The 72,089-nt window shown below is 37.7% G+C and overlaps 4 protein-coding genes across 4 annotated transcripts; 2 read left to right on the top strand and 2 right to left on the bottom strand.

Moving 5' to 3' along the window:
• Positions 1-21,693: 21,693 nt before the first annotated feature.
• Positions 21,694-24,648, top strand: LOC103964253 (protein TILLER ANGLE CONTROL 1). Its single transcript, XM_009377168.3, has 5 exons — positions 21,694-21,812; positions 21,941-21,977; positions 22,466-23,184; positions 23,388-23,541; positions 24,356-24,648. The coding sequence occupies exons 1-5, from the start codon at positions 21,807-21,809 to the stop codon at positions 24,376-24,378; spliced, it is 939 nt and encodes a 312-aa protein (XP_009375443.2). The 5' UTR covers positions 21,694-21,806; the 3' UTR covers positions 24,379-24,648.
• Positions 24,649-32,112: 7,464 nt separating this feature from the next.
• Positions 32,113-34,435, top strand: LOC103964255 (cytochrome b5). Its single transcript, XM_048566251.1, has 4 exons — positions 32,113-32,288; positions 32,430-32,530; positions 33,823-33,889; positions 34,013-34,435. Exons 2-4 carry the CDS (start codon positions 32,444-32,446, stop codon positions 34,258-34,260), a joined length of 402 nt encoding a protein of 133 aa, XP_048422208.1. The 5' UTR covers positions 32,113-32,288; positions 32,430-32,443; the 3' UTR covers positions 34,261-34,435.
• A 10,959-nt stretch (positions 34,436-45,394) lies between these two features.
• LOC103964254 (cytochrome P450 78A6) lies at positions 45,395-47,432 on the bottom strand. The gene is made up of 2 exons (XM_009377170.3): positions 46,315-47,432; positions 45,395-46,227 (listed from the first exon to the last, which is right to left on the bottom strand). Exons 1-2 carry the CDS (start codon positions 47,296-47,298, stop codon positions 45,601-45,603), a joined length of 1,611 nt encoding a protein of 536 aa, XP_009375445.2. The 5' UTR covers positions 47,299-47,432; the 3' UTR covers positions 45,395-45,600.
• A 17,832-nt stretch (positions 47,433-65,264) lies between these two features.
• Positions 65,265-66,735, bottom strand: LOC103964257 (homeobox-leucine zipper protein ATHB-12). Its single transcript, XM_009377173.3, has 2 exons — positions 66,175-66,735; positions 65,265-65,899 (listed from the first exon to the last, which is right to left on the bottom strand). The coding sequence occupies exons 1-2, from the start codon at positions 66,544-66,546 to the stop codon at positions 65,540-65,542; spliced, it is 732 nt and encodes a 243-aa protein (XP_009375448.2). The 5' UTR covers positions 66,547-66,735; the 3' UTR covers positions 65,265-65,539.
• Positions 66,736-72,089: the final 5,354 nt, after the last annotated feature.

The following is a 72,089-nucleotide window of genomic DNA, read 5'->3' as shown; positions in this document are numbered from 1 at the left end:
TTTTTATACTCCATACCTTATTATCATAGTCTCCTATGAATTATGTTGACATGATCGATCATAAGAACTGAAAAAGAGTCTTGGAGAGCTTAACCTTTCTATTCTAATTCCGGTCATGCATAGGTTAGTTCATTATCGTATCAATCAACCTGCTATATCTGTTGGTACATTTAACTTGAATTCTTGAATTATACACATTATTCAATTCAACATTGGAGTTTCTTGTCGTCGAGTGCAGACATTGGAAATTTTTCTGACGTTTTGCGGTTTTTTTTTTAATTAATACAATAATGTTACATCTATTCCAGTATTGCTATCATGGGAAAAAAAAAATATTGTTGAAATATATTAAAGAAAAAAGTAAGGATACAATAAGTTAGAGGGGACATGAAGCCAAATCCTAACAAGAAGAAAAAAATTATTAGAAACAAAAAAAATCAATTAAGCGAACTTTTAAGAGAAACGAAAATTTGGAAACCCTGAAAGATTATAAGCAAAAACCGCAACTGCACACGGCGGACAAGGATCCCACCAATGAACCCCAACATGATCAACACCATAGTTTGCCAAACAATATGCCATCTGAGTTCCTTCGCGATAAATGTGAGAAAACCAAACTTGCATGGAAGGAGGATGGAACAACAATTTGCTCAATCAACCGATAAACGCCAAGGCACCTGAGAACATCTATTAGAAAGAACATGCACTGCTAAACAAGAATCACATTCAATCCAAAGAGAATGTCAACCCCTCTCCAAAGCCATATAAACAGCTTGAATAATAATTTTAAGTTTTGCCTCCAAGGAAGTAGCAATGGCAAAAGATCTTGCGAAGCATCCAAGACAATGAGCCAAGTGGTCACGAAAAATACCACCAAAACTAGCCATACTCAGAGAACCACAAGCTGCACCGTCAATGTTAACTTTAACTTGAAAAGAAAAAAGAGAAATCCAAATAACCTTATGAATTCTAGGCGCCCTTGAAGGCCTTCCACTCCAAACGCTCTAAGAATGCAAAGCTTATCAACTGAATTCAACATAAAACTCATACCCAAAAATTCACCTCACCAAATTGCAAGCGAATGCCATTAACCAACTGATCAACTGTAAACATTTTTTCTTCAAAATGGATTAAATTTCAAGCTTGCCAAAGTGCGTGAACATTAATAGGTTGTTACTTGTTAGTTTCGTAGACAGTACATTTTCCCACTTCCTCATCCGATTTTTGTTCCTAGTGTTATTTTATGGTACTTTTGGTTTTGGACAAGCAGAGCTTCTCTCCCTCCCTAACTTTTTTTCAGTTCCCAGTTATATGACAAAAACAAAAAAGAAAAACTAGCCCCTATATCAAAACAGCCGGAGATGTCCACTTCCGCTCCTTCACACCCCACCCATTCCCAAATAGCCTGAACTTTTTCTTAGTTTATATCAATGTTTGAAATTTCTTTGATACGGTCAATATTTTCGTAAAAATATCCAAATAATCAAAGAAAGATATGGACAAGGGCCGGGTGGAGTAAACTTCAACTCATATTGGAGAAACTCTTAAAATCGACATATTTCATCTATATTTCCGACATATCGGTTAAATATTGGAGAAACTCTTATATTTCGTTTGAACCAATGTTTGACATTTCCTAAAGTTTCATTTTAAATTTTCATCATTTCCATCGAAAGCAACTGATATCGATATTATCCATCAATATTTCCATAAATTTACATATCGATATTTCCACCAATATCAATATTTTGAACGCTAGTTTATATATAGAGGTTGTTTAAGAATATGGATCCCCATTTTTATAAAAAGTTAGTGATTGTTTGTGAGGTCAATTTGTAGTCTTTTATAACAATCTGATTCATTTATTTTTTAAGTCTTCGTTCATAAATTATTCATGCAAAAATTTAATTTAATCCAAAATTATTTAGGCAATCTTGTCAGGGACATTCATTGTTTCTTAAAAATACTATGTTTGTCAATTTCTTTGATCATAATTAGGTATCTTCATTAATTTTAATTTCATTAATATTTGTAATAATGATCTATAAAGTGATGTTAAAAATAAAATAAAAGGTTTGGATTGTTGAAACTTGAAATTCAATGTCTGGACTCTATAAATAATCCTAATTTTTGCAAAGTAAAAAATAAAAATTGGGATATCTCGACTCAAGCAATATGGATATAAGTCTATTTCTTACTCCCTCATGACGGACTCCTGGCTCCATATCTAAAGTCTTGAACCTCACATCTCGGGTCGTCGACCACACCACGACAGCATCCTCCTCTGACGCTTTCGCAATAGAGATATGGGGAATGGCAAGCGGAAAAATGATGAGAGACAGAGAGAAAGTTTGAGAGAGCGTCGAGGGACAGCAAAACGGAAACGAAATGAGAAGGAACTGTAAAGTTCACGAAAAGTACAACCTACAACCTAAAAAAAAACCCCTAAAGTTGAAGGAAAGTAGAAATGAAATAATCAACGGTAAGCAATAATATAATTTCACATTTCACACCCAATGTATTTCATTTTTTTCACATCTATCTTTATTTTTCAGCAAGTAATTTTATGATATTGTTGACTCTAAAAATTACAGAACCTACGTGGCGCGCAGGCCGAATAACTAATGAGCTAACTAATGTCCTTCGGTTGAATGCAGGGCGTGCCAACTCGTCGGCCGAGCTCGGCCGAGGAGTAAAATTTGATGCGGTCGCGTTGAGCGCGCTGTTGACTTCTGTATCTTGCGATTGCGACCGAGGAAGGAACGCTCTCGGTCTCTGGATTCTATAGCCTGAAGACAAGGCTACTAATTCTACAGAGTTCACAACTCGTCGAAGCCTGATTCGGCCACTGTGATTATATTCGTAAGAGTATAAGCACGCCGAATTGAGACCAAACTATACGGGCACAGGTACTCGAATGTGATGTATGTCTTGATGGTAAACGTAGTTCGGCCGTCGGAATGCCGAACCCTGAAACTTACTTGTGAGTATCCAATCATAAACTCACTCGGCCTCCAATGCGCCGAGCAAGGCAATTCGTAACACCCAACTATGCCGAAACGGCTTAGTAAGATGACCTCTACCAACAAAGGTTCGAAAACCTTCCTCGACCGAGACTTAGATAGATAATCGGTCGACCTCGACGCAGTGCTGTTTATCCAAACTGAAGGTGTGTCTCGGTCGGCTGATTCTGCGGCAGCAGTGCTGTTTATCCAAACTGAAGGTGCTCACCGGTTGCTTCCACAGTGCTGTTTATCCAAACTGAAGGTGTGTCGGCGGGAAAAGAAAAGGAAAAATCTCAAGGTGTTTGAGAGAATTTGCGCAGGGCAATTGTATGCTGATGTTGAAGGTCCATTCTATTGTGTAATTTCTTGTATTTATAGCACCTCGCTCCTTGATTCCCATTCTGATTTGGATTGGGAGTCCTTGTCCCATTTCACCTTTAACTCAAACAATCCCAGTCCTATTGGGATTCTGAATTCTCCTACTTTTGAGGTTTTATCCCTTGCCGGTCGAGAATCCTGGTTGCATCAGGATTTCCTCAACCTTTCCTCGTTTATCTGGACTACTTAAGATAGGATCTGGTTGACCCTGCCAGCTGGCCCGAGTCTCATTATTTGGCCCATAGCATGTGTTATTACCTTGGGCCGAGCACATCCTACTGCTCGGCCCAATCATAATATTTTGGGCCCAAACATTGCCCCCTCGCTTCTGAGGTCGCCGACTGCCACTCTTGGTCGGCTCTCGGCCTTGAAGAAGCGAAAACATTTATTGCTTTTCTGGACCTTACTTCATTAATGAACATTATTCCTGCATATTTATGAGACATGATTGCACCTTCCTCGTTGCCCCCAACGCGTGGCCACGCGTCAATTCTCCGCCGTTCTTAAAAGCTTCAATCATGGGCCTCGAAACCGTGCACTAACTGAACCGTCTTATCCTCATTAATACATTGAACCTGTCGCCGCATGCCATCGTGCGTCCTGGATCTTCGCCTCCTCGATCCCATTTTCGCAGGTTCCCAAAATATCCGAAATGATTGCAAACTTTCCCGGTTAAATTTCCCCCCACTTTTGAACGAACACTTTTCGAATTCTAATGCCTTTCGAAATTCAGTCGTTTGATCTTCTATCTGAAAAGTCTATAAATACCCACATTTTACTTTATTCATATCTTACGCTTTCAGAAAGAAACCAGACTCAAATTTCAATCATTCTTGCTTGTTCAAACCAACCCTTTAATTTTCCTTCCTGCAATCTTTCCAGTTCTTCCAAATTATTCTAATGCAAAGACTTCATCGATCGGAGCACGGTCAAGACGCTGCGATTCGAAGAGGACATGGCCACCACCCACCAGATTCTGGGTCCCCTCTTTAGAGACGCCGTGCCATCGTCCGTTACTGACCTGCTCAAGGAGCAATGTTTAATACCCCTGCTGCAGGGGTTCGACTGGTCCAAGTGGACTCTGGCGCGGCCTCAGGGAGCCTGGCCCTCGACCACCACGGCTTGGGCTGCCTGGGTCGACCGGATGAGCAGCTTCTTCTCCAAGGAGTGGAAGGCCCTTGGCATCTATGATGCCATTATGCTGTCAACCATGGAGATTGCCATGGATAAGGAGCTGCTCCTGGCGGCCATGAGTCTATGGTGTTCGGCCACCAACACCATGGTCTTGCCTTTCGGCCCTCTCGGCCCTACAGTCCTCGACGTCTCGGCCATCCCTGGGACTTCCCCGACCGGCCTTCCTATTGACGCCGCCCTTTCTGGATACCCTTCTCCTCTCGACCTGAAGGCGCTATTCGACGAAAGGGCCGTCGAAACACTGAGCCGGGGCGATCGGGAGCCCTCAAGGGAAGAAGTTCACAAACTCCACAAGAACTTCTTCAACTATAATACCCTCATTCTGCATTTCGCCGGTCGGGGCGAGGAGGGCCTGAGGAAGGGAGAGCACGAGGCCTTCCTCTTCTACTGGTACAACAAATTCGTCTGTTGTACCAGGTCGAACAAGTGCCTGGTGGAGAACATGCCAGTGGCCCAGGCACTGGCCAATGGTCGCTTGCTGGCGCTCAGTCCAGCCATACTCGCCAACCTCTTCCGTTGCCTGGCTGAGGCGACCATTGGCAAGATTGACCCGCACCAGAACGGACCCCTCTGGGTGTTCTAACTCTGGCTGCAGGTCTACTTTTCCACCCTTCGACCGGAGGCTCCTGCCTTCGATCGAACGGCCGCCCTCGGCCCCCAACTGGCCTCGCGACCGGCGCCTCCCCACCGAGCCGACGAGGTCTTCAAACACTTCTTCAGCCTCGACGTCCTCTCGGATGACGAGTTCCTGGTGTGCCGGCGCCAGGAGTACCCTTCCTCGCTCGGGCTTCCTACGGCAACGTGGGCCGCGTCCGAGGATGCGGACATTCGTCAACGATGGGGGTCGTTCGTTGTGGCTCGTGACCTCCCACTGGGTTGCGATGCCCGCCGAGCGGGCTGGGAGGTCTACCACCCCAATTTTGTCGCCCGGTAGCTCGGCTACCTCCAGGGCAGTCCAGTCCCCCTGCTTGCTTCTCGGTCACTCCTGAGTCGGGGACGTCTTACCGGCTCCTCTGAGAGGGAGTGCAAGGCGTCCGACCAGGAGTTCCAGGAGAAGTGCAGGAAGTTTCGGATCCGGCCGGCGGTTCCTGAGTCTCTGGGAACCGACACCTTCGGGGACTGGTGGGAGGAGTACACTGGCGACTTCTTCGGGTCCCCGGCCGAAGATCTGGTGAAGAAGATCTTCGGCGACCGTCCTCGGTCGACGTCCTCGGCTCAACCTAAGGAGCCGGCCCAAGGTAGTCTTTCCGCCTTTACTTTTTTTTTTTTATGTACATCTTGAGCCTTGTTACTAATCACCTTGTCCTTCAGGGAGTCGTGTGCCGAGGAGGGTAGAGGTGGTCGCCGCGGTGGCGAATGCGAAGAAGGTGCCGAAGCCCATCGCCACCGAGAGGGCAGTCCCGGCCAAACGCCCCCACCGAGAGGCCGACCCGGAGGTTGATGCCCCTCGCCCTTCCAAACGCGTCAAGAAATTGGCGAAGAAGGGCGATCGGGAAATTCATGTCGTCCCTAGTGATACCACAGGGACGGCCGCTCCCGCCGGCTCTCCTCCTTTGCCGAACGTCTCGACTCCACCGGCCGTCTCTTCTCCTGAGGCCACGGCCGCCCCCATCGGCGCACCAGCCCCAGCCTCGGAGCCGGTCGTGACGCCTGTCGCGGGGAGGTCGGCAGCACCGGTCGAGGGACCCTCTTCTCCAACGGTCGTTCTGGAGGTATAACCCTACTTCTCTCCCTTGTTCCTTTCGGTTTTCGGTTATGATGCAAAAGTTTCTTTTTGTTCAGGATGTCGAGAGCGAGAGCGGAGAGGTCCCCCTGGAACGCCGACGCCGACCAGTCAACTCTCCTCCCGTTCATCCTCCGGTGGTTGAGGCGACCGCTCGCCCGATCCTTTCTGCGGCGGATCGCGGCAAGAGACCCTTGGCCGATCCTGAGGCCACGGCCGAGTCGCCGATCCACCCGCAGGACGAAGACCTCCCCATTCCCCCGCAGGAAGTCTCCTCGGCCTACGTAAGTCTTCACTTTTTCTTATTACTTTTCCATGACATGTTCTTAAAAAATTATTAAATGTCAGGTGCCCGAACGGTCATTTCACCGGCAATTTTATGCGCCGAGGGGTGTTGTTTATATTTCCTGGCCGCCGTCGTGGCCATCAAATGTAGATAACCTCCATCGGCCGCGTGAATTGCGTAGCGGTCTAAGGCACTGGGCTCGGCCATTAAGTTCCCTGGGTTCGAGCAATGACCCAGAGGGCATGGCCGAAGTCTTCTCTCGGCAGGTCTAAAACAATCCCCTTTTTCCTTTATGCACTATATCACGATGTTTTTACTATTCTTCACAAAAATTTCCTCTTATGTGCAGCCATCGTGGGAGTTGGAGCTTGACGCTCTACTCCAAAGCACGACCGGTGAGGCCGGCTCCTCCGCTGCTCCTGCCGAACCAGCAGGAGCCATGCCCGAGGCCGAAGTCTTCGTGAAGCTGCGCGAAGTCCTTTCTCTCACTACCTCCCAAGCTCTCCGATGCCAGGGTCTTGACTCTGTTGGAGAGTGTCTCAACGACCTCGCCAGTGGTGGTCACTTGAGCCCGGAGGGCATCTCTTTCCTCACCGATCTCCTGGAGCGGACTCGGCACCACTTTCTTATCTTCGAGCGAGCACTGCAAGCCAAGGATGACCTGAAGGTGGCCAAGGTCGCGCAGGAGGCAGGCCGAGTGGAGTTGGAGGCAATCAAAGCAAGGAAAGCGAAGCTGACCTAGTTTGATCGCCAGATCGCTGACCTTGAGCGTCAGATTTCTGTCCTTCGATAGCAAAGGGCGGCCGCTGCTTCCGAGCTCGAGAAAGACTTCGAGGCTAACAAGGCTCGGCTGACGGCCTTCGCTGCCGGTGCACGGCGTATCCAGCAGCTGCAATGCAACAAGAAGACACGGCAGGCTGAGATAATTTTGAGCGAAGCGAAGTGGCTGGAGCTGAAAGCTGCCCTCGAGACTTTCCTCCCCTCGACCCCTTAGGAGCCCATCACTGTACTTGTATTGTTTTTGTAATAATCTTTTTGCTATCAATACAATGATCGTTTTGCTATCAATACAATGATCGTTTTGCTATCAATACAATAGTCTTACTCTTGCATTTCCCATGTAATTGGATAGTACTTCTTTAAAAACTTTCCATTAATCGGTAATTTATGAACTGAGCCCGTCCGATCTCTCAGATGATATGCCCCCTTGCCAAGGACTTTGTGAACGACGAATGGCCCTTCCCAATTCGGCGACCACTTCCCAAATCTTGGGTCCTTAATCCCAACAGGCAACACAGTTTGCCAAACCAATTCTCCTTCGCCGAACGTTTTTTGTCTTACACGCTGGTTATACGCTCGTTCGGCAATTTTCTTTTGTGCTACCAATAAGTTACTCGCGTCGATTCGACTTTCTTCTAAATCTTCTAATTCTTGCCGCATCGCTTGACAATATTCAATACTGAACAAGTCACTCTGCTCGATTACTCGTAACGAACTTATACTCAACTCGACCGGTAACATGGCGTCGTGTCCGTAAGTTAACGCGTAAGGGGTGGTTCCAGTGGCCGAGCGGGGTGAAGTTCGGTATGCCCATAACGCTTCATTTAACTTTAAGTGCCACAACCCAGGTTTCTCTTTTACCATTTTTTCAAGGATGCCGATCAACACTTTATTGCTTGCCTCGGCCTGCCCGTTTGCCTGTGGGTAATACGGCGTAGATTGCTCGAGTCGGATGTTCAAACTTGTTGCGTATTCCTTAAACCTATCAGCCGTGAAGATAGTGCCATTATCAGTTATGATCGTTTCTGGCACGCCGAATCTGGTCACAATATTTTCCTCTACGAAATTGCATACCTCCTTGGCCGTTAATTCGGCGTATGACCTTGCCTCGACCCACTTAGTGAAATAGTCAGTTGCTACCATAATCCACGCGTGTTTCGCTGCCCCCGATGATGGCGTGATTTTGCCAATCACGTCCATTGCCCAACCTCTGAACGGCCATGGTTTGGTGACCGAATGTAGCAATTCGGCCGGGGCTCTCTGTACGTGTCCATGAATTTGGCATGGTACGCATCACCGTGCGTATTCGATGCAATCCTTTAATATACTGGGCCAAAAGTAACCGTGTCGTCGGAGCAACCAACGCATCTTTCGTCCAGACTGGTGTGCTCCGCAAATTCCTTCATGTACCTCGGCCATTGCTTGGGCAGCCTCGTCTGGGCCGAGGCACAATAGCAGTAACCCATCCTCGCCCTTGCGATATAATTCATTTTGATACGACACGTAATTCGTGGCGAGGACCTTCGTTCTCCGGTCGTGTTTCCCGTTGGGATTATCGAGGTACCGTAACATCGTTTTTCTCCAATCATCTGGTTCTACCTCGACGGCACATATTTCTACGGGGTCTCCTCGTTCTAGTAGGGGTGGGAGCGACATTACCCTTGTTCGTATTACGTGTGTGCGCTGGAGGGTTTGCCGATCGATCAAGGCCGGGTACGATTGCAGGCCTGTGGCCGCGATGCGGCCGAGTTTGCCCCCCATGTGTTGTGTTCCGGAGGCGATCTGGGCGAGTTCATCGGCATCGGTGTTGTGGATTCGTGAAATATGTTCAAACGTGATCCGTTCGAAGGACTCGGCCAGGTATGTGGCGACCATGTGATATGGCGCCAAAGTACAACTCATGCAACGAAAAATGCCGTTCAATTGGTTAATCACAAGTTCGGAATCACCGAGGACAAGAACACAGGAAGCCCGTAGATCGTGTAAAACGTGGAGACCGATAATGAGGGCTTCATATTCGGCCTGATTGTTTGTGCAGCTGAAATCCAACTTGAGAGAGAAGTACCATCGGCAGTGGTCGGGCGACTGAATTGCGATGCCGACACCTGCCGAGGTCGAAGTACTGGATCCATCGAAATGCATAGTCCAATGGTTATCACGTGTGGTGACTAGACCGATGTCGACATCGCCCCCTTCAAAACCATATGGGGAAGGGTGCTGGGCCAAGAAATCGGCGAGAGCCTGCCCCTTGATCGCTTTTTGAGGAACGTACTGCAGGCTAAATTCGGATAAGGCGAGTGTCCATTTCCCGATTCGGCCTTTAACGATAGGCCGAGTGAGCATGTAACGAATTACGTCTGTCTGGGCGATGACCTGCGTAACTGATGGGAGCATGTAATGCCGAAGCTTGGACGCGGCAAAAAACAAAGCTAAGCAAAGTTTTTCGACCGGTGAGTAATTGAGCTCTGGTGCATTCAGATTTCGGCTAAGATAAAAGATAGCTTGCTCACGACCGACGTTGTTGTCTTGCGCGAGGAGACAACCAATGGATTCGCCGGCTGCCGAAATGTATAATTTGAGGGGTTTGGTGCGACAAGGTAGAACCAGCACGGGTGGGGTCGAAAGGGCCACCTTGATCTGCGTGAATGCACTCTGATGTTCTTCGCGCCAAACAAATTTATCGGTATCCTTAAGTTTGAGGAGAGTAGAGAATGCCTTCATTTTACCGGCCGAATTGGCGATGAAACGGCGGAGGAAGTTGATCTGCCCGAGTAACGACTGCAACTGTTTCTTTGTTGTGGGAGGTGGGGCGCTAATGATGGCGCGGGCTTTATTGGCGTCGACTTCGATGCCGCGATGGTGCACCAAAAACCCTAGGAAATTGCCGGCCGAAACACCGAAAGCACACTTGGCTGGGTTCATCTTGAGACTATTCTTGCGCATGCGAAGGAACGCTTGTCGTAGGTCATCCAGGTGTGTTTGGCGGTGTTTCGACTTTACCACCACATCGTCGATATAAACTTCGACGATGGTCCCAATTAAGTCGTGGAAGATCATATTCATGGCTCGTTGGTATGTGGCGCCGGCATTCTTGAGGCCGAATGGCATGACTACCCATTCGTACGTGCCTAGTGCCCCTGGGCAACAGAAAGCCGTTTTGTGGACGTCGGCTTCGGCGATGAAAATCTGGTTGTATCCCGCATGATCGTCCATAAAAGATAGTAGTTCATGATTAGCTGCGGCATCAATGAGCAAATCTGAAATTGGCATTGTATATTCGTCCTTGGGAGTCGCCAGATTCAGGTTACGGAAATCGGTGCAAATGCGGAGGGCACCGTTTTTCTTCAACACTGGGACGATATTGGCCAACCATTCGACGTACCGAGCAGTCCTAATAAATCCGGCCTTGAGAAGCCGAACCAATTCTTCCTTGATGCCGAGTTGTAACTCGGTCGAGAATCGGCGAGGGGGTTGTCGAAAAGGCTTACAACCGTCTCTGATGCGTAGCTCATGTTCAACCAAGTTTCGATCGAGGCCTGGCATTTCATGGTAACTCCACGCAAAGCAATCTTTAAATTCCTGGAGTAACTTACGGAGTTCGGCCTTCGTGGCCGGTGGGAGTAACGCGCTTATAAACAATATGCGAGGATCATCGGCCGTGCCTACGTTAACTTCCTCTAATGGGTCCTTGACTTGAGGCCGATGGTCCTCGAGTTCGGCCGGTGCAGCCCGAACTTTCTCGAGAGACAAAACAGGGCCGTCATCTGCTTCGGCCAAAAATTCAATTAAATTAATGCCAGAATGCGGTTGCTTGGTAATGGCGTACCAATGGGCCAGCAGACGTTCCATCGTTGATGAAACCGCGACCTGACGCTGTTCTTGTTTGGTGTACTCAATCATCGGCATTGGGGACTAAATCTGCCAAGCCAAGTCGCGCCGAATCCTGTTGGACAGTCTCGGCGCCGACCTCAATCACTTTCTGCACTGAAATTCGCGTCTGCCGCCCATCCTCGTTAAGGCCTTGGAGGGTGATGTAGCCGACATGATCGTCATAATAGCGAGCCTGAATCATGTTGGTCTCAAATGGTTGATTATCGGCTGGATGGACGGTGACCGATTTGCCGTCCCAAAAGACGAGAACTTGATATAGTGATGAAGGAATGCAACTGGTTTGGTGGATCCAGTCTCGGCCGAGTAATGCGTTATAGTCGGTCTTGGAATCAATTATGAAGAATGCCGTCATGTGTTGACGACCGGCAATGCTAACTTCCAATGGTAGCACTCCTTTGGTCTGAGACTTGTCACCAACGAAGCTGCTCATAGTGATCCCTGACGGAATGAGCTCATTATCAGAACGGCGCAAAGCCTTCATGACAGATATTGGCATAATGTTGACAGTGGCTCCACAGTCGACAAACACTTTGGAAATAGGGAATCCTTCGATGTGAGCCGTGATGTACAACGGCTTCAGGTGTTGGAGATTAACCGAAGGGGAGCGAGGAAATAGCTCGGCCAAAGCTGCCTTAAGGTTGTCCGTGCTTCGGGTTTCTCGGTCGTCGTCGTTTGCAACGAAATCGACTTGTGTTGCCTCCTCGGCGACCACATCCCCAGCCAAGAAATTCGACTGGGGGGTACTTGGTTGGAATTCGGCTGGTAAGACGTGGACCATACTGATCTCCATTTCTTCGAGGATCGAGGGACCCATTGGATCGTGGTCGTCGTCTTCTGCGGAACTAACCATAGCATCGGTCGGCGGAACATCCTCGATCAGACTTTTGAGTTCCTCGGTAAGAGCCGGTATCCGAGACGTATTAACCAAGTCGAGTGTGGGTGGGCTATTTTCCTCGACCATGTGGACTGTTGGAGACTTAGGTTGGTCCTTCGTCATACGGGCTCGTTCCTCATAGGCAATACGGGCGTTCCTCGTGTCCAGATATGCATCCAAACGTGCTATCCGTTTTTCCTCGTCGGCCGTGAGGCCGAAGAGTGATACAGCCGAAAAAACTTCGAAATGATAGCGCAGATGCTGAAGGTCATCGAGCGAAAAAGGTAATTCGGAGGTGTCGATATCTGTATAGGGATCGACTTCGAAACCAAGTACCCGGGCCTCCCGTATATGTTGGAATCTTGCTTTAATTGCTGGGTCAGAAGTTTTCTGAATGATCTGCTCGGCATCAGGGCAAGTGAGAGCGAGGTCGAGGGCTTCCTGACATGCTTTGGGTAGTCCGTACAAGTCATTGGCGGAGTATTTCTTATGAAATTCTCGCATGTATTCCAAGGATTCACCGAGGAATGGGGGATGTAGGTTGCGCCGTACTTTGATAAACGGTTCGCGTGGTGGTAATGGGGAAAGTTTCCTTTCGGCCTCTTGTGTGAAGTGTTCTATACGAGCTCTCGTTTCCCCAGGCCGCAGAAGGATTTTGATACATTTCTCAGCATCCTCAACGGTGGTTTCAAAACCGGCAGCGGCTACTTGCTTCCCTGCGGCCAATTCGGTCATGATAGTTGGGGTTGGCCGTTCACTTATGCTTTCCGCGGCCTTCTTTGGTTGCCACTGGTTGGCAGTGCTGGCCTGCGCTTCTCGTCGCCGAGCCATGCAATCAATCCGTTGACGGCGACGTTTTTGGGACTTAGACAGCGCTGTATATAAACCAGTCGGGGAATTGTAACTGTACCAGCGTTGATCCGACGTTCTAGGTGGTTTGAAAGTTTTGCGATCGACTGACGAGCTGGAACTGTTGGTATTGTGCGAGTAGTAATCCTCATTATAGAAAGGCGCGTCGAAGTTAAGACGCCGCCTGACTGAGGCCTGGTCTGTCGGCCGTACTTGTGGGCCGAGTCGATCGAACACTTGACGTCGCGGACCATCTTCCTTTGGTGATGTCACTGGCGCGGTAAGGGCCTTGGGTGGTGTGGAAGATGTTTTCTTCTCCGGCTCAACGGGTGTTTTACAATGGTCACATAAAATCTTTGATCCATGAGAATCGTCGGTATTTGACCGCGGCGTAGGCTCGCAGGCAGGTGGTCCCGATTGTTCCATGGGTGGTGCATTCGAAAAGAGACCGATTTTTAGCCTTGTTCGACCATTCCCTTTACGGATATGCTGCATTGGGACGTATTCGGCCTTTCCTTTGTTTTTTGGAATATGAGCATCCACCATACCAATTGTTGTTGACGGGAAGGGATTGACGTCGACCGCCATCTGCTTTTCTGGAAATTTCAATTTTCCTTTCTCGATCCAACCTTGGATTGTATCCCGGAATACGACACAATTATTGGTTGCATGCTTATTAGAGTTATGATACTTGCAGTATACCTTTCCCTTCAATTCATCGGCCTTAGGGATAATATGTCCTGGCCGAAGCTTGATGATCTTTGCTGCTAATAACTGATCAAAAATTGCATCGGCCTTGGTAATGTCGAAAGTATAGACTTTCGAAGACTTATTCATTTCCTCGACGGCCGAATGGGCTTTGGTGTCTTTGCCATTTACTTGAGCCAGAGCCTTGCAGACGTACGGCTTGTCTATGACTATCTCGGCCGCATCCACACTAACACACTGATGGTCCCCGCTTTCGGCAGAGGCATAGCTAACCGTGGGGTTCTTGTACAACGTACCCCGTGAAGGCGATTTTGATATCTTTTCTTCTCGGAGCAGATAATCGTACTGTTCGACGTGTTGAGCAAGTTCGTACATATCGCGAATGTTTGCCCCCAAGAACTTCTTTTTGTACTCCACGTCTAATCCGTTGAGGGCAATCCTGACGAACTCCACTTCGGGGAGTGGTACTCGGCACCAATTCCTGGCCGACTTGAACCTTGTTAGATACTCCATTGGAGATTCGTCGGATGCTTGAGCCATCCTGGCCAAGGATGATACGGACATCTCCATCCCTGGCCGATAGAATTGTTCATGGAATTTTTCGACCAACTCTTCCCAACTCTGCACAGAATTGGGTGGAAGATTGATATACCAAGCGAAGGCGGAGCCTGTCAATGAAAAATTGAACAAACGCAGTTTGTAGAAGTCGCTATTGACGTCCCCACACTGCGCTGTGAAACGAGCTACATGCTCTAATGAGGACAAAGACGATTCCCCGGCGAAGAGGCTGAAATCAGGGATCTTAAACCCTCATGGGTATTCAAACCTTTCTCCGTAAGCTGGGTATGGATGAATGAACTTTGGAAACTTCGGCCCTTTCTTCAAGGCCGAATCGATCATTCTCTGGACCTCGGTCATGTTCACGGAAGCGGCTTCTTCTCCCTGGCTCGGTCCCTCGGATCTGTTTCCTGGTCCCCTTCTTTCTAAGGTAACCGGTTGCGGCCGAGCGGACTCTCTCTCGGCTGGTACGGGAACATTCGTCGAGAGCTGCCGAGGTTGGCCAACCGGGCTATCTTCGAAGGCTTTACTAACCAATAACTCGAGCATTCTGGTCTGTGTATCATTGTTACTCCGTATTGCTTCTAGCAAATCATTCATCCTTTGACCAATCGAGTGCTCGACCTGACGATACTGTTCATCAAGTCGTCTCCGAAGAAACGACCTAGTTGGTGGATCAGAGCCTTCTCCACCATCGTCGTCGCAATCTTCCACTATCCCTTCCACGAACATACCTGTCGTTTGATTCGGGATCGCCGCGTTTTGTGGTTGCCCGCCGAGACAAATTTCGTTTTCTCGGCGCGTCACACTTGTAGACTCGGGCGGCGCGGCAATTATCGGATTTTTTGCTGGGTGCGAATCCTGCCCAAGGCCTTGCACTGGTAAGTCAGCTGTTGACTTTCCCATGGTTGTTTTCTTCTTGGTAGACCGTGTCTCAACGGTCATGAACTCCGAAGGTTTAGCACAAATGTCCCACCGGGCGTGCCAAAATGTTGACTCTAAAAATTACAGAACCTACGTGGCGCGCAGGCCGAATAACTAATGAGCTAACTAATGTCCTTCGGTTGAATGCAGGGCGTGCCAACTCGTCGGCCGAGCTCGACCGAGGAGTAAAATTTGATGCGGTCGCGTTGAGCGAGCTGTTGACTTCTGTATCTTGCGATTGCGACCGAGGAAGGAACGCTCTCGGTCTCTGGATTCTATAGCCTGAAGACAAGGCTACTAATTCTACGGAGTTCACAACTCGTCGAAGCCTGATTCGGCCACTGTGATTATATTCGTAAGAGTATAAGCACGCCGAATTGAGACCAAACTATACGGGCACAGGTACTCGAATGTGATGTATGTCTTGATGGTAAACGTAGTTCGACCGTCGGAATGCCGAACCCTGAAACTTACTTGTGAGTATCCAATCATAAACTCACTCGGCCTCCAATGCGCCGAGCAAGGCAATTCGTAACACCCAACTATGCCGAAACGGCTTAGTAAGATGACCTCTACCAACAAAGGTTCGAAAACCTTCCTCGGCCGAGACTTAGATAGATAATCGGTCGACCTCGACGCAGTGCTGTTTATCCAAACTGAAGGTGTGCCTCGGTCGGCTGATTCTGCGGCAGCAGTGCTGTTTATCCAAACTGAAGGTGCTCACCGGTTGCTTCCACAGTGCTGTTTATCCAAACTGAAGGTGTGTCGGCGGGAAAAGAAAAGGAAAAATCTCAAGGTGTTTGAGAGAATTTGCGCAGGGCAATTGTATGCTGATGTTGAAGGTTCATTCTATTGCGTAATTTCTTGTATTTATAGCACCTCGCTCCTTGATTCCCATTCTGATTTGGATTGGGAGTCCTTGTCCCATTTCACCTTTAACTCAAACAATCCCAGTCCTATTGGGATTCTGAATTCTCCTACTTTTGAGGTTTTATCCCTTGCCGGTCGAGAATCCTGGTTGCATCAGGATTTCCTCGACCTTTCCTCGTTTATCTGGACTACTTAAGATAGGATCTGGCCGACCCTGCCAGCTGGCCCGAGTCTCATTATTTGGCCCATAGCATGTGTTATTACCTTGGGCCGAGCACATCCTACTGCTCGGCCCAATCATAATATTTTGGGCCCAAACAGATATGCATGTTAAGATCTCACAGAAATAAGTCTAACACAATATTAATCGCATTGATATCATCTCCAAACTTGTATATTACAAATTTTTCACCACAATATCTGTGAAATTTTGATCACAAAAGGTATTGATGTAATTACTTAGACGTGAAATCCTTCGTTATGTGTAATACTTATCTTTGTTAATTTTGTGCTGTGAGATTCTGGCATTCCTCAACTCATCCCCTTATGTCGGACCACAACATGGGGACCACTTGTACACCAACTTCAGACCTAGTTCGGCCGTAGTCAAACAAACTGCTATACCGTCTCAAGATATATAATGATAAAAAAAGGTTAGCAATCCCCTGTTAATCATATTGATACCCTCCCCCAATTTTCATCTTATTATTTATACAACACAGCACATGTGAGATTTTATCAAAAATTGAATTGATCTAATTAGAAGTTGCACCACTCAATATAAGTCATGTCCTATTTTATCAATTTTTTTTTATGGATTCTTGTATTCTTTAACAATGCATTGCAGTTGTAATGCTTTTAGTCTATATGTGTGTGTGTGTGTGTGTGTGTGTGTGTAGGGCCTTTATGGAAAGGGATCTTCATGTTTTTTCAAAAATAGAGATTAGTTGTGCAACCCACGCCTTACCACATTGAACTAAATATTTGCAAGCATGATTTAGAATAAAGACTAAAAATAGACTGTTCAGCTTGTTAAAGTTCGATGTGATGTGGGCTCTTCCCTTGAATGCCCCTAAATCCTCAATGGTATACAAACAATCGCCAGAAGCCCATGAACATCGGTGAATGGAGGGATTGTTTGGCCGATGTGATTAAATCCAACGAGAATTGCCTACATATCTCCTTGTATGGAGAATCAAACAATGTGTAGCTCTTGTGAGTGTTGTGGGATAAATGATCGTATATACCCAGGCTAGGGTATTTATAGAGATGTTGAGAATCCTTGTAGGGAAAGTAATCTCTATTAATACAAGATAGATTCTAGGAGGTATCTACATCAGATATTAGATCCTCGTAGGATTATGATTGCATTGCCTAATCTCCAAGATATCCTAATTTGACATGAATAAGGGTTTCCTTTCTTGGGAGACAAGTAACCTTCCTAATCCGCTTAAGCCTACTGGACTTGTGCCTGACTACCTTAATCAGGGCATGTCATACTCGAAATACCTATGCGGCTCCAATCTAATGCTAAGGACTTTATGGTCATTCCGACCATCCGGAGTGCCATGTGTCATAGGCTTGAAAATTATAGTCCTATACATATGTATATATCTATATTGAAATTTATATTGTGCTCTGATGTATAACATGCACCAAATGAATGTATCGTTGAATGTGCAGCTAAGGATCCAACGCCTACGGGCGTATAGTACACAAAAATATAGTACAATAAAATTGATCCATGAAGTTTTGCCTTAATTTACAATTGGTCCTTAATTAAACTAAAAATATATTAATTGGAGTCCTTGAATTTTAACAAAACGTACACCACCGGTCCTGACACACCCCGACCCTGAATATCCACTAGGACCCTAAATAGAGGCGTGCTGGCCGACACCTGGAAGGTGACAAAGCCATAAAGTGTGATAATGTATAAAATGTGAATAAATTAAAATCGAAAAGTGCCTAAGTATACGAATGCGCGGTGAGCGGGTCTAGACCCATTTCACGCTTGATACAGAGCATATGTATAGTACAGTAAGGTAAGATAATGATTATACCATCATAAGAAGACATCTGTACTGGAAAGTGCCACGAATCCTCGTCGATGTGGAACTCTGCTGGTAGAACCTGGAAGGGTGCAAAAATAGAAAATGTGAGTGAGTGAACAAAACTTTTCAAACCAATTTCAATTACCAAAGGCAGTAGCCCCTCGCCGTAACACCTGTATAATTTCCCAGAAAATTGAATACATATCTATCTCAATCCCATACATGGCATAACAAAGTCCACATGAATATCATGCCATAGATCTCAATAAACATATATATCTTATCGATATGTTAGTTAGAGTCACCTCACGTAACCTGTACGGGTAAATCAATATCTCATCAATCAATGCTAGCACATATAAGTTGGAGTCACCTATAGTGACCTATACGACTTATTCATATCTTATCACATATCTCATCAATCATTGTTAGCACATATAAGTCGGAGTCACCTATAGTGACCTGTACAACTTATCCATATTTCATTACATATCTTATCAATCATTGCTAGCACATATAAGTCGGAGTCACCTATAGTGACCTGTATGACTTATCCATATCTCATTAATCAGCTCATCTACCAAATCCTGCACACGAGTCGGAACCACCTAAAGTGGTATGTACGACAGGCTGGGTGTAAAAAAATACGCTCAAGTGCTACGATCACGTGAAGGCTGTGCGAAGTATTGCAAGTCACCTATGAGTCGGAACCACTTAATGTGGTCTGTATGACAGGCTGGCACCTACCTTGGATCCAAGGTGAGCATGTGGTGCGGGAGGTGAACGATCACGCGAATGCTAGACCCTAGCCATGGGGGAAGCACTAACACTGAGGTGCAGGATAATGAGCGTTAAATACATCTCAACACAATCATACTCACTACCATCAATATCATCAACATGTACTCACCTGAAGCTTACCTGGGCGTCCGCAGCGTCATTTGACACTTCAAAGCATTCACAATAATTAGGTTCAGGTAATATATATAAGAATATGCCATGATGCAAATCTAAGAATCAGGCATTTCATAGTATTCCCAAAATATATAATACGGCGTAAAATATACAACCAATAATGCCCTACTCCCAACTATTTACTTTCAGGAATAGTTATCGGTGATAAACCCAACTAAATACTAGTTTAACTAACTATCAAAATTGATGACTTCTTACTTCAATTCTCTATTCCTCACACATTGATTTATGACCACATTTAACCACCAATTCATAAAGCTAAAACTCACATTTCCACCAATTTTCTTCACATTGCTCAATTTCCCAAACAAGGTTTTTGTCTCAATTATTGTATCTCACTTATTGTATGGCTACATCTAACGTCTCGTTAGACTGCCTACATATCCTAAACAGGGATCAAGCCATTCGTAGTTCACATCAATTACTTCAAAGCATTCACAGTAATCATAAGCCATAATCGATTTATAAATGGTTGTGGAATTATCAATTATACACACACACACACACACACACGATAGAAAAGAAAAGACCCACTCACCCTGGTGTCCACACTATGATTCTCTAGCATGCACATCAAGACGTCCGAACAATTTGTTCCTAGAACAATTATCGAATCACATCTCAGAAATTTTATCAACAAAATACGTAATTCACATAAAGCACATCCTCAAGGACATTCTAAAATAGTTTGAGGCCCATTGAGGGTCTACAACCCTATATAACTCGGTCCAGAAAATTCGTACATTAGATTTCCAATCCACAACTTCCAAAGATACACATTATGCTTCTAGAATAACATACTAAAATTTTATTACGATCCAACGGTTGGATCTCCCCCAATTGCCCAAAACCAAGTGACGGTTAACATTTATTTCACGAACTTATAAATTCAATTTGGGAAGATCCGCACATCAGATTCCCAATCCGTAACCTCCTACATTCTTCAAATATTACGTACTACAATGTAATAAAGTTTGATGACGATCCAACGGTCGGATCGTCAATTCACATAAATACCTATTAACATATCATAGAGAATTTAGGTTCTAACAATCAACCTACGTCATTCAAATATCAAAACTAAATTCAAAACATGTAACAGAGCCTAAAAATAGCATTGGCGGCCTACTGGCCACGCGCTGCCGTGGGTGATGGTCGGCCACCCGGACTTGCCGGAAAATCCAACTATTTTCAAAAATTACCAAACTTCACAGAAATGAAGATCTCAGTGAGTAGAACAAACTTTTTACCTATGGCTAAGGCCAATTTGGCTTGGAAAGACTCCAATTTCATGAAAACCCATCGGAGCCCTAGTTTTGGGGTATATTCAATTCGACTCCATGGATGCTCCAACGCCCCTACCATCACTTGGGCTTTGTTCCTGAGGTTGAGGGGAGCCTATTGGTAGTGACAATTGGCTGAGTTAGCTTCACAATTTGTGGATTGCCGCCGAACACCCACACGCACCACTGGTGCATTTCTCCCGAATCTAAGGCCAAATTGTATGAATTTAGGGGTAGGAATGGTAGAGAGAAAGCTAGGGAGGTGTTTCCAGGTGATGGTTTGGCTTAATTCACTGGAATTTGGCCGGGAAATCTTCGGTTTCTATGGTTCCCGCTGGCCGGGTCACATGGGTCAAGGAAAACCCGTTTTGGATTCCCTCATTTTCTTCTTCTCTACTTTCCCTCCTGGTTCTTAACTCTCATTCGTCACTCTCCCTCTCTCCTCATTTCTAATTGGGTAGTGCCCATTTCTTTCCTCTCCCTCTCTTTCGCTGCCATCAAGCAACCATCCCCCTTTTTTCTTTCTTCTTTTTCTTTTTATCAATCATTAACAACCCTTTTCATAACAAAAATAATAATAATAAGAAATTAATAAGATAATAAATAACAATTCTTACCAACGCACTTTTGGAATACGGTAAGGTAATAGTTCATACGAGTCATGAACTAACGATCAACGAAAATCAATACCCTCGCCTCTAGGGTATTCTCATAAATTTCACATTTTAAGATTTATAAAATAATAAAATTTGGGACGGGTTGTCACAATAAATCTCCCACCACAACCCGGGCCGGGATGTGACAGGTCCCAACTGTTAACACCAATAAAAAATTGTTAGTCTGATAATGTGACACTCATGTGGGTCAGTACCTATGCAATTCTAGTTCAACAACCAAATCTGAATTAGAGTGAAAATTCCCGAATCAATTGTGAATCCTATGCCAGCCATATAACTAACTTGATGAAAAATCTAAGGGACCAAATGTGTACATTTTGCTAAATCAAAAACCTTAATCAAAGGATAATAAAAATTCAGTCTAAAGGCCCATCTAAATAAAGATGAAAGTTCATGATGCAGCAATTTTAAATTTTATACTTTGTATTCTAGTCTTTACCAAAAAAGAAAGCAAACTCGGAACTTGACTGATGAGGCGGTGGAGGTGGCAGAGAGAGGGTACAGCGGGTAAACAAACACATCTTATCAAGAATTTCGGCACATCGATCATGCCACAAAGACCCAACATCGTGGCTCGCCAAACAAGCCATGCACCCACAAACACAGCTGGAGTTCAGGGCCCCGCTCTGGACACGCGTCGTTTTCTGACTCTGCAAGACTGCAACCCACTTGCCCCCCTGCCCTTTTAATTCTGGTACTCAATCATTCCTCTTCAGTTTCAGTGTTTCAGTCACTGGCGCTTTGTTCTGATAATTTGGCAACTTTCCTCAGAAAAATATGAAGGTAATTAGTACGTACTAGTCGCAGAACCATGCACATTATTATATCATATTTTAACTTCTTAAAATGCACAATTAATTGTGCATGTCACTAATTGATCGTCTTTCTTGATCTTCTTTCTCTGCATATAGATCTTCAACTGGGTTCAAAAGCGGCTTCATCAGAAGGGTTTTATTTCTTAACTTTTCTCTTTATTTGTACTTTGTTTTATTTTATACCTAGTTGATATATTATTGTACCTAAGGCTTTTTAGTTAAAGTGATTCTTAATATTGACATAATTTCTTATTTTGGTCCTTGACAATGAAAAGTAATAGAAGTAGTTTTTGAGTTTGTTCACTGTAAGTCATTTTGGTTATTTCGTGAAATCTCTATTAATATCTTTGTTAAGTGAAAGAATTGGTTTGACAAAGATACCTTTAAAAAGGTGGTCGTTACGAGGATATTGACAGATTTTTCATATAATGACCAAAATAATTTACAACGGATAAACTCATGGACCATTTCTATCGATTTTCATTATCAGATACCAAATTGAGAAGTTATGATAATATAAGAGACAATTTTGGCTAAAAAGCCATGTACTAATTACATTTGTCGATTCTCTATATGTATTTATTTCTTGCGCTAAGTGAAGATTAATTTGTTTTCCTTCAGTTGAGTTTGCTGGAAATGTGAAAAAAACTGAACTGGAAGTGGAAACCAATCACAAGGGCACACAAGCATTTCTCAAGCAAGTCGGACTTGTTAATGTTGATGGGCTTGACGGTTGGAGGGAGGGCATTTTAACGATAGGTACCTTGGGTTTCGATCCCGTAAAACCCTTCAACTCCCAGAACGAATATTTCGTTTTGGAGAGCGAAGAGCAAGAGCACGATCAGGAAAACAATGGATTTTCACACTGTGGTGATGACGACGACGAAGATGATGAACATTATGATGATAATTTTGGAGATGAAGAACTGAATCCTTTAATATTTAAAACATTTGAACACAGTTTTGAGGACGTTGGGTCAAACTCTGATGCCACTGAGAAACTAGTTGATGATGATCATGCGATCTTGACCGTTGATGGTGTTCCTCTTACACCATATGAAGGGTCCAACAATGAAATCAGTATTGCACCACCTGATCTGTACCGTTCCGAGATCACTGATGATGATCAAAGGAAGAAGAGAGGCCAAAGAATAACCCTAGCTGACCTATTCCAGGCTGATCATGTTCATGATGTTGGTCAACTGAAGCTTGACTCCTGCAAAGTCCAGCCAAAAATGCAGAAAAAGGTGAACGTGAGAACAAAGACCGGCCTATCATTTGCCAAGAAGCTCATTCTTCGCGTCAAAGAGGATTCAAGTCCAATAAAAAATCTGCAACGAGTGAGTCATTTCCTTTGGGTCATTTGTTTCCTATGTTGTGAAATTGTGATGCACATTTATTGTCCTAGATACACAAAAAGGGTGATCAAGATATTAACTACTTTTTAACTGTTAGTGGTCTTATTTTTCGCGGTTCAATGATTTAGTAACAAATCTGTAATTCCAGAAACCCAAAAAGTAACTAATTATTTGTAATGCTAAAGCTGATGAGGAGGATGTTGAAGAGGAAGATCCATCCAGCTGAGCATGATGTCAAGGTTGACAAATCAGATGGCCAGAAGCAGCCCGGTGCAGTAGAACTCGTCACCAAGGTTGAAAGTGATGCCTCTGAATCAGTTTCTTTGCTTCCAATTCAAGGTATATATATGCATACTCTCTTCAATTCAAAGACATAAAATGTTTCCGCATATTTTTGTTAACATTAACAAAGTGGATAATACAAAAAAGGCCTAATTATCTTTTCTGTATCATTTAGTTATAATGTCATAGTACTAAAGGGCACCTATAAGGGGCTAATTTGTCAAATCTCCATCCAATAATTGGGAAATCATCTAATCCATCAGCAAGTAAAATATGGTGTCAGAGTGTAACTTTATGGCCCCAAAAGGAACTTGATCTTACAGCACTACATAGATGTCATAACGAACATTTTAGATTGCATCAAGTTTAATGGTTAGATGTGTAGCTGAAAGATTCAAAAAAAATTAACAAGTGGATCTGAATTACTTAAATATGTATCCATATACTGACTGTGCTGAAGTGACCCTTGAAAAATACAAAAATAAATTTTTATGCCTATCAAATTATAATTTGTATATGAGAAGAAAAAACTTCTTAAAGAGCCAAGTTCTTATAATTCGAAAACTCGATGGCTCAACTGTCATGGTCACATCATGAAGTCATTTCAATTAGTTGTTAAGACAAACTATAATAAATAGAAACTATTGATTAAGTTGATTATCATTTGAACGATGTGAATTAGATTCATAATCCGATAATATAAGGATCTGTCTAATAACGTAAATCTAAAGAGAAAACATTACTTACATATCACTTTATATTATTGTCTGTTGATGATCCGTTGTGGTTTAATCAAGTCGAAATCATGCCTTGTATGTTTCATATATGCCAATCTGAACACCACCGTCTATGTTTGCTCATCTTTTTGCAGGTTCTACTGCTTGTGTCCATTGAAATATGGCCTGAAACTTCATTGCCTGGAAATGATTTGTACTTTGGTGATTGCTATAATCACTATATGAAGGACAATGTTAATTAATTAGCTTTTTAAGTATGTGCAACTGCTGAACTATTCTATTCCTGTTTAATTTGTAATTTTTCTTAATTGTTTTGGCTTTAGTAATGATGGGAGTTATATTTTTGTCACATAGCCTCTTATAGGCTATGATTTGTGTATCGACTTTTTGATGCATTATCTATTAACTTTAGCAAAATGATCCAACATTGGCACTCAACAAAGAATATGATATTGTGGCGCAGTTTCTAGACAAAGTTTGGCATCTAACTTTTGCTTAAATTGCTTCAAAAACACTTTATTTGTGCACATAATTATTAATAGTCTACCATATTTGTTCCTCTTTAGGTTTATGGGGTTACTTTCTTTTCTATTCTTTTTTTTTTTCTTATTGTTTTTTTCAAAGAGTTATTTCTTCTTACATGACGACGTGTCATCATTTCATCATACAAACATTATAATCCAAATAATTCATTATTTTTATCATTGTCTTGAGAAAATTTCATTCCATTTGAAGATATGTTTAGTCATCCATATGATCCAAAGAAGTTGACTGTTAAGCATGAAGATATTAATTGTTAGTATAACTATTGATTTGTTGCCACTTAGTATTACGGTCTGGTGGTATTCCTCTTCACTTGGAAGTGAGAGGTCTTAGGTTTGAATCTTGTGAATGGTGAATTCGATACCAAATTAGGTTGTTCATTGTGTGGCTTAGCTGAACTCCTACTCCCCCTAGTGTAAAAATATAGATGTACTAAAAAAAAACCTATTGATTTGTTCGACACTTATGGATGGCTAAACAATCTTCAAATTAATTAATTTTTCTATAATTTTTCTATAGATGATCTTTTTATGATGATAAAGAGAATGAATCATTCAAATTACAACATTTGTAATGTAAAACAATGTCACATCTTCAAGTAAAGAAAATAGCTTCTTACATGTAAGTGGCCAAGTATGATCATAACCCTTTGGTCAAATAAAGGGAAAAAAATGAAAAAAAAAAAATGCTAACATAATTAGGGACGGACACAGTTCAGTTCGATTAACACATTTAGAAGTGGATACGGTTTAGTTCGATCCGATTTCACCCCAAAACCATAAACCGAACTAAATACGTGTACTCATTTCGGTTTGGTTTTAAAACCAAAAAATTCGGTTGTGGGCGTAGGGAAATAAGAAAAGAAAAATGATTTGGGTTTTGAGTTGGGCCAGCAACACGGTTAGGTAAGACAGAGTCGCTTGATTTGTTTTTTTTTTTTTTTTTTTTTTTTTTAACAAACAATATTATCTACATTAAAGAGGAGTAGAAATAGCAACGGTTTGGTTTGGGGATAGAAATGTTATATCCATCCTGATAACCACGAAAATTAACTATATACATAACCGTAAATTAACCATAAGTTATTATCCATAACCATACCCATCGGCTAACGGATTCCTTATCGGTTAATGGTTGTATCCATCTTCGTCAACACAAAAAATATATTTGTTTAGTTGACGCATTATAATTTAGTAAATATTAATTTCGTCATTAAATATTTGATGTATAAAATTATTCAATGAAGGGATCCTTTGGAGTATAAAAATTAAAGCTAAACATTGATGTTGTTGGTTGATCTTTGATATCTCTCATAAGTACCATTGAATTCTAATTGATTTTAATTCAAAACTTTTGAACTTTCCCACAAAATAGAACTCACACAATGCAACTTTTGTATTCTCAAGGTAATGGATTCGGTGAATAATGAATATATATATATATATATATATATTATTTGATTTGGATTCAGGGATGGATACGGATTGAGACCCCTTTAACCATATCCAAAATCATAACCGAATAATATTCACGGTTTTTCCTCATATCCAAAATGTATCCGAATTTTTATACCCAATTTCAATCTATTCGGACGGTTATTCACAGTTATCGGGTTTACCGAGTAGAATTGTCATCCCTAAAAGGGATGGGGTGGGCTTAGCCTCATAATGGGCTAGCAATAATGAGGTTCAAATTCGTCTTTAGCGAGACTCGCTTACAAGTGAAGAAAAATATCACTAGACCGTAGTACTAAGTGGTAGAGTTGCTTGATTCTTAAAAACTAAAAGTTAATTTGTACATTGTCATTTAGCACTACGGTCTACTGATATTCCTCTTCACTTGTAAGTGAGAAATCTTAGGTTTGATTCTTGCCGAAAACGAATTTGAATCACATTATTGCTATCTCATTGTGAGGCTAAGCCCAGCATCTTCCTGTAGTACAGATAATATCATTTTGAAAAAGAAAAAAAAAGTTAATTTGTACATTAAATTTGGTTCATTATGAACTTGATCAACCCATTATCGGTTCGAGTTTTATCGCTTTTGAATTTGATCAGCCCAATTTTTTTCTCCAATTTTTTTTGCACTCATTACCAGTTTTTTTTCCCACCCCTAAACATAACATCCAATGATCGTGCCCTTATACATTCGTGATTGTTGAGGACTAGACCTGGCATTCGTGTCGTGTTTTTCATATTCGTATCATTTTCATGTCATACCTGATATCTTAACGGGTCGTGTCGTGTAACATCTATTAAAATAAACAGGTAAAATGACCTGATCCAAAATCGACCCGATAATATTAACGGGTAATATGACTCGACCAGTTACTCGTTAAGGAAAATATATTTTAAACCAATAAATAATCAAATAAAAAACATAATACTAAATAAGTATTATGTTTTCAAAATATGAACATCCGTCAGATGATCATGTTTTCAAAAAAGAAAAGTTTAAAAATGAAATTTAATAAGAAGAATAAAGTCTAAATGACAATCGACAGTTAAATATAAATTTAAGGTTTATGGATTATAGTGTTGGATTTCAAAGCTGACCCCTTTGTGAAAGTTGTAAAGTTTGTCACTATGAGTGATTGTATATTTTTTTGACATTTTTTACACTTATACAATAATTATTGTTAATTTTGCCCTCAAATAAAAAACATTATTCATGAGCGTTTTGAGGATTTTAAAAATCTAAACGATTATGTAAGTGTAACCATTATCTACTCGTGGAGGAATAATGATGAATCACGAGTGTTTATATATTCTTTCACATTTTTCATACTTGTATATATGTCTTCTTAGTTCTTGCCTGTACAAATAAATAATGACTAAAATTTTTTTTTTTTTAACTTATATAGAATAATAACACAAAACTATATATTTAATATAGAATATATTGTATATATTAATTGGCTATTATATTTTATAATAAATCTTTTAGTAATTAAACTTTAAAATTATTAAAATAATTTTTTTCTAAACGGGTCGAAATGGGTTACCCACATGTATACCTGTTATTTACGGGTTCTTAACGGATCACCCAATAATGATCCGATTAGTTATCATGTTAATCCGAAATCCATTATTTTTGTGTCGTGTCAAAAATTGCCGGATCTAACGGGAACTCACCTACCAAATCAAGCCAATTAAAGCAGAGGTGGTCAGTGTAACCCCAAACAACTGAAAGAATAAAGTCTGTGACATGAGCTTTTGCTCACATTTATGAACCATTACATAATTGGTACTATGGTCTATGGAGGGGCATGGTCCTATGGTTATGGGACAAGAAGTGGTACGAAGGTGGTGGACTTTTGGTTCAAATCAATCAAATTTTATGTGGAATTATTTAAGGAAATTTCCACTTTGATATAATGGATATTTCTCTTCGATTATAAGTAAAATGTTTTAGATTTGATTTTTGCCAAAAACAAAGTTTAACCATTTTATTATAACAAACTCATTGTAAGGCTTAACCAGCTCTCACACCTCTTCATTATTAATATTATCGTTTGTTAAAAAATAAAAAATAAAAAATTAGACTACTCCTATTGATATATTTTGAATTATTAAACTGTTTACATTTTCTTTTCTTTTATGAAAAAAACTGTTTTACCAAGACCAACTTCAATCCATAAACTAAAATCTATAATTCCCCATTTATTGTTCATTCGTGATTGTTGGGGACTCACCGACCAAATCAAGCCAATTAAAGCACAGGTGGTCAGTGTAACCCCAAATAACTGAAAGAATAGAGTCTGTGACATGAGCTTTTGCTCACATTTATGAACCATTACGTAATTGGTACTATGGTCTATGGAGGGGCATGGCCCTGTGGTTATGGGACAAGAAGTGGTACGAACGAAGGTGGTGGACTTTTGGTTCAAATCAATCAAATTTTATGTGGAATTATTTAAGGAAATTTGCACTTTGATACAATGAATATTTCTCTTTAATTGTAAGTGAGAAATTTTAGATTCGATTTTTACCAAAAATAAAGTTTAACCACATTATTATAACAAGCTCATTGTAAGGCTTAACATGCTCTCACACTTCTTTATTATAAATACTATCGTTTATTAAAAATAAATAAATAAATTAAGTTGCTCCTGTTGATATATTTTGAATTATAAAACCGTTTACATTTTCTTTTCTTTTATGAAAAAACTGTTTTACTAAGGTCAACTCCAAACCATGGCTTAAAACCTATAATTTCCCTTTTATTTCCCCCATCCCCTACCCTCCCCACCCCAAAAAATCCATTCCAACTCAAGTTCTAAATTGGACCTAAAACCTACCCAAAAAAAAAAAAAAAAAAAAAAGCCAGATTTGGGCTAGGATATAGGCCAAGATTAGGGGTGAAGCCCCCACCAACATGGGTGTGTCTTCCACTTGTCTGCTAATAAAATTGAGCCCAACGGCTCACATTCAAATGGGATGTTGGTTATCTAACGGTCCATATTTAACTTAGTTAATATTTTTGTTTTATATTTATAAATTTATTGAATCCAACGATTAAGATCGAATATGATCAAATCAACGGTAAAAAAAAGATCTAACGGTCCAAATTTAAATTCAACGATTAAAATAATTATAAAAATTATTTAACTCAAAATTCACTCAAAAACTCTATAAATACCTATTTATTTGTTGAAACATCCACACAAAACTAACTTTTCTCCTACAATTCTTCCAAATTTTCTTTCTACCATCTTCCAAAACCATGTGTTTGCTCATGTGTCTTGTGTTTATACATCTTTATCATGTGTTTCATATTCTTGTATAGTGTTTCATGAGTTTCATGTGTCGGTTTAGTGATTTTTCAATGTTTATCAGAATTTAAATATTTTTAGGTTAAAATGTTCATAAAATTAATTTAGGATAGTCTACATAATTTTTTTAAAGTTAATTTTAAAAAAAAATTAGCCTAAATTCATTCTTTAATAATCTGAGGCTAAAATTTTAGGCTAGAATGGTTGAAGCATAAAAGCTATTTCTGGATAAAAACCTAAATTTTTTGGGCTAAAAAATTTTAGGTTTTAGGCTAATAGTTGGAGATGGTCTAAATGGTGGGAATGGAGGTAATTGGGCTACTCTACTAAATGGTTGCTACATCAATGTCAATTTTGTTTTATTTTCTATTGGCTTTTTAACCAAAATGATCTTTGAAATTTGCATAATTCCTCACTTTAGTCCTTGAGATTTGAAATTGATAGAATTGGTCCCTGAGTTTTTCCACAATCAATCATTTTAGTCATTCCACGAAAAATCTCTATAAAATAAGAATAAAATGATAAAAATACCCTCAATTTTTGTTGAATCATTTGGGCTATTGTTCATTATATTGAGGGTAATTTTGTCATTTTGATTCTTATTTAACATAATTTTTCACTAAATGACCAAAATGATTGATGGTGGACTATCTCATGACCACTTCTATTGATTTCAAATCTCAGTGACCAAAGTAAGGAGTTAGACAAATCTCAATGACCATTTTGGCCAAAAAGCCTTTTCTATTTAACCCCACTGAAGTTATAAAATATTGTCCTTCCCATCAAATTGCAAAGCCACCAGATGCACCCTACTAAACTAAATTTATAATTAGATTCTTATAGAAAAACACAAGTTTCACATAAAAAATATAATAATGGAGGGTGATTATATTTTTGTATTATATTTGGGTCTAACGGAGTAAGTAAGAGACATAAACATAGTAAGTGGCCTAGTAGTAAAGATGCAACCTACGGCTCTCCAATAAACATCAAAATATGGGAGGTTCCGGTTTAATGCTCTGCTGTAATGAGTCTGCTTAACTGTAGTCATGGACAGGGTGAAATTCTCTATAGTCTCTCCAGGCTCAAAATAGGTAGATAACCATAGCTTGCCACCAATTGACCCTCTTTTAATAAAAAAAGAAAAACAAAACAAAAGTAAGTAAGAGACATTATATTGCAAAATTTTAGTATGCCTGTGCTAAGTGCAATGACCATTATAGTTTACTGAACTAAAATGAAATTTCACTAAAAAAAAAAAAACAGCTTAATGATCTGTAAGAAATATTTTAGCAGTGCCCCGGAAATTTGGACCTTATCTACTTCATAAACCTTCGATTTCACAATTGTCTACTTCTAACAGAAAATTGGCAAAATTAACAGTACAGAGAAAATTGCGACAATTTAAAGGTTTAAAGTGCTTGAAACCAACTTAAGTGTAGGGCAAAATGGAACAAAATCTATAATTTAAAAAGCAATGCTAAATTTGATGAACATAAATTGCCCAAAAAATACTGACAATGGTGTTGGCCTATTTTGCTCAGGAAAAAAAAAGGGGAGATGGCCGGTGGCAAGGACAAGGAGAAGAGAGAACTTGGTGATTGTGTGATGATGATTTTTCACTTCATTGCGCTTTTATTTATAGTAATAAAGAGAGAGAATCTTATTTCCCAAAAAGGAATACAATTACAACTAAAAAACTATTTAAAAGATACAAATGAGATGAAAATTGTTGGGAAAGTGAAAAATCATCAAAAACATTATTGAAAGATAGCCAGCCAAGTTGGACCAAATTGGAGAAGGGCGTAAAATTTTGACGAGCAATAATAGGGCAAATAGAGAAGATTATGTTGGAAATTTTGAGTAGAAATTTCATTGTTTCATATTGGCCATTTCTAAAAAGTTTCCTTACTTTATAAAGTTTTGTCTCTTATAGATAGTGATTGGAGTAATGAACCTTTGAAAATGAAATTGGGCTTAACCTTGTGATTGAGCATTGGGGTATACTAATTAATATATAATTAATTATCAAAAGATGGGCTTGGGCTTTGATCAGATTCATCTTTTCAGATGAAGTCTGAAGCAAATGGAAAAATGCAGGGAGCACAGCATCCCTCTCAAGAGATGTCTCCAACAGTCACATCCCATTCTCATACCTGTTTCAAACAGGCATAATCCCACTATTTATACATCCATCTGCATGGTATTTAGAACACAGAAAATATCAAATTCTTCTTCTACATTCCTAAATCTTCTTACTGAGAGAATCACACAGGAATTCACCAGAAATTAAGTTTTTCGGTGCTGGAATTCTAACATGATCGTTGAATCCTGGTGAAGCAGACGTCTGTAGAACTACAACCACTGAATAGGGACGAAATTTCTGTTTCAATGACATTGCGTTACGTAAGCCTCGATCTTCTAGTGGTCTGTTTTGTATTTTTGTTTTGTTCATATTCTGTATTTTTTTTATTTGCATTTATTATTAGCATGTATAATTATATTACATATTGTTGACGGCTAAAGATATTTGGTTGGTGCGTTCAAAAAAAAAAAAAAAAAGATCTTTGGTTGGTGGATCAATCAAAATACTAAGTACGGATCTCGGTTATCACTTCACCCAAAGCATTTAGTGTGCCAGCCACAACTCTTGAGTCTGAAGTTCAGCATTTTAAAGACAGCTAAAACTTCTTACTACTTCAGAGGAGGAGCTGTGCTTCAAACCCCATCATCTTCTTCTTCTGTTCTCTGTAAGTGGATTTCTTCAACCCTTTTAGTTTGTCTATGGATCCAATCTATGTGTTTTTTGTGTGTTATTTTGTTTGTTTTTTGTTGGTTTATTATTATTATTAGTATTATTTTTGGTTTGGGGTTGACTTTGTGATGAACAGAGGCTGCTGCAGGAATGGGTTCAAACTCTGAAGTTTATCTCTTCGAAGAGGTGGCAAAGCACAACCACAAGAAAGATTGTTGGATCATAATCTCTGGAAAGGTCAGATTTGTGGTCTTTAAAAAAAATAAAATTCCTTTTTGATTGTCCTTTTATTTTTTATTATCCTTGCATCTGGAATTGTTTCAGTTTCTGGGTTGATTTGTGATTTATCTTTTGGTTAAAGGAAAAGCCTTGTGCTGCCGCCCTTTTTTTTGTATTAAAGGAGTTACTTTTGCATTATCTGCATTGAATGCATGAAAGTTTACAGATCTAATTGAAAGTCTAAAGGAGAATTCAAGCAATATGAAGGTATAATTATTGCAAAAATATGATGGTTACTAATTAAATGGTATTGTTGTGTGGAGGACTGAATTGCACATTGTGTTTTCTGTGTAGTTGGTGTGTCTGTTTTTGGTGTTAATAGGATTTAATCACTGGAAAATTAAATAGGATGGGATGGAGGAGGAGGCCTGCGGTACTAATTTGTATCGAGGAGGAATTGCGTATGTGGTAAACACATTTAAAGGAGGACAATTAATTAATTTCTTCCACTAGATCAAGATAGTTCATTGGTGTTGCTCTACACTTGCTGGTCCTAAGGTAGTGAAGATTAAGTATGTGTACAACTCTGAACGGTTAAAGGAAAATGTGTCAGATTGGAAGTGGAATTGTAAAAGATGAGCGATTTGATTGTTATTATGTATAGTTAGATTGGTAGCATGGCGAGTAGTGGACTTGCGGGGTTGACTTATGAAAGTTGTTTTTGTTTGAAATAACTCTTGCTAATCGGAGAAAACAATTGTAATCTCTGGTGGTATGGGAAACAATTGTTGCACTCTAGGCAACTTTCAGAACTGCAGAACAATGAAAAAAACCGTATGTGAATCTATCACGTGCTGAGCTGGGCAGGAGAATCAGCTGATCTTGTTCAAATGGGTATGCAAACAGGAAACTTTTAAGATCAGCTGCTGCCCCTTCCCAGCAGCTGCAGAACTAAACAGTTTTACAAAGACATTTTCGGTCATTGGTCAGGAAAGAATTAGCTGGGCCTCCTCACTGGTCAGTTTCTGTACTCTTATATTTGTTTCACAGTAGGAAGGGGTTATAAAGATAAGGACACTTGCTTCCAGCAGTGAATATGCTGACCTACATACGATTTTTAAATTGGTTCCTAGCTATAAGGTCCTTCTCTTTGTTGTTATGTTGATCATACAGAAAATCAACAGAGATTTTAGTTAATTCTTCCATCTGGTAACTTAGATGGTTCACTTTTTACTTTTATCTTCATCTACCTGCATAAATTTTTACCTGCTTCACTAACTATCTAGTATATTTTGAACCACTTACCACAGGTTTATGATGTGACCCCTTTCTTGGAGGAACACCCTGGAGGCGATGAAGTCTTGCTATTAGCAGTCGGTAAGATTGTAGACTTCAGCTAGAGAATTTATCTATTAGCTTTCCTACTGTTGTTTCTTTACTGGTTAGAGTATGCGAATGTTTATGTGTGGTAATTAGAATTTTTGGTTGAAAATCTTGCAGAAAAAGATGCAACAGATGATTTTAATGATGTGGGGCACAGCGATTCCGCGAGGGAGCAGATGGAAAAATACTATGTAGGCAAGGTTGACACGTCCACCATACCGGCACAGCCAAATTACAAGCTTCCTCCTCAAGCAGCTGCTCCTGCTGAACAATCTTCTGGACTCATGGTAAAACTTTTACAGTTTCTGCTACCCTTGTTGATCTTGGGAGCTGCATTTGCTCTGCAATACTACAATAAAAAGTAGTCCAATTATCCTTCATCCGTATGAACTTTCTTCAGACCGATAGTCTATCACTCAAGTGGTAATAACGGAATTTCAGTTACTAGTTTTCATTTTTTATTATGTTATACGACCTTTTCACGTATCGTATTTGTGTGGCTTGGAATTTATTGAGTTGGCAAAGCTTTGTTTCATCTCATTGCAATAATTTCTTTTAAAACATTTGCTGCTTCACCTTCAATTTAGCTGGTTCAGTCAGTGTGATTGATGGGATAATATTCACCATTATTGCTTGTGTTCATGATTTAGACGTCTTCGGATAGCAGAAATTTTAAGACTTGGCAAAATAGCTTCCTCACTGGTAACCCATACGAGGAAAAGTTATTGTGTGGAACTGGAGCACGGCCATGTGGATGTGGTACCATAGCACGCGGATTGGTTATACTGGCTGGCGGTTTCTAGTACTAGTATCACGCGACAGTATCTCACAGACGAGCTTTACATGCAGAAAGCTTAACAATTTATAAAAACGAAGGTCTTAGTTACAATAAAAGTGTTGGATGGCTCCAATATTTATTCCAATCTTAAAAGTCTTTCGCGTTTCTTACTTGATCTTGGCCACCGCATGTAAACACCAAAAACTAGAAACTGAAGATTTGAGTTGTGTGGAATGAAGAACCCCATTTACTCATTCACGTTGGCAACTGTGTGTCAACTATTTCAAATTTCAAAAATTTTCAATGCGGATTGTACTTGGATCTTGATTAAGAACCTCATATCCTTAATGACTGGTGAGTTTCCATCAATTTTTAAGTGTCGTGTCAAAATTTCGTCTATTTTTAAGAATAGAGGCGGATTCGAACTTAGGTGAATAAGTGAGTGTACACAGGCCAATTTGATAATATTTTTAAAACAAGAGCTTGGAATTCTGTGGTTCTTAATTAGTGTTTTTGGGCTTCAGTTTTCGACCAAATAACAACAACAAAAAAAAGAAAAAGGCTTGAGAATGTTAGAGTTAGATTGCTGATCCGAGTTCGCAGATACGCACATTAACTATACGGGTTTGAATGAGGATCCTCTTCTGATTCTCTTTGTGAGGATTCTCCAATCACATTCGTTTATCGTACATTGTACAGTCAGTTTTCGTCAAGTACTGTTTATATTCAATTTTAAATAAAAAAATTTACAATGATTTCTGATCACACGATATATGATGAACGGGCGTGATTGGAGAATTGCTAGAATCCTCACAAAGAGAATCCGGAGAGGATCCTCATTCTACGGGTTTAACTAGATCTTAAGCTTCTTCTAGTACTAACTATCTGTCATATTTACAGTGGGATTTCTTTCCTTTTATGGAAAGTTTTGTTCAAGTAGGTTTCCAGAACCTGCCATCAACTTTGACAATGCAGGGCTCGTTATGCGGATGGTACTAATTATTCTTAAAAATAGTCTTTGGTCTGGTAGCAATTGTATTATCTTGGTTGGAGAAAGTTATAGTTCAACCCAGATGGATGCAATGAGAATATATTTGTAATGAGTCTGACATACATATTCGTGGCTCACTTCATTGTGGTGGTGTAATGAATTTTGTCGTGGGTTCAATAACCAGTTGGAAAATTATCTTTGAAAGTATCACATCGCTTTGTTAAATAGAAAATATTGTAGGAAAGGGACTAAAAACTTAATCTTAGCCTCAAACCTAAAGCATAATTTGAATGATTATATTTCATAAAACACCGATCAGACAGCCCGTCTGTAGTATCAAATCAATGGAAAAAGAGTAGAATCTTTCTGTTCAATATTGTACTTAAGGTTATGTCATTTGGCACTCCCTAATCCCTATTTTAGGTATGTAGCTGTGAATTTGTGGTGCCAATTTCACTTGCTTAATGACAATGCAAACTCTGGACCATTTACGAATCACTTTTCCGCAAGTTTTGTGCTTCAGATCTAGCATGATTTGTGGGATATGTCGTGTTCTTGATTAGGGTGGGATTTGATATCACGAATAAGCAACTTCACCAACTACTTCGAAGTTAGTATGTCATAATATATGGAGTACTGATTAGCATAGTAATACTGATGTCATAATATTAACTTATGTACCGACTATGGGATAGTAGAATTTTGTAATGATAAATTGTTCTCTCTTCGTTTTTGGCCTTTTCAATGAAGTTACATTTTAGATCAAAATAGGGGCATAGTAAAACTTTATAATGATAAATTGGCATGTCATTCGTTTCCCGTCGACCAGGTTGAAAATTTTGACAAAATTTTAATGAAATCACATAAACGCATACTACCATCATATGCATACTATATTTTTACCTATTTTAAGGAAACAACACAAAACCCTCGAAAACTAAACTTTAAACCCAAAACACCACAACTCGAAATCCCAAAAAAAGATGCCATACAATAATTACTCAAGAAAATATCACGGTCAAATTATAATCGTACAGAAACCCTATGTGCTTAGGTACTTATCATAATCATACAACCACCTTATCGTAATTAAGGTGATTGATTAAGTTCATGACATGCATGCTAGTATATCCCTTGCGTTGATCTCACGCATTATTTTTCCAAAAAAACAAACATGAGGTTCAGCATTCGTTATCGATCGATGTTTATTGAACCTCATGCAACTGATCATGTGCAGATTATATTATAATTTGATTCAACAGAAAGCCGAGTTGAGTTTTAATTATTTGGAAATGTACATAAATTTGGTATGTGAACAATCAATTTGGCATTCGTTTGATATAAAATGATATAAACTTTCCATTCGAGCGGAAGGTGACACGCCTAAAGAACTTGGGATGTCTATCACAAACACCTCGATTGGGTTGTTAAGACACATATTCACATCCAATGATGATTAAATAAAGAGTTTTTTTTTTATTTATTGGCGCTCCACATCATTGAATACACCCCGTGTGAAAATTTGTTATTAAATGACTTATATATTTTTAATATGAAATGACCATTTAAGCCGATTAAGATTTTAAACAAGATAAATATTTCATATATACACCCCGAAATCATGTCCAACATGTATCTTTTTTTTTTTTTTTTTTTTTTTCATGCTCTCAAAGCCACTCTAGCCCTCGATTGTAGAACAAAACAGTAACCACTAAAAGAAAAAACACATTGATGAACAAAACTAGTTTTAACAAACAGAACATGAAATTAACATTTTGAAAGTTTCACATGAGGTAAGACTATATATTTTCTCATTGTTTCCGTGATTTCAACAATGTTGGTACTGCCTTTTTCGAAACAATCTGATTGGGTATTAGTCTGATATGCAAACAGTACATACTGTTTCATAAACTTACGTCGCTTACCTTTACAATTTGAAAGAACAAACTTGTTCGTGAAGAACAAATTGCCAGCAATTGAAGATAACCACGTTATATTGGAAGGATTTGTTCATTCCAATTTGTCGTTTACAAACAGCATTATGAAAGGTTAGAACCTTTCCCATATTCCAGTTACATACAACCACTATATTCATGTTCCATTTGAGGGGTTATGCCAATCAGCTGCCACAAAGAATTGATTTAATTAATTACATATTTTGAAATTATACAACATCTTCCTTTTGTTCTTTTGTAACAGATGAATACGGAATACATGGTGTTGATCTGGGTGTATGTGGACAGCGTGGGGTGTATATGGTGAATGTGGAGTTTATGTAGTAAGAGTTTTTTTTTTTTGTTGGGGAAAAAGTAAATATGAAGTGTATTCAGTACGTGAGATGCATTCACCAATATATAGGGTATGAATAGAACAACTCTTAAATAAATCCCAGTCCAATTAACTTACGAACATAACCAAGCTTACCAATACGAGCATCATCTCACGTTTTAAGAGTTTTTAGATTTTTTTTTTTAAACTAAAACTTCCGTTTGGTAACTATGTTTAGTTCTTAAAAAAATAAAAATTGAAAAAGCTAATTTTTAAAATTATCACTTTTTCTTAAAATTGAAAGTTGTTATCAAACAAATTTTTAATTTTTAGTTTTCAGAGAAATGAAAATTGAAAACAAAATGCTTATTCTTAACATTTTTATTTATTTATATATAAGCGATTTTACGTGTCCCCAACTACATATAAAAACTAGTGAAGTAAAGAACTTTTGAATGTACGAATTCTATAGAAAAGCTAGTACCTCAATAACATTGCAACAACACTTTGAGAGAACGACATATTGAAATACTTGGGGAAGGAGCGCTATGTCAAAGTGTATTATGCGTTTGCCTTGTATCTTCCGTATATCATTAGACACAAAGGAAAAGAGACATGCAATTGGGGACAACAGACCCTTAGCCTCAAATTTGACCCAAAAAAAAGAAAAGAAATGTTGTTGTCAAATTCTGGATAAAGTAAATTTTGAAATAATAATATGCAAATACCTGTACTTAATTTTTTTCTCTTAATTATTGGCAAGTGGGGATTTAATTATTGATTTAAGGAACGGTAATTAATGGGTACCACAAGTGACAAGTCAAACAAGCATCCCACCTCATCCAAAATAGTGATTGGATTAAAACATGAACAAACCAAGAACACCCATCACATGTATTTTATTTAATTCTTCATCTTCTTCTGCCTCATCCACACTAAAACGGTATCCAAATTGTTTTGTTTTTGTTCTGCACAATCCAAGCAATTTTGTTACTTGCGTTTATCTTTCTTTTACCTGTCAAAATCCGTGTCTGGAAATTCAGAGCAAGCATTAGTCGGAGATTCTTGCGGCTATGATTAAATCAATTAATGAAGCCTTGTTAACTATTGATTATAATTACAGTAGGGTCCTCATACTTCTATATGAAGAGAAAGGCTCGAAATACTGTTTGATAGATCATTGTCGTTGGCTCCATTTGTTTTCATCAACTGTCTTAATTGCATGAGCCAAATGAACGACAACAACTCATCAGCATCTTACACGTAAGGCGTCACTGTTGATTTTTGCTTTTGCTCTCGACATTTTCCTGGGTTTAAGGCCCATACGGTTTTAAAAATTTAGGTTAAATAGGTAAGGCTGATTGTTACTCATACTGTACGTGGTGCTGATCATATCTTTCGCTTCAACATATATAAACAGGTAGGCCTGAAGTATCTACATATATCTGGGGGAGAGGTTGCTCCATTTGTCTGGCATCTTCTTACTCCCACTTTTTAGAAAAATTATTGCGTAATAGTTGGAAACTAACTTATTTTATAACGTGTAACCCCATTTCATATCATATTGACACTTGGAACTACATATAAAATTTACTTTGAAACGAAATTTTAAAATAAAATGCTCAAAAACAACGTAAAGCAATTGCAATCCGCCAACTTTATATGCCTCGTTTCGTATATAACATTTGATTGGATTGAAATAGATAATTTTTTATAATTCATGTATATATATTGAAGGAAGAAATGAAAAAATCTTGTCCAACTTAGAGGTAGACGATGAATTACTCATGAATAAAACTTATTCATTCTAATATCTCTAAATACGGTGGGATTAGAAAGAAGAAGTTTCTTGCATATTTAATTTTCTTTTAATCCCTCAACATGGTAGATCGTTCTCCTCTTTCATTACATACAATTTAGAGTGTTATTCATGTGAGAATATGAGAACAGAGTTCCACATCATTGAGGAATCAAACTATGCAAAAGCTTATAACTTAAAAGAAATGATTACTGCCTACATTGCTAATTGATTTTATAATAAAACCTCAACTTTCTTTAATGCATTGCAATCCAGTCCAAGACATCAAAATCTTTATGAGAATATGCATGAGGATCTCAAAGTCATATAATGAGTCTAGAATAAAAAAAATCATAAATAAGTGCTTAAAAAAGTTTCCAGTCGCACATACGTAGCTATTTAGGACCTTTTATTGGGAATATTTGGATATCAAACAACTGTATGTGACAACTGTCGAGTTGATTTGACGTAGGAAAACCAATAAATCCGCTATAATAAAATAACTGTTTTAAAAGACCGAATTCTATTTGCAACAAAGAAATTTAAGCATAACAGTATGTATATATAGACACACACACATGAATAATTTAACACGAGGGATTTTCATTTTTCAAAAAATATAAGGATCACCCTTTTGACCGTTGGATTGATTTTAATGAAATTGTGTAGTTGAAATTAAATTACAGGCCACATAATTTCATTAAAATCAATCTAACGGTTAAGAAGATATCCCAATTTTTTTTAGAAAAATAAAGATCCTTCTTGTTAAAGAATGTGTATATATACGTGTAAAAGCGACCAGTTCCTATTGCGTATCATGTTATATTTACTGGTGACGCATTCTTAACATATGGCTTCCCACCAGTTGATGCTCTTTGTGAATAAATAATCCATTAACTTAGCCACATTTACATGAATAATCATAACTAATATTGTTTAATTAAATTAATTAATTTGACACATAGTTGACGTCAATGGAACAATATACTTGTCTGTTTCACACTTGCCAACGAAATTTGATTAGTTTCCCGGTCCATGATTGAATTCAAGTATAACATTAGGTAGTAATCTCGAGGTCAATACCCTATTACAAAATATGTTATTAGATGAAGCCTGCACATTATACGTGTGTAAATATAAAACATTTAATAAGAAAAAAATGTACAGAAGAGGGAAGTTGAAAAGCCATTGAACAATACCTAATGACATTACGATTCAATCAAAATTTGACATGTGGTTAAATTTAACTACAATTTCCTATTTACTTAAAAACTGAAAAATATTATTTCCAACATTAAAACAAATAAAACAAAAACACCCACCCAGACTTCCTACACCGGAAAAGCCTGGAAAATAAACTTTAATATGGGTTGATTAGTTTCCTAAGTAAGGGATACTTGTTGCATTCATCACATTCCTCCAGTTTATGTGTTAAATCTCTTTTGTCTCCAAAGAACTGAAACCCCATCACTTCATATTTTCTCTCAATGGATTAATTGGAATTGTATGGACTTTGGTCATGAAAACGATTACATATGATTTAACCTGGATTTGTTTTTTTTTTTTTTTTTTTTTTTTTCCAGTGATGAACCATTATCTGCAAGCACAACATATTTCTCTTTTATTTTTCAAAGAATTAGGCTAACCATGACAAGAAAATCTTTGAAAACGAAAAATATATAGCTTATTCCCTAAAAGTTTAGTCTAACGATATCATCTTCGGCGCCAACGAGGGAGGGGTGAATTCTCATGTGGAGGAGTGCTCTGATTGGGTGATTGAAGTCTATTCTTAATTTTACTAATCCTTATAATATATTTTCAGTTTTTATGTAATTATGAAATCTTTAAAAGGTAAACTATAACTATGAAATCCTAATTAAATCTTGTCATGTGTCAAATTTTGATTGAGTTATAGTGCCATTAGGCATTGTCTAGTGGCACTTAAGCACCACATAAGTTTTTTTTCTCGTTGGAAAGGGGGAGAGAGAGCCTACTTGGGGAAGATTTTTATTTTTGTTTTTATTTCTTAAAATTAAAGATATGCAATGATGACATGTGGATAGTGTTAGAAAATGAGAATTGTCAACCTAGTTGCCTCTCGGCCGTCCATTTTTTAAGGTTAAGGAATTAATATTGTAATCTGATTGTATTTATGATTTGTAAGATCCCTACTTGTATGTTAAGCTTACACGCTTGTATATATTAGGCTTTGTGCTATGAATAGAATTATCAAGTTTATATTTTCTATAGATGAGGAAAGAGAAAAACAACAAAACTTAGTTTGTGCGAAATTAAATTATTGTTAGTAATTTTATTTTGTATAAAAGATCAAATTATATTTTCACTCTCTTTTAATGAACAAACAAAATTTTGTTAATAGGTAATTTAGATAATAAACTTGACTATGTTGCTAAAATTATGCCAAATTGAAAGGTCTAGGTCATGTAAATGAAAGTGCATACGTTACATGAAAAACAATGTTTGAACAAGTTACAAAAGTTGAAATTTATTTAACAACAGTTACTAGCGGTAGAAGGGAAGTAATCAAACTTCTAATAAAACATGCGAGAAATCTCGATTATCTAACACGGCACTTTAACTTCACATCCTTCCATCACAATCCGTTCGACTTTAGTTATGAATAGTTTGGTTAGATTAGTTCATCCTAAAGAAAATATGTGTCACCAGTGTGAAAGGTCTGTCCACACGCTCAAAGAAATTAGTTATCAAAAGTTGGGAATGATGATATGTGAATATTTACTGTATCTTTCGGTGTATAACATGCACCTGATAAATGAAGAGGTGGATATTTGATTTCAAAACTAAAAATTAAACCTAAAAAATCTCGATAAAACAGTATCTGTCTTTAAATAAATTAATGAGGGGTAAAGGGAGCTAGATAAAGAGTGAAGGGGAACACTCGGATTCACAGGGACAAATCAACATGGTGCTTAAGTTAAATGTTGATTATTGCTTACCAAATAAGTTGAAACATTTAGATTTTAAGAAAAACTAATGAAAAAGGTTTGAAAACTTTGAGTTTTTACGATAAGGACAAAATAAAGGGTAAAATGAATAGTAACATGATTGATTTTTTGTTAAAATAAATAATACCGAAAACTTTTCTTTAAAGTTTCCTAGATTTTAAAGGGTTTCGAGTGTTGTGTGTTCAGCCACGGGCCCAGTCCACATCATGGTTCAGGAACATGCTTGTTTGACGAAGGTGAACCCTGATGTCTATCAGGTTGTCTACTCCAGGCTGTGTCTAATAATTTGTGATCTGAAGAAAATCTTATTCATCACGAAATGCATTTTTCAGGTAGCTAGAAAAAGACGTTGTTTGCTCATAACAGGTAAAGGTTTGCTTCTTGCGGTAGAAATCGAAGAAGGTCTGGTACTCTATAATCATGCTCTCATTGTTGACTATATTGTAGATACTCTAGGAGATTTGTAATTTATTGTAGTCTTACGATTCAGTTTCTTTATCTTTTATAAATACTTTTCTTATAGAATAAGGCATATGTGTCTATATATTGTAAACCCTAGAAGATGGATAAACTAACGAAGTATTCAATGTATTTCATGGTATCAGAGTCAGGGAACGAATTTGTAATGCCACGTGATGGGTGGATCCCCTTGACCCCTTACGATGATGGTGGGTCTCTTGGCTCTACGGGTTGGGTGAGTCTCTTGGCTCTACATGGTTGTTGATGTGTGGATCTCTCACGTTTGACCCACTAATTGGGTCCTAATGAGAGGGTGTGTTGAAATATACCATATTGGCAAGATGAGGGAGAAAAGAAGAGTTTAAATATCTTAATCCCACTCTAACTAATACCAATGCATTTTGTGGTAAAACTTGACACTTGTCGAATTGTGCAGGTGGTAATTAACAAGTTGGGAACAATATCAGTATTGTTGGAAGCTCATCTCTCTGATAACTTAACTTGTCAATTCTTTGGATAGGCTGCTCTTGGTTATATATACCGTTGAGAGTGTGAATCTAATGTTGGAAAAATAAGAGACTTTGCATATTCTTATAAAAAGTTGGACGACGTACTTTCTGTATTGTCGAGTGATTTATAAAATCTCAATTTCTGTAATAGTATATTGTTATATTCTTATATTGTCCGTCAACTGAACATATGTCTCCAATTGTAAGGGTCCAAAATCGCTTAAGGGGTTGTGGTCCTGTGGACAACAAAAGCCACATTATTTTAAGGTCAAAAATTTTTATAGCCCAGCACAGGCAGCCCCAGTGCACGCCTACCTCTCACAAATTTGTACATTTTAAAAAAAAAATATTAAGGGTCATTATCATTCTTTGATTAATATTAATGTGATTTAATTTAATTAATTAATTAACTGTTGTTTGAGTGTTGACTCATTCACCGGAAAAAGTCACCAGTCCTAATGTATATGAACTTTTCTCAGAAGATACATAGAATAGTTGATCCATTTCAAAGATTCATTTCTATGTACTACGTACAATAATCGATTAATTTCGAACTATATGGTGGTTTAGGCTTTAGTGGAAAGGGTAAAAGCTAGGGGTTAAGGGCATTAGTTGGTCTCTCAAAGTACCATTATTCATAAAATTTAGCCTTCTCAAAATTATGTTGTTCTAGTGGTGTGAGAGGTAAGGGGTTAAAACGTATTAGGTTGCTAGTTTTCATTGGCAACTAATTTCTTCTTAAATTGAGTCTTGAAGAGCCTTTGACAATAGCCGGAACTAAACTGACCCCTTGGAGAGCCATGCCATGAGCTATTTTATCCTAGGCTAGATATGCCCCATTCGAAATTAAATTTTGTTTTTTTTGAAGTTAAAAACACTTTTGACTAGGTTAGTTTGCATACATTAGATATTCTTTTAAGAAATACCGATTAGGTTTCAACTCTACAAGAGTCTCTTTGAACCAAGTGTTTCCATTAACCATTGTTTGAATATTATTTATTTGCTACTAGTAGAGAGAATTGTTGTAGTTTCATATTTTTCTAACTCTTTCGCATAGAATGTGAATAAGATGTGACGTTCTTATAATATTGTAAGATATGTTACTATGTAAAACAAATTAATTGATTTCAAACTATATAGTATTTGAAGCTTAATGAAATACCAATTAAGTTTTGAACGTGTTTGTTTGAAAGTGATTTTAAAATGATTGAAAGTACTTTTAGTGAAATTGTTTTTGAAACCGATCCTTACTAAAAATCAAAGTGAATCCGGAAAAATAAAAAAGCACTTGAAATGCTTCCTACAAGACGCAATAGATGTGTTCTTGTAGGAAGCACTTCAGGTGCTTTTGGAATCCAGAATCAATTTCACCAAAAGCGCTTTCAGTCTTTTTAAAAGCACTTCCAAAAGAGCCCGTAGTCTCTTTGAACCAAGTTTTGCCATGAGCCCTTGTTTGAATATCATTATATATTTGCTACTAATAAAAAAGAATTGTTAGTTTCACATTTTTAGAACTCTCTTGTATAAAATGAGAATATAGAATGAGAATGAGACGTGACACTCTTATAATATTGTAAAATATATCACGTCAACGATGAATGGTTAACATGTTCGGTTTAAATATCTAGTGCTCGACTACAAAATGATTTTATTTAGCACTACTCTATTGATACTATAGAAGTACAAATGCATGCATGTAAATGCTAGTCTTTAGGAAACTCAAACTTGTATTGATTTTCACCATTACTTGCATAAATTAAGATTTAACCTACCGTGGCATACAAGATAATGACAGACCTAGACAACATGTCCAAACAAGTAAAGGGCACAGCCCTTTGAATCATTAACCCCTGCACAAACCTCTTTCACTTTCACTTTCTCCTTTTTTTTTTTTTCACTACTGCTACTAAAAGCTTCAGTGAGCTAGGTTTAACCTAGGGCGTACTTTAGCAACCAGAGGGTTCGCCATCTCACACGACAGCTTTAGCACCTCCGATAAGTCCACGGTATTCCCATCCAACGGTTGCCATTCGTACTCGTGTAACAGCGAAGCTACCCAAAACGTCACCGTCGTCAATCCCAGAGCCTTTCCCGGGCAAGTCCGCCTACCCGACCCAAACGGTGCAAGCCTAAGATCCGAGCCGAAAACGGAAAACTCCTGCTCTCCTTCCCGGGCTACAAACCTCTCGGGCTTAAACTCCAGTGGGTCCGCCCAGACTTCAGGATCCCGCGAAATGGCCCACATATTCACCATGGCTGTGGTCCCCGCGGGCACATGATATCCATCTATCGTTGTTTCTGTGATCGCCAGGCGGGCCCAAGATAAAAGTGGGCCCGGTGGGTGCATCCTCAAGACCTCTTTCACCACAGCCGTCAGATACACGAGCTGGGAGATATCTGTCTCATCGACGGCTCGTGACCTCCCAACAACTTTGTCTAGCTCGTCGTGGACCGTCGATTGGACTTGGGGATGCAGAACCATCCTCGCCAGAATCCACTCGATCAGAACCGCCACCGTGTCCGTCCCTCTAAATATCATTTCCTATACAGCAAACGACACCGTTTAGATAATAGAAGATTTTATTTAAAATCCGAGTAAATATCGGGAGAGAGTGATTTAAATTTGTACCCAAAGGACGGCGATCATATCGGAGTCGGACAACTTATCAGGTCCTTGGAGGGAAAGCAGGACGTCGACAAAGTCAGGGGCCTTTTCGTCTTTTTCGGATTTGAGACCGTTTCGGTGCTCGGAAATGATTTTGGAGACGAACCGGTTCACCTTGGGGACGAGATTGGAGCATCTAAACCGGATTTTCTGGGCATCAAAACCGGCCAACCAGGGAAGATGATCGGACCAATTTAACATACCCAACAAATCGTAGCCTTCGTCGACCAACCCTTTGAGTTCCTCGACCTCACTGTCAACCGAGCCGCATTCGAGCTCGTACTTCCTGCCAAAAACAGAGCACATCATGTTGTTCAGCGACGCCCGCTTGATCACGTCACGAACCGCCAGTTTCTCCTTGTGGGTTCCGAACATTGCCGCCATTTGAGAAGCTATATCCCTCCTCTGGGCCTCGGAGGCCTTGATTTGCTTGGGGGAGAAGAGGTGGGTGGCGGAGATACGCCTGAGGGTCCGCCAGTAGACGCCGTAGGGGGCGAACCCGATGGCCCGGTTGAACATGAGGGAGTAGGCGGATTCCTTGACGGGGCGGTCGGCGAAGACGGAGCTGTTGAGGATTTCTCTGGCGACGTCGGGGTGGCACGTGACCACGACTCTGGTTTGGCCGAGGCTGAAGGCCATGAGGCGCGCGGCGTTGAGGGATAGGGCGGCGGAGGCGATTTTGCGGTGGGCCAGGGAGGTCATGAGGGACATGCTGCCTATGAGAGGCAGACCTCTGGGCCCCGGAATGGTGTTCTTTTTCGACAAGGGGCCGATTGTTTTGATGTTGCGTCCCCATGCTGGGCCGCCCGGGTGAGACCAGTAAATTAGAGAGGTGAGAAGCCATGTGAGGGAGACGATGAGAAGCGTGCATGCAATGCTTTCGGGAGAGAAAGCTCTGCATTTGGAGGCCAGGGCAAATACCCATAGGCCTTCTATCTCGGTTTTCATGGCGGAATTGTAGATTGTAGAGAGAGAGAGAGAGAGAGAGAGAGAGAGAGAGAGAGAAGGGAGAGAGTAGGGGGTAGGCTTCCTTTTGCAGTGAGAAAAAGGACGGGAAGGAGGAGTGGCTTTTGAGTTTGAACCAAAAACTAGCTGATGGATGGGGCTATATATAGCAAAGATATGGTGCATATTTTTTCTGGCTTGGATTATGAATATATTCTATGGTAAGGAAATGAAAGATCGTTGTAAGAGAACAAAAGGTTGCATTTTTCTTTTTCTTTTTTCTTTTTTTTTTTTGTGATTACATCGATATTTTTAAACTAAGGGAATAGAGAGTTTGGTTAAATCACATAATGGACAATCTAATTTGGTATTGAATTCATCATCTACTAGATTCAAAGCTAAGACCTCTTATTTTTAAGTGAAGAGTAATACTGTCAGACCGTAATACCGAGTGACAATAAAAGGTGGCGTTCAGCTGTATATAAATAATAAAATCTTTTTCTTCAAAAAATAATGAAATCTCTCCCTAAAAAATGAAGAAGTATATCATCCTATTCTAAAAATAAAATTTTAGAGTAAAAACTTAAACAAGTGAAAAAAAGAAAAAATTGAAAGAAACATGAAAAGTAAATAGAAAACTGTTATACTGAAGAGTCGGAACGTAGAGGTTCTAAGTTTATAACTGAAAGAAGTTATTTTTTATTAAATTTTGTTCTAATAAAGTTAGTTCGAAATATTTGGGAGATACGCCGCAAGATGTGCACGACACTATTTTGGGGTGGGCGTGTGAATAGCACGCTACATGATCTGGGCAGATTTGTCTTGTCGATTGGAATTACAAAAAAGAGTAAGTTGAGGAGAAATTTTTCGATGTTCAAATTATAACGTGGTACATTATGTTTCATAATATAAATAACGAAATATTTATGTTAATAAATTAACAACAAATAACTCGTAGTCGTATCTTTTTAAGAGATTACTTTATTTGTTTAGTAATTTTATGAACAACTTAATCACTCGGTCAACTTCTCGTGCGAGGATTTCATCCCTCCTTTCCCTTGACTTTGATTTCAGTTCGGGTTGTTGGTTAAAGCTTAGAAGTTAGAACAAATATTTGACCTAATATATAATTATAATTAAAAAAATCATGAAAAATTAACTCCAACACTTACTTAAAAAAAATAGTTGGGAGAACAAATTTATCTGTTGCAATATATTGTATCACATCTCTATAGACGAGTAACCTACTTAGTGAGTCTTACCGGCTTCTATTAAAAAGAGGCACAAACAAATGGAACATGATCAATTGACCTAAAATACATTATAAAATTATTTTTTTAGAAGAAGCGGAATTGGGTTTATTATGAACGTTTAAAACGCATAAAACCATCAAGGAGGACATTCAATATGATATCTGGAGGTTCCTCAAATCAACAATAATCAAAATTAGAAATTAAGCTCAATTTGACCAATCTACGCGCCACACAATTGGAACAAGGACGAGAATAACAAACTTTGAAATCAGTAAGTTGTTGTCAACCTGCGTTGATGATATCCTCTCTGCAATCACAACCAACGGAGGAACATCTTGCTGGAAACTGCCCAGTGACTGAACAAGTTGTAAGGAATCACTTTCAAGGATGAATTGATTCCACTGGTGATCCAACGCACATTGCACACCTTCCCTAGCAGCCAAAAACTCCACCATCGTAGGGGTTGTGGCATGAGATATTTTACGACAGCAACCTCCAGCATAGCCACCGGCAATACTATATTAATTGTATTTGCTTTATTCTTTTTAATTGAAAATATTTACCAGTATTTACTGTGTTTCTTTAGGAATGGCTATATATTAATTATGCACATCTGCATTTGCTTTATTCTTTTCAATTTTAAATTTGAGAAATTACACAACAATTAACAAACAATATTATCTCATAACTTTTGTTTTGAAGCTGGAAATTACCTCATAAACATTAAACAATTACGCTCATTAAAAAGCAACTAAATCTAATCTAATCGACTGGATATTTCTCACACCATTTTTAATTAAAACTACACTTTCGCGTCAATTTAAACAGCAACAGCAAATAAAAAAGCCTTCTGTAGGCGCAGCCGTGTAGGAGGGACTCGACAACCAAGTATGGCAGCTGTCAGTTCAGGTTCCCCCGCAGGACACGTGGCGGCGCTTTTGGCGCTGTGGTTGGGTGAGGGAGTTGAGGCGCACATGAATGCCCATGCACTCGAGAAGAACTCTAGGCTACGACGGGTGCATGCATTCGGTGGCTCATGCATGGCTTCTGGTCTGGTCTGATGCAGTGTCTTTAGGCCTCTGTGCGGAATTGTGAAAAGATCGATCGACTGAGATAATAATATCTGGATTATGGTTATCAGCTCTGTTTTATTGACACGTGGCGGGCGCATGCGAGAGCCATGAGTCACCTTGACCATGACTGCTCCTACCCACGTTCCAAAGCTCCTGCGTATATCGGAACTTGGAAACCCTAAAACACGTTGGAGTTGGAAACGTGTTTCTTGTACCCTAGTAAATATCATTATTTCAGGTGAAAAATACGTCATAATTTAACAAATGACAAGCTTTATAATTCTTTTGATGATTAAATACATTAACTTGAATTCAATTCACCTGAAATTGAATTAAATGTTAAGAATACTATTTTTTTTTGGTAAAATTTGTTAAGAATACTTTTAAAGAACATAACTATATATCAATAACACAACAAATACATAACTACAGAGTAATGTTATATTTACCATATTTGTATCATTTTGCTAATAGATATACGTTTCATCTCTATTAATTATAGATGTGGTATAAATATGATATGAAAAATTTGGTAGAAGTAGTATTTTTTATAACTACATATCCGAACATGATAGGACTTGTTCTTTCCTTAAGTGGTTGAGGGTGGTTGTTGCTACACTCGAGGTCTTGTGTCGCATTATTCGTTCAATATCATCTCTATATTCAAAAATAAATTTTTTAAATTCAAAATTAGAAAGAAAATAATAGGGATATTAGTTTATATAGTTGATTGTGATGAGTTGGAGTATCATGCTTGCTCGTAAGTCTTAAAATCTTGTTTTATATATGGTATTATGTACAATACAAAATACAACATACGTATGTGTATTTCATACCACTAAAATCTAATGACAAGAAAAAATTTCAATGCGTAGAGTACTATTTTATATGTTATTTCTATTGAGATTTGAAAAGTACAGGAGAGGCCTACAAATGTATATCAAATTAATTATAATGGATCAGGATCCTCTCCTAATCTAAGGATGAGGATCCTCATGACCAAGGGATGTGGGCCGTTGGATGAAAATCCAATGGTTATAATTATTATAACTTTAAAGGAATCCCATGTTTGTAGTCGTTGGATTTTTATCCAATAGCTCACATCCCTTGATCATGAATCCTTATCCTTAGATTAGGAGAGGATCCTGGTCCAATTATAATCTATTTGACATGTGTATTAATAATATTTTACATACAAAAAATTATCTACGTTTAATCTGTTGACAGTTGAAAAGTACATAGGAAAGAAGAAACGTAGCTTTTTGTACTGAGGTTATGTACAAGTATTATATTCGTATTATAGCAATTTCATTTATTTATGAATAATGCTATTCATATCATATTTTTATATTACATTTCTATACCATGTTAGGTGACATCTGATGTGGATAGCTACATCATTTGAAAAATTTACAAAATCTAAGAAAATGAAAGAGAAAAACTGCTCGTATACCACAATCATCATTTAATTAATTAGTTTTTCTTAATTATTAGTTTATTAAATAATGAACTAAATTTAAAAATATGATTAATTCAAATAATGTGATTGTCTATATCAAATGTCATCTAAGATTATATAAAAATATAGTACAAAAACATGATATGAATAACATTATTTTTTATTTATTTATTTTGATAACTTGCGCAATTAATCAGAACGTGTGGCACGCAAAGTAATTTTGTGCCGTTCGGAAGGGACAAACATTTAGAACCCAATGGACGGCTTGGATTCCGGAGTGTCGCGCACAACATTACCCTGTACGTAGATTTGTAAGCAAATTCTAACCAAACAATGCGGTCAAACGAATGACTTACGACCCAATGAAGACTGACTAGATTCAAGTCAATAGACAATTTATTCTAATAATTTATTTGGAGGAATCATTTAGTTTAATGCAAAATCACCACACAGACACGGCTCATTCTAATTTAATTTCTAACGTATATGAATCATACAATAGTAATTAGAAAAAGATTGAAATATTTTTGTAAATCTTCTTATTCTTTTAAAAGATTTTGTACCTTAGCCACCACACACAATAGTGACAAAAAAAAAATTGAAACGTCTCTGGACATTTTCTCATTCTTTCAAAAGATTCTGTGACTTGGCCACCAACTAGTTTTTTTTTTTTTTCTTTTTTTTTTTTGTTTAATAAAAAAATTAGTTTATTGCACATTTTATCCTAATTGCAGCAAATCAAGAAACGGCTGTAACCTTGGATTTTGTGTTAAGATTTAAGGAGATGGACTCACCATGAATCCATGGTCATCGTTATGATTAAAATATTTGCACGTGTAGGACTCTAGGTAATTGCAATGAAACATGGACCCACCCACTTCCCATTGTTCTGGTTTTTTTATGTATTACATTTTTACATAATGATATAATATTCTTTCTATACAATTTTTTTTTTGTTTTTAACCATACAAAATTAATTTAAACTATATGAATGCAAACCAGGACTTGGACATAATGGGTTCAACATTTATAACGTTATGGCATCTGACCAATTTGGTTTATTGGTATTCAATAATAACTTGTTCATTATTCAATATTCACTTGGTACATAAAATACGAGTGGTTATCTATTTAATAGTTTTGGAATGACGTATGACATTTGACTGCGATCAATGGTGGACTTAAATGCCTTTAACTTTTTCATACTCATTTAAATTAATCCTACACTTCGAGATGTCAAATACCTCAGGCTGCGGTCGAAAAAAAAAATTACTTTGTCGCAGGAGGTTTGGAATTTAAATATATACACAACAATTTTGGATAAAAATTGAAGTAAAAGAATTACAGGCTTCATATTGATTTAATAACATTTATACATTGAATGGTGAAGTATATGTAAAAGAATTACAGGTTTCATATTGATTTAATAACATTTATTCATTGAATGGTGAAGTATATGTGGGCTAACTTTTTATCTTTTAATCTCTATATATAATGTGCTTAGATTTTTATTTTCGTGTTAGAGAGATTAAATTTGTAGACAAAATTTTATAAACTAAGTGACATATAAGTTGATAATTGAATTATTACTTAAGCGTTAACAAGCATGCATTGCCTATTAGTGACATATTATTTAGTTTACAAACTTTGTCTACAAATTTAGTGTCCTAACATTACTTCTTATTTTGAAGTAAAAGAATTATAGGTTTCATATTTATTTAATAACATTTATACATTGGTTGGTGAAGTATATGTGGGCTAACTTTTTATCTTTTAATCTCTATATATAATGTGCTTATGATTTTTTTTTCGTGCTGAGATTAAATTTGTAGACAAAATTTTATAAACTAAATGATATGTAAGTTGATAATTGGATTATAACTTAAGTGTTGACAAATATACACATTACCTATTAGTGACATATTCTTAGGTTTACAAATTTAGTCTCCTAGCATTACCCTCTTCTTATTTTGATGAGCAATGTGCTTTGGTCAGTTCTTGGGAGTTGGCTGATCATTGTCAAAGGCTAAAATTGCCAAATATTTTTGTTGGATTCAAAAGAGATTATTAAGCACGACTAAAAGAGTTAATTGCTTAATGCGTTCTCTAATGTGAACGTTGAATTTAATAATCTCCAACCCCCACGAGGGTTTTGAAAATATTATACATAAAGCAGTGAAGACTATAAGAGCAAATCAAATATCCAAATTTTGTGGTATTAATTACCTCGTAGGAGACCAGCAAACTTGAAGGAAACTTCCCATGTTGGATTGTCCGTCATTTGTGGATGATTAGTTTATTAATCATGCACAAATTTTCCAAAACCCCACAAGAAAATGTCACCATGACCATCACAGCTTACTATATAAGTTTGATAATATCAGGCATGCCTTGTACGGATCTTTTAGTCAATATATTGCTGATGTGTTGTAGACTCGAGAGGTTGAAAGACCATATAGACGAAATTGCAGTGAAAGAAAGTTAAAAATGACCCTTACTATATATTTGTGGGATAATAAATTTTTATGCACGATACAAATATTTCTTAATGTTGATCCAGACTTAATTATATACTGGTCGATACAAACAAACATGTTGCCTAGTTAAAAGAAGTTGGTCTGATGCCGATGATAATTATGTTATTAATTAGGATAGCCATGCAACTATTGCAACCTCTACATTTGATCCTATAATTGATCACATATTTTTTAAATTGAAACTAAGTAGATTCATATGATTATTTCCGTAATCTACCTTAAAGGATTTGGAAGTAGCTTGTAGCTTAGTTGGTTATGAACGTTCATCTTTGTACTCAAAGTCCCGTATTCGAATTTAATATAGATTATAATGAATTTAATATAGATTATAATATTATTTGTACAAATGAAAGAAAAATAACTTACAAGGACTCCATGCATGCAGGAACAAAATGTAGCTAATTAACCAGAGAAAGTGGTCGAATCAAACAGCGGGGATTACAAAGTAATTCCCACTAGCCTACCACTATGATATTTGCATGGTTTTATATTTTGATGCAAATCCATGGCATTTCGATGAAACTTATGCATATCTTAGGTGTTCTCGAGAATATATGGTTTGGGATTGAGCATGTTGTGCGCATATATTTTAGATTAACTTGTGTATCAAGAAATCCAAAACCAATTAGTTGACTTGAACAACTTTATCGGAAGTCTTCTATTCAATCATATATGCACAATGTAGTCCTCATCAATTTCAAAAAATAAAATAAAATATTAGAACTTCTTGCGCATGAAACCCCACATTAAACGGTAGTTAGAGCGCACAATGTTTATATTTTTGTTTAATGAGATATGCTTAATTCAAGAAGAGTTTGCCACTAATTTTAGCAAAATTTTCGGTCTAATTGCTCATTTGCATCAATGTATCAATGGTACGGTCAAAACCACGTAAATTGTCACACGACTCACACCAACTTTATCACTATTTTTTCCTTTTGAGTTGTGCATGGTCAACTTGCTTTTCAGTTGGTGAGAACATACCACTAATCACTAATGAAAGATAAAATTAGTTGCTAATGAAAGAGTGAAGAAGAAACCTAATTAGTTTTGAACTAATCTTAACGATCTTCTTTTCTATGTGAAGGTGTATCACACGGGGACCATTGCTAAAGAGTTGATGCTCTTAATTTTATAAAATAACAAGATAAGAAGAACCATTAAGCATGGAAGATTGCACTAATCATACAAATCAAGGTCAATGCAAAGTTAACAATCAACTGATCAAGTAGTGGGATAGCCGCTGGTCCGAACCTAACCCACTTGGGTTAAACAACTCCTACGATGATTGGATTCGATATGCTATGTAATGAGACAGAGTGAAGTTCCATTTTGACTGGTGGGGGAGCTTTGAAGATTTTAGACTTTTATTTTTATTGTTTTTTCCTTCAAAACTACTTGAATCTTTGAATAATTATTGGAGAACATGTCCAACTTTGGGCCGTGGTCCTTCATGGAGCCCTTCTTTTTTCGGGGTTCTTCAGGCATAAAATTTGATGATATATGATCCTTGGATTGCCACTTTCTTTTGACTGTAAAAAGATGAACAGAGGTAACTGAGAAGCTAAAATTGGGTCCTACATGTAGCTTTGTTTGTTCTTAAACATCACATAAAAAATATTCCAATCAGTCACTGACTCAATGTGCATGTCAAGTTGTCTTAATCTATCATCTTTTGATTTTTTCAGAAAGAGAGGAAATTTCCTTTTTGTTAAACGTTAATTTTCCTTCCCATGAACAAAGTAACGAAACATGAATGTTTTTTCCTTTACAGTACTTTCTATTCACTTGAACATGATTAACTTTGTTGCACGATTGAACGATTGATCAATTAAACAAATTGCCTATTTCGAACACATTCATTTGTTTATAGGTGTTTTTTGGATTGATGAAGCAATGATGGTTAATTAGTGGTCAGTTCATGTAGTAGCTCGACAAACGTAAGCCCAAGAAGAATCGGGTTTGAGGAATCTGAAGTTTTGTACGGTGTATATCAGAAAGTTATGAGTTATATATGCTTCTATACTAACTGGCTCGAGATGGTTTTGGCAGTGATTTTAATATATTAAGAAATTGATGGAGTGTTTTTTGGAAAATTCTGTTTTATTTTCCTTTTAAGAGTATGGTTTACTAGAAGTATTTAAACAACATAGTTGTTAGTTCAATTGGGGTTTACTGTGGTTGCACATAAGTAGGGTTTAAAGCTTTGTAACAAATGAGGGAGTGAGCAGTGAGGATTTCCTTGTTATTAAAAGAACACTGATGAAATATGGACGAATGACTGGATTGAAATATTCAAAAATAAGTGCCCCTGATCAAATTGATACCGGGAATGTTAATATTGCAATCGCTAGCTAATTAATTAGCATAAATTCTGTGGATTAAAATGATCATATAAGATCGTTTAGTCCGACAGGCAACAAATAAGAGAAAATTGTGGAGGATGCTTACTTTAAAGGAAGGAGCAACTTTATGAAATTCTAAGGGCATAACCAAAGTGCACCAACTAGATAAACAACAAAGCCTAATCTTGAGCTCATATTCTCAATTTCCTTTGTGCAGATTTGATTCTTCATGGAAATGTTTGTTTATAGTTATTAACCTATTACAGGCTTAACAACTTGCATACTCAATATTCATCACACCTATGCAAAAATGTATTTTCTAGACTCCAGTGGTTCTCCTTCTCTACTGCTTCTTTCAATATTTATAGTTTGGTTGGTGCCAAACAACCCGAAAGTACAGTTAGTCTCAAAGATCTAACACCAAACTGCAAATGCCACCCACGTACATATAGACACTTAAAAAAATAATTAGCGTATCAACTTTAATCTTGACATTGCATGAATCAACAGGAACATCCAATTAGTGGGTACAAATTATAGTATTGTTCATGCAATTAACTATTCAATTGTTTAAATATTAATCAACGTCGGGGATGGAGAACAAGATAATGATGCTTACAGGAGTTTAGTGTTTGGCTGATTGGAATCATATCCTTTGGTTTCAAACTAAATTAATTTACGACGAGATATTATGCTGAGCTTTTTTACTAAAACACTTAGATCAACATCGTCTAGCTTGCATGCAATATATAATGCTAGTTGCTTAAGAACTAAACCCCACATGTAATAATCATAAATCTTTGTTTAAGTGGTATGAATGAAATGAAGGGGAAAGGCCGGCCCTTAAGGGGAGCCCTATGACCATCGAGGCCGCAAGTGCTCATCCATACAACTCCATATGTTGCTCAAATAGTAATTAGGTGCAAGGACTCAAGTGCTCCGTCGGAACTCTTTGCGCTGCCGGAACCATAGCTAGGACCTAGATGTGTTTTAAGTTCATCTGTTTTGTTGGGCGATATTGTAATCATTAATTGATAGATGACGCCCATCTTTATCAACGAGTGTTAGATGGTTCCTGCCTCCTTTATATAGGATGCTATCATTTCTGTGAAGTTAATAGGGGTTTTTTTTTTTTTTTGGGTAATATAAGGGGGTGGATCACCCAAAACTAGCTCTAGTAGTTATTACAAACAGTCCTAGTTCTATCAAATTATCAAGTAAATGAGTTCCAATCAATTTAGGCAGGTTCTAAAAATAATGATACTCAAGATCTATATTATATGCACACTCCCCCACCCCTTAGTGTAGATAATATCATTTGTTAATATATATATATCCATATTATATAACTCCAATTGGCAAGGTCATTCACCATTATATTTAGACATGAACTAACTCGTATTTTGGTACGATTATCATAAATTGTTTGTATTATATTGAACATTGATGTTGTCAAGAAGATGAAAGCTAGTATTAATCATAATCTAAACTACTTATTAATAGAGCTCGGTTTGTCAATCAAAATTCCAGAAATGTACTATTCTAACCCTCTCTATTAATAAAACTCTGTTTGTCAAACAAAACTTAAAAAAACTACTATTCTAACCCTCTCGTCAAAACTAAACAAAAATAATAAAAAAACATGAGCAATTTGATAATTACATGCAACACAAATTTTGCTGTTTTTTTTTTTTTTACATAAACCTCACAACTAAGTAAACATAACACACTCTATTTCAAATTAAAATTGTGAAAATGATTTTTTTTTCCCACGTCTCCCACTTCAAACACCCCCCCCCTCCCTCTTTCAAGTTCCACGCCCAGTTTTATTTCCCTTTTTTAGTGTTTTTTTTTTTTTTTAATAAACGATATTATCTATAGTAAGAGAGAAGAGGTGGGTTTAGCCTTTTAATGTTTTCTTTTTTTCATTAAAAAGATGATAAATATTTTTATAACAAATAATAGACAAATTTAATTACACACTTATTATGTGTGGGCTAAGACTGATATTAATTAAATTAACCACTAGAGCTGAATTCATCTCCACACATAAGCTTGAAATACTATTGTCTACTGCAAGCTAGCTGTAGACCAACATATAGCCCCAAACATTTCGTAAGGTGTCCTTTGGCACAAGCCATAAGCTCATACCATTTTGTGAGTTATTACTAAAACACAATAACTGTTTCATGGTGTTTGATGACATAAATAATTAGGGTTCTTATGTAACACCAAGCGATGCTTAATTCACAAGCGTAAAGACCACGACTAGCGGGTTCTTTGATTTATAATATATATATATATATATATATATATATATATGTATGTATGTATATATTTATAAAGGTTTCTTTGTTCTTGGACGAAAAAGGAAAGAAAATCTAATCTTAGATTTTGTATTCCACCTAACTAGTGGATTGCTTCCCCTTTCCGTTCTTATGAGCTCAACAATAATGGAGACACCAGCATATGAGCCTATGTTACTGTTGCGGAAAATACTTAGGAAAATATTTTTCCACTTGAGTCACTACACCCCAACCAGAACGAAAAGTGAAAATACGATTAGCTTGACACAATTGATCACATACTTATTCATTTAAGTAGAATAAATATAACAGAAAATGAATTCTGCACACCTTTATTTATTTATTTATTTATTTATTTTTATTTTTTTAACATACATTTATATTAATTTTTTCTTTTGATTTTTTTTTTTTTACTTTTATTTGATTTAAAAATAAACATGAATGTGCATGAAATCAAGAAGTACAAAATGATCCTAAGTCTTTACTTTTATGTGTTTACTAGCACACACAAAATCAAGAAATACGCGAGTTTTATAATATTAAATTGTGTAATCTAAAAATCATGAATTTTGAGTCAGCATAAGGATGGATTATTCTTTCTCTTATCCATAAATTGTCACATTCTAAGTAAAGTTGATTACGAAGTCAAATTCGTAATCCAAATTAAACAGAGAAGGTCAACATTGAATGTCATTTGAGCTTTACTTGTGGTGGAAGTTTGTTAGCATGTTCAAGTCTAATAAGTAGGTAATGCCTTTTACTAAAAGGGCAGTCACATCTTCTACACTCTACCATTAAATTTAATATTAATTATCATTAATCTGCAATTAGGCAAGTGATTGACAGATTTCTAATGAAAAAATGAATTGAATGATGAATGCATATCCTGTCTAATTTTCAACTTGTCAATCCTTGACCTTACATTTGGTAAATCATCTCCAAACCAAATCTTTTCAAAATTACAAATACAATAAAATAAAGTATGAAAGTCTCATTTAAATTGTTTTTTTTTTTTCTGTTTGTCCAGCATATGCCTTCAAAGATACTGCAAGGTAATAAAATTGAAATATATTTTTTAAATGATTTATTGAAAAGTAGGAAAATCCTTAAGAATTTCCAATTGAATGCCATGAATTTGATCGAAATTAATATTTTTGTTTTTCTTCGTCAACTTCCGAGAGTGACATAAATCCATTCCAAAAACTCAACTTGCACCAAGATTCTCCCTTTTGGTCTCAACATTAAACCAAAATTGGTCTTAGGCCATCTCCAATGAAGAGAGCTAAATGTTTAAAAGCAAAAAATGACTTGATTTGTCAAGAAACTCATCCCAACCGATGGCCAGACGATAATTCTATGGAGCCTACCAAACTATTATATGGCCAAATGGGACATCAGACTGGCCAAATATAGCCCCCCTCTTAGCCTTTTTTTGGGGGCCCAAGTTACAATAATTAATTCAAATTCAACAGTTAGATTAAAAGATATTCAAATGTAGTTTAATTAAATTAACCAATAAAGTTAAAAATAATAAATTATTGAGGGGGCTATGTTTAGCCCCTTCGGTTGGATATGATATATAAGTATTGTCTAAATTGTTCATTTAAAAATAATTTTTTGCAAGACTATAATTATACACGAGATTCTATTTAGCATTTTCATTTGGAGATAACCTATACGGTTGAAACTTGAAAACTAATTAATTTTGCTGTCTATGACTAGAACCAGCACAGGAGGCCCGTTTGTGGCTAAGGGCCTATTTAAATATGATGCCGTGTAACTTTGGAAAACACTTTCGTTAAAAGGGTTTTATTATAAATAAGTTGAATTTTTTTCAGTGTTTTCTGAAATAGCATTTAGAAGAATAGCATGAAGAAGTATTCGGTAGGTGCTTCTTCCAGAACGCTTTCTGAAAAAGCTTGTACGAGCCAAAAACAGATTTTCATTTTTGCCAAACAAAATGTTAGAAGCTTATGGGGGGTTTTAGCAATAGTGTTTTTTTATGCCCTTTACATTTTGAATCGAAATGCTAATGAGCTTATATACACGATGAGCTTTTCATTTGTTTTTCTGGCCCATTGGAATAGATAACTATTACCAAATGGAGATTTTGCACTCATAAAAAGTACTTTAGTGCTTTTGTTAAAAGTCGGAATAAGCCCTTTTCAAAAGCAAAATAATGTTACAAGCTTAGTACATTTGAAGAAGGGCTACATAGTGATTAGTGATTAGTGATCAGTGATTAGTTGAAGGTGTACACAATGAAAGGAAATTGGGTTATCATCCAAAAAAATCTTGTCCTACCTACTATATCTTTCTGCCTGTTGTACTGAACCTTAGTTGACAGAATTCCCGGCGTTTAAGAGGACCTTAGGATCATCCCATCAATGTCAACGGGGAGAAGCAGTTGTCGCCATAGACACCCGGTCGAGATTACTTCTGGCGGTTGAACAATCGTAGTCATGTCATTGTTTCTATGCAACATTCCAAATACTGTCACAGAGCTGCCTTCTTGAACATACCTGCAAAACCTCATGAAAACCTGCAGGACATAAGCTCTTAGGAAGCTCAGGCCAAAATGTAAACGAAAGCATTTACGCAGCAGGGTATTTAACCGAGATTGTTATGTATAATTAGCTTACCCTTCCTCCAGACGTAGTAGACGGGATTCAGGTGAGAGATTTCTCTCACTTAACCATTTCCTCAAGTGAGGAGAGAGGATTCTGCATCTTTTAGTGTTGACAAGTTTGCTGTCGACAATTAGTGAGAATCTCTGTCAGGAGGAAAGCGAGGAAGAAGAAAAAGAAATTATAATTCTAAGTACACATATTTCCTATTCTTCGTGATTCAGATACTAGTATATAGATATGCAAATCAAGATTTCAGGAAAATGATCTGCACAAATTTTCTTATATATCTACAAAAAGAAAATAATATATTCGTTTGGTTGGTTTGATTACACCGCTACATTTGTGCAGTTTAGATTTGGCAAAATCACAAAATAAATGAAATATTAAAGCATACTAAGCACAGAAACGAGCGCGAAACTTCAAATGTGTATTATTTATACTAATTACAAATTAACTATTGAAACTAATCACTAGCCTAAAATAGATTATGTCACACATATTATCTTCAAACTTTTTCTACCATCATCTTTTCTCCAATTACCTTGATCTTTATAGGAAGCAGTAGATGCTAAAAAATGCAGGTTAAGCCATCCAAGGCAACAGAAGGGTAAAAGCCTGAGGCCTCCAAAACTTGTAAATCTTTAACACGCAAAATAGTGAGCACCACAAAAACAACGAGCAAAATAGATGTAAGCATGCCAATGTAAAGGAGCCAAAACATAGCATGAGACAATCAGCTCCCCGATAGAAGACAGGAATTCCTAACTGGGAACAATAAGCAACGATACACTAAAATCTTTAGTTATGAGCAAATGAGTCGAGCTAAATGGATAGTAATTTGGACCGTGTTTTTTAGTCCAAGGGCCAAATGAAGTCCAAAGTCGAGGTGCAAGATGATCAGATGGATGTGGCAGAAAACAAGACCATAAAAAATGACTAAACTTGAGTGATCATATGAGTACCAAGTGCCAATTAAGCAGTCCAATCCTGATAAAGTTAACTAAACGCATAAATTGACGCAAAGCACAAAGAACAGGGAAACAAGTATGAATGATTTATCCATCTCATGAACGCAATCAACCTATTTGATCTAACTTGGACATGCAACAGTCTGCTGATCCACATGGCTACAGAAGAGTATTCATCCCTCACAATATGCTAAATGCCAATGGAAGCATGATCTCTCGATATTCCCTGGCTGTAGAGTTAATCCCCTGTACTCGTATAAAAGAGTAGAGGCATAGATACAGCCGGTAGCTTTGGAACAACATATTCCACATGATGCAATCTGAAATCATTGGAACAACATATTATTGTTCGTCCTCCCATATGTTGAATAGACCACATGCTGATTGACAGATGAGAAACTGGTGGAAATAACCAAGAAAAAGGGTAAGGTTAACCGTAATGCATATATTTACAAGTTTAAAGACGAGCACATATCACGTGCACAATCCATTTGTTAGATAGAACCCCACGTCAAAAATGACTAGAAAAACAGCTGCCTAAAGTCTTTCAAGACGATGCTATATTTCGAATGAGTTCTAACTAGAAAGTGAAAGTGCTGCATAAACCTACAATTGCAACAAAGATTGAACCAGCCAAGCTCGCAAAGTCTATTATTTTGTTGGTGAACCCCAAAGTCTTAATTTAGTTCAATGATATCAAACAAGTTTTCTGATTTTCCACCACTTAAAGTTATTCTCCAATAATTCAGCTGCGCTTCGCTCGATTTCTAAGAACAATAATTCTCCAGAACTTCAAATTCTTCTTGTTTAAAATTCAGAAACCAAACACTGGGACATATGCCCACCATATAATACAGCATTCAAACAGAGATAACACCAACAAAGCACCCCAATTTCCCTTTTCGTTTACCTCCAATTTTTCAGCAACCAATCACATACATCTACATTACACTCCAGCTGCCCGTGCTGGCCGAGGCGGATGTCAGACTCCGGAACCGAGTCGAGGAACCAAAAGACGGCACGTTTGGTCGCCCAGTGCCGTACATTCCAGACGACGAAAGTGGCGACAAGGGCGGAGAGCAGGAGGTAGAAGACGAAGAAGAGGGCATTGCGGACGAGAATGAGAATGAAGATTGAGACGGAGAGACCCAGAAAAAAAGATGAGTACGAGAATGTAGAGAACCGGAGACGGAATGGGCTTCAGGGTGCTGCTTCTGTGGTCTCTCAGAGCTCCATTGGAGCCATTGGAGAGGTCGTTCATTACTTCTCCGAGCTTTTGAATTGGTGGTTATGGCGTCGCTCTTTCGATAAAGCTCCCACCTTTAGGTACCGTTTGGTACGTGGGACGGGACGGAACAGAGTGGGACAAGGCGTTCCGTCCCACGTTTGGTGCGTCTAAAACGGGTGGAACGAGCTGTTGCACGGGACAAGTTTTGGGTGAATTTTCGTTCCACCTCATCCCCTGGAACGACTCGTTCCACATCTGTGGAACACAAAATTATAACCTCTTCGTCTCCTTCTTCTTCCTCCTTGTTTCCATCCGAGGGCATCTTTGCACCCGCTCCGTTCCGTTCCGTCCCGTCCCATCCCGTCCTGTCCCATTTCGTTCCGTCCCGTCCTGTCTGCATACCAAACGATACCTTGCTGAACCAGTGAGAACGGAGGAGGAGACTGTCGGGTAAAGTGACTAAACGCAATCCCATTTCGACACTTGGCAGTCATACGACTGGGTTTTGTGACTCTGGCAGTCGTTTGTGTGGACCGCCTTGAAACAAACGGGCCGCGTATCTTGTGAATGTATGTAACGAACACGGAACAGTGCTTGCGGTGTGGTGTTTTGACTATTAATGGCCTGAGTCTGAGGTTTGGTATGCTCTGCTCTTAAAAGCTCCTGAGTGACTACTTGTATTTTTTTATGAGATGGCTCGAGTTTGGTTCAAGTTTACCTCGTAAATGTGCGTTTGAGGTTCGACATGCTATTGGACTATATGTCATTATTTTTGTACAAAAAAAAAAAAAAAAAAAAAAACTATTTTGATTTATCTAAGAATATTTTTATTTCCATTGATTTTTTTCTTAATATTGATGAAAAATCTCTCAGAAATAGGCATATCCTACTATTATTTAATTATTTACAATTTTCGTTTAAACTTGAATTGAACATTTTTGAAAAATAAGTTATTTTGAGCTTGGTTTATATAAGAGTTGGACCAAATCAGAGTTTGGATAAATTGTATAGATTTGACTAGTGAAGCACGTCCTCATTTGAGTTAGTTGTCTCGTGCCAAGTTAGCGGTTCTTCAAACCTTTGTGAGGTTCTTTCAAGAATATCAAATATCTTGCAGAGCAACAATTGGCTTGGTTGCTAGCTAGGTTGCTTAGGTAGAAATTGTTGTGATTGGCTCACTAAAGTTCCAATTGGATTGCAAGTCTATTTGAATTCAAGTCAAAGAGGAGTACCCGAATTGAATGAGCAATTTTCTTTTCCACTCAAACAAAAATTAAGTGAAAACACCCAAAAGTATGGTTTCTTTGGGTTATCTTCATGTTTTGGGCTTCATATTGTAACCTAACCAACATGATCCTCTCTGGATTCTCTTTGTGAGAATCCCGAAGATTTGTAAATCATATCCGTTTATCGTATATCGTACAATCAGTTTTCATCATGTACTGTTTGTGTTCAATTTTAAATAAAAAAAATTAAAGTGATTTCTGATCGCACGATTTACGATGAATAAACACGACTCATGGATCCTTGGGATTCTCACAAAGAGGATCTAGATTCGTTACCTAAAGCTTGCCTACAGTAAGTAGAACTTTACCACGGATTTTGAGAGATGGATATGAACCTAGAATATCAAATAGACTGAGAGAGCTTGTCGAGTTATTCTAATTCGTGTACAAGTTACAAGGGAGGCATAATAAGGCTTGAGACCTAGAGTGCGTGAGAGATTAAGACCTACGGTTTGATAGGGAATAAGGGGTTCCTTAGTAACCAAAGCTGTCTAGTCTTTGCCAACTAGTGAATTTTTTTGAAGGGGATCACCAGAGTGGCCGTAAACAAAATTGATTGAACAACTGTAAATTCTTGTCTTCTTGCGTGGATGGTGCTCTTGCCTGTGTAATATTTATCTTCTTTACAATTGACTGCGTGTGTAGTTATAATATAGTACTAGGAAGAAGATCGTCATGTGCGACAACTAACTGCGTGTGTGTAAAAGGGCATTGACACCAAAAATAAAACAAATTCATATATGTTAGAGGCTGCATCAGGGTTCAAGATCTAGTTTTAGAGCAACAAACTAACTCCTACAAAATTCTAGCTGAGCGCATGCATACATGTTTTTGTCTTTGGGCTTTGTGAATGTTACTTTTCCAAGATTAGACACAGACCCACATATCACAAAGACACAATGCTCCTTAAAATTCATTTTCCCAATAAGATCCCCATATATCTGTTGGCCTTAGTTCTCATTCATTCATATGTTTAATTGTGACGTCGTAACTAAACAGAGCATCAAAGTGATTAAGCGTAGGAGGATGCGTGCAAATGGCATGATTATAAACAACCAGTCTCCAAAAGCTAATGACATTCTTATGAAAAAAGCCCCTTTTTCTTGATCACTCCACTAGATGCAGCACTTCATTATATATATGCACACAATTTCTGTTTTCAAGACCAGAAGTCCCACCACTGATAATCACCACTCGTAACATCAAAAAGACCATCAGAATTCAATTTCCCCCAATCCTCAGCTGATGTCAAGGAACCGTCTGCAGACTCCACTAAGTTCGCAAGGTTTGGTTCATCTTCCAGTTCAAAGTACTCTGCTTTTATGCGGCTGTCATCATCTGACAGCACCCCAAGTCCTCCTTGCTCTGATTTTTCCACTGAAAAATCAAGCTTCACCTTATCAGATTCAGAAATGGTGGCATCTCCGTTATCTGACTCACCGTCAATGCCATTGTTCATAACTACATCTTCCCCACAATTCTCCCTTTGCATCATCATCAGATTATTCAGCTTCTGCACCTGTCACAAAATAAGACATAATCTATCAGTTCTTGATTATCTTAACATGTTAAAATTAGTGAAAAATGTTTTGTTCCTTACATGTAACGAGTAATTACTTCTTACACATGACACATGTGCCTAAACTTTTCCTCTTTTTTATGGTTTTAATGAGTTAATTTTACACGCATCAAACTAAACTTAAGGTTAACAAAGAATGGCTTCTTACAGGTGATGAACCAAGCACTGTTCTTCGATTAGGCATATTTAGCAAACCGGAATGAATGAACAATTACCTGAACAACCAGGGCCTGCTTTTCTTTCTTCAAAGCTTCAAACTTTGATGCCAAGTTGTTGTAATTGGCTCTCAATTTGCTGTAGTCTCTCTCAAGCTGCTTAGACTTCCATCTAGCTCTCTTGTTCTGAAACCAAATAGCAACCTGCTTAGGTTGCAACCCTAGCTCTTTGGCCAACTGCATCTTCTTCCTCGGCTCAAGCCTCGACTCAGACTCAAAGATGGACTCCAATGACCTAATCTGCTCATCACTGAACCTCTTGTTGTTCTTGTTGTTCTTCCTCCTTGTAGTGGCAGCTCCCAGTGGGCTCATGCAGCTGAAAGTCTCATGATTTTCTGCCGAGGGACTCGAATATTCGATTTTATCGAGCATCTTGGCAGATCGATTAGAAAATCTTAACAGGGTTTTGTGGGTGGTTGTGGAAGGAATGTTTTGGGAGTGTGCGAGTGTGTGCTTTTTCTGATATGTGCATGATATGGAATTTGTTGGTTTTTATGGCTTTATGCAATGTGTGTTTGATGTCATGGTTTTTTGATCTGACTGGGTTTTGCGACTTGTGATTGCTTCTTTATATCCAAAATCTATGGGCTCTGATACGTATAGTGCTTTTTCTCTTTACATTAATCAACACCATTTTTCTTTTTCTTTTGCAAAAGAAAATAAAATTATGGTTTGTATCTAGAACAATCATTTGATATATGATATAATATTAATGAGCGACATAATTGATATATAATTATTATAAGGTAGGTAAATAATAAAAACAAATACACGTGTTACAGTTTTAGTAAAATTTTAACATTATGTGACAGTGTTTCGAGTACATTAAAAAAAACTCTCTTAAGTTGCGCACAAACCATATGATAATTTTGATGAAGCTTATCATGAAACGGTATTTCAAGTATATCGAAAAATCTCTCCTAAATTATTCAAAGGCCATACTATATAGTAAATATTAATTTTCCCTTCATGAACTTAGGCTCTGGCTAGCTTTAAGCCGAAGCTGTCTTTGTTAATTGCACTAATGCAGGCACATATTTTAGTGATTTAATATTGTTTATGACATGATTTTAAAATGCCTTTGTCATTTTCATAATTTGAACTATGGTAGTCAAGCTAAGTCTTCTCCTAATGAGTGATATAGATGTCGGCAACGTGAATCACGTTCCAACACTGAACCTTCCGACTTTGTTGATTTTGTGAGACCTATATATGAATCTATGATGCTAATATATATAGGTTCTTATATGTTTAGTTTTGGTCTCTACTAGTCCTACCCCTTGAATTGTCGTAGCTTAATTTAAATGGAGATACAATATTTTATACGGAGGCTGAAGTTCTGACGAATTCAAAAAAATTTCGTTACGCAAGTAAACGAATCTTGCATGCCACTCTTCTTTGTTGTACTTCGCTCCTTGCTTTACTCCTCACATTTTGAATTTTTTTGTTGGTATAAAGATTTATTTTATACTAAGGGAAGAGAAAGTTCGGCTAAATCACACAATGAGCAACCTAATTTGGTATCAAATTTACTATCTACGAGATTCGAACCTAAAACCTATCGCTTACAAGTGAAGAGGAATACCACCAAACCGCATATAGTACTGAGTACTAATCAAATTTTGTCGATCATATTTCTCCACTGATTCTATTACATACGTCACTAGAGACAAATTGTATAACATCCAACTCCTGAATTTAGTGCTAATCAAATAGTAGATACTCCGACATGTACAATTAGAATCTCTATAGAGAGCATGAAAGTGTTGAGTTTAGTATAACATAAAATTATCAATAAGGTTGCACATTGAAATACATTTTCACATTACTTGATAGTCTAATAATGTAATACGTCAAATTATCTTATTAAAAAAATCTGATCATGTTCATCACGCTAATAAACTGGATGTGATTAACACTGAACCTAAACTTAGTGAGTAATAGGTCTCCATCATACACCAAGTTTCATACTTACGATTAAGAACTCCTCAAGGGTAGGGCTTAGTCTTAGGCGAGCCGCTTCCATTTCCGATTCGGAGCCATGAAAATGGTTTGATCAAGTCACTGTCGGAACGTGTCCAACTTTGGTTCTCTCATCCATACGATCAATTTACAAACCCCACATCTGAATTAAAATCGTATTCAAATCAATAAACATTGAACAAATCACCAAAGGAATTTTATTTTAAACCAAAAATTTAGTTGTGCCCTGACAAGACTCTGTCACCTGTCACACGTCGCCGAATTATCCCTTGCCACTTGCCCTTGGTCAAAACTTGGTATCCCATTTTCTTTAGGGTTTCCAGTGCTGCCTCCTTGACGTGGCCGGTATCTGGTGGTTGTAACGTAGAAAGCTTGTGGATTACAGCCGACACGTGCCCTTTATGTTTGTTCTGATTTGTAGCCAATTCCAGACTCGTGCCTGTCAGAACAAGTCTTCAAGTTGTCTGTCATGCAGTGCTGTTTGCCACGTGGTTGTTTAACCTATCATCCTAGTAAACCCTTCAAATATCATGATTGATGATGTTATCGACACACTTATTTTTATTTTTTTCAAATTATTTGTTAATTTTTATTACTTAATTTTTTTCAATTTATTTGATCTATAAGCCAAAATTGAAAAGATACATGTGAGAAGTAAAAAGAAATGTGTAAATATTCTACCACAATATGATCTTGGCCATTTTTTTACTTGGTATAAGATCTTGGTTGGTTTTTAATCTATTTTGCAGAACTATTAAGATTAGTATGAAACTAATTCTTCTTAACAGCTATCTGGGATGCTGTACATATTACTTGGTCGATGCTCTATATATTACTTCGTCGATGCCGGTTTTAAAAGTTCAATTCAAGTCGATCGTATACTAAATAACATATATATTGAAGGATTTATAGAAATTAGAATGGTATTACTTTAATAAAGTTTATATTATTTCTTGTTAAATAACTCGATTGTAAGATGGAGACACTTTGAAACTTATACTGACCCACAAAATTGTTTTAAGTTGGAGGAATTTATTAAATACTTTATGGGGCTCAATGTAGGGTAAATGAATGTCCTCACGTTTCTTCTATGTTGTTGTTTAAATGGTTTGTTCTCCATTTTTTTTCCTTATTCAATTGTGTGTAGGCAGCAGTTGGACGATCGAAATTGGTTACTGAAATTGTTTTACTTACAATATTATTACAGCTAGGCAGGATCTTCCTCAATATATCATATCAAGGGAAAGAATAGTATGAAAACTTTAATTTTGTGCTAAGACAGAGACTCATCACCATGAAAATTTGAATTAATTAAATTAAATTAATAATTTTATATAAATTAAAGAAAAAGAAAGATGGTAAGTGATGAGGATAGTGTTTGAAAATGACACTATATGTTTTATTTGTATTAGGCAGGCTTATCATCATCATTTTCAAGCATTCGTTTCATATGGGTAAGTTTGGAGAGCAAAAAAGAATTGAACCAATCTACACTGTTGGAGTGACGAAGCAGAGCAAGACTTGATTAGGTGAATATGTTTTCCGAAAGGAAATTTCTTCGAGGAAGCTATCACTTTTACTTCTTGCCACCTTAGCATATATCGATCGTTGAATGCAGACGACCAATGAGTACTAGCATTGTGGAGCAAAACGAGAGGAACAAGGTGGAGCTTGTTGGACTAAGCAGTTACTGAAATTATGACTTTAGCTCCTGAAATTTAATTTTCTTCACATAAAACCCGTCATAAGTTTTTTATTCAAATAAAACTCATTAACTAGATTCCACATCAACAAATTCATTAATTATATTTGACTTTACACATTTAAAAATTTTCGATGCCCAAAACACCCATATTTGAATGTTTAATGTACACAATTAGTAAGAGAGAATTAATGACTTTACGAAAATAATAAATAATAAATTTATTGCCTAATATATAATAACAACAAAACATGCCTAATATATTTAATAATACATGCTTTGTTAAGTCAACAAATTATATTTTACATATAAATGTAGGTAAATTATTTCACACAAATATATATAACCAAAAAAAAAAAAAAAACCTGGTATACGTAAAAATTCGTGCAAAATAATTTAGCTCCAAAAAATGTTATTTGATTCAGTGCACCTATTATTCGAATTTTAAAATGTTAGATTGCTTAAAAAAAAGCAAAATAATTTCCCCATTATATGTAAAATACATACAAAATAATTTACCTACATAATAAAGCAAACCCAATCTAAGCAAAATAAAAGCAAAATAATGTACCAACATTAAAAAAAAAAAAATTATTATTTTATTCAATATTTTACCTATTCTTTTGTCCACATAATAATGAAATGTGCCCAATCTATATGATGATACCTACAAAATATATGTTATTTGCTCATCATAAATTTACATATAGGTAGATTAATTAGTATAATATGTTTGATCATATATGTAGTACTGTGCATATACATACATACATATATATATATATATATATTTGAACGTATAGTAGTACTATATATATATATATATATATATGTATATATGGAGCTTGTGGTAGTACTATATACATTTGAACGTATATATGTATATATATATGTGTGTGTGTGTGTTAGGGGTAATAATATGTAATAAATTATTTATTCATTGTAATTAAGGTGAGTAATAATATTTATTGATTTATTTTGAATATTGTGGTACAAGTTGTAAATATTTTGTATTAATAGGTCAATTACTTTCCTACATGGCAATCACTTCTAAATTTGAGCTTTATTTGGATGTTTATAATTAGGTGGGTTTTTATATAGGAAATAAGAGTTGTAAGGGTCTATATCTAAAAAACCCTTTATTTTACTAGGGTATGTTGACGAGTTGCACTAACAGGCTTACGGAAATAAAATCCTATTTTACTCAGCCGAAAGCTTTTGCTTCTTCCTTTACTTCTTTCGGGGAAATCCGTTCGGACATATTCCAGATTCTCTAGAGGATATCAAGAGTTAGGAACATATGAAGGGATTAAATTGCAGTCATAATCGTAGTTCATGTCGCGTTTAGGAATTAAGTTATACTTACATCAATGATGGTTGGTGGAATAGTGCATGTGAATGCATGTCAAACTCGTAAGAAGGGGGATGACCTATGGTTTTGGTTGCCTAAAGTCCAAAGAGCGACTACGTATTCAGGTTGCTAAAAGGACGTTTGTAGTAGTGTCTAAGTCCGATTCGTAGCCAAAGTACATGAAGAGGAAAGCAGATATATGTGGTAGCGAAAGTTGACAAGAGCATTGGTATTGGAAATTAGTAAAAGGAAGACAAAACACTTAGGCCTCATTTGATAGAGAGGACTGGTTTGGGTAGGATTGTTCACTATATTGAAGGCATTTTAAAAGGAAGAAATGGATAACAAATTCCTTACTTTGTCCAAGTTGAGGTTACTCATGAAGTAAAAGAATCATCTCCACCCTAGCCCAAAAAGTTGAGGATTATTCACTATATTGAAGGCATTTTAAAGGAAGAAATGAATAATAAATTTAGCCTGAAGTAAAAGAACCATCTCTATCTGAGCCCAACACGTATGGCAATCCGTGGGCCCAGGATTGCCTGACCAACCCATTTGCCAACGTTAGCTTGACTCATTCCCCTAGTGTGATTTGAAGTCGGTCATGTGCAATTTTATTTTTTATTTTTTTGTGTTAGGGGTGTGTATAACATGTGCATATGAGAGGCGCGTTGGGGGACAAAAAAGTGCGGTGGGTTCCGCGCTGCAACATACTCAACGCCAACGAAGGTTTGGGCAACATAACTCATTTATATCCATTGGACTTTCAACAGTAAATAATTTGGACTGTTGGATTTTCAATTGTAAATAAATTTGAATTCAAAACCAACGACTATTACACGTGGCGCGATGTGGCCCGTTTGATTTATAACGGCTATA

Source organism: the organism of the source record quoted next, unplaced genomic scaffold (assembly GCF_019419815.1).
Source record: "Pyrus x bretschneideri cultivar Hongxiangsu unplaced genomic scaffold, Pyrus_bretschneideri_v1 Contig40, whole genome shotgun sequence".
Lineage (NCBI taxonomy): Eukaryota > Viridiplantae > Streptophyta > Magnoliopsida > Rosales > Rosaceae > Pyrus > Pyrus x bretschneideri.
This window is presented reverse-complemented; position numbering and strand designations above follow the sequence as displayed.

Coding starts and splice junctions, on each gene's coding strand:
- LOC103964253 (XM_009377168.3), top strand. Junction 21,978..22,465: donor AAAGCGGCTTCATCAGAAGG/GTTTTATTTCTT, acceptor GTTTTCCTTCAG/TTGAGTTTGCTGGAAATGTG. Junction 23,542..24,355: donor TTCTTTGCTTCCAATTCAAG/GTATATATATGC, acceptor ATCTTTTTGCAG/GTTCTACTGCTTGTGTCCAT.
- LOC103964255 (XM_048566251.1), top strand. CDS start 32,444: ATGGGTTCAAACTCTGAAGTTTATCTCTTCGAAGAGGTGGCAAAGCAC. Junction 32,531..33,822: donor GGATCATAATCTCTGGAAAG/GTCAGATTTGTG, acceptor CACTTACCACAG/GTTTATGATGTGACCCCTTT. Junction 33,890..34,012: donor AGTCTTGCTATTAGCAGTCG/GTAAGATTGTAG, acceptor AAAATCTTGCAG/AAAAAGATGCAACAGATGAT.
- LOC103964257 (XM_009377173.3), bottom strand. CDS start 66,546: ATGCTCGATAAAATCGAATATTCGAGTCCCTCGGCAGAAAATCATGAG. Junction 65,900..66,174: donor AGCAGGCCCTGGTTGTTCAG/GTAATTGTTCAT, acceptor ATTTTGTGACAG/GTGCAGAAGCTGAATAATCT.
- LOC103964254 (XM_009377170.3), bottom strand. CDS start 47,298: ATGAAAACCGAGATAGAAGGCCTATGGGTATTTGCCCTGGCCTCCAAA. Junction 46,228..46,314: donor ATATGATCGCCGTCCTTTGG/GTACAAATTTAA, acceptor TTTGCTGTATAG/GAAATGATATTTAGAGGGAC.